This window comes from Vigna umbellata, chromosome 4 (genome assembly GCF_029865625.1).
Source record: "Vigna umbellata cultivar VRB3 chromosome 4, Vumbellata_1.0, whole genome shotgun sequence".
NCBI lineage: Eukaryota > Viridiplantae > Streptophyta > Magnoliopsida > Fabales > Fabaceae > Vigna > Vigna umbellata.
This window is the reverse complement of record NC_142168.1, coordinates 27,967,078-28,034,735: the sequence shown is the minus strand read 5'-3', so window position 1 is coordinate 28,034,735 and position 67,658 is coordinate 27,967,078. Positions and strand designations below refer to the sequence as shown.

The window sequence follows — 67,658 nt, the reverse complement described above, 5'->3', positions numbered from 1 at the left end:
AACCAGAATCTAACACAACCAAGAACAAGAAAATCATAACAGAAATGAAACAAATCCCAGTATTACAACAACTAATAATCGTCAACAATCGGTCTACAGATGCAGCAAAGATTATGAACTCACCAATGTCCAAATTACAACCCACAAATTACAAATTACAATGAGAAAAAAATCAGATTCAGAAACTCAGATTCAGAGATATGAAGATGGACTTAAGCTGAAGAAACTCAGAAGCAGAGACGAAGAAACTCTGAAGGTGACCTTCGCTGCGGCCTCCTTCCGCGAATCCTCCGTCCACCGCCACAGATCTGCCCTCCACCCCTTCATGCGCGCATATCTGCTCTCCGTCCACCGCCACAGATCGCGCGTCCTCGCCGCCGCTGCGTCCTCGTTGACGTTGCATTCGCGGTGTGACCTAGCCGCCACCTCGCCTCCACAGAAACCACCGCGATTCGTAGATCGATGAACCTCCCACCAAACGACTTAGATCGCGCCTCCCCTCCGCTTTCGACGCCGGCCACCATCGTGACTCCCCTCCGATTTCGAAGCCGGCCACCATCGCGCCCCCTTCGCTTTCGACGCCGGCCACCATCGCGCCTCTCCTCCGCTTTCGACGCCCGCCACCATCGCGTCTCGTCCTCGCACCGTGGCTGTCAAGTGGGAGAGGAGAAGAGAGATCACGCCCTCTCTGTTTCTGCCGGATGAGAGTGAGATGAGAGTGGGATGAGGAAAGAACGAGAGGGGAGATGAGAGTGAGATGAGAGTGAGACGAGAGTGAGACGAGGAAGAACGAGAGTGAGATGAGTGTCAGAGGAAAGAAGAGGAAAAAGTGAAAAAGCGGGGCAGGTGCTGATTTGACCGGGTAATAGGCCTCGGTTTTACCTTTAACCGAGTCAATAGGAAGGAATAGGAAGGGGTTTAGGCATCGGTTTTGTAGCAAACCGAGGCAGTAGTTACGTTATACGCACCGGTTTTGTGTTAACCGAAGCAATATGGCTTTTGGACTTCGGGTTGGATGGAGACCGAGGTATATAAGCTTGTACGCTTCGGTTTCTCAATAACCGAAGCATATATGGGGCATCAAAATCCGCTTTTTCTACTAGTGAACCCATCAGCTGTCACACGAGGTTAACCCGTTATTACTCACCGTAGGACTCCTCCCTCGGCTAGGCCTCCTGCTATTCTCACGGCATGACTTACTCATCTCTACTTGAGACTTGATAGTCATTAGAATGTCAAGATGAATGTCGTGGATTTCGCTGTCCATATTCATACTTTATCACCACATTGATAACCAATCATTGAGACATTCCTCCTTGAAATTCTCTTTCATACTAGTTGGAACATCATACCTTATAACAACATCCATTCCATCATTCATACATGTTCATATAATTGAATTTAAACAAGTGATCAAACAACAATGGAAACCACACGCAATACCGAACATGCTGCGGACCTTGGATACCGAACGGTTTCTCACTACCCCAAAGAACAAGACCAAACGGTCCATAATAGGTAAGGATGAAGAATTGATCGAACACCATTACAGATCTAACTCTAATGTAAGGCCGAATACTACGGTGAGACCGAACACTAGAATAATCGAATTACTAGACTAAACCGAACACTTGTAACTTAGGTCGAAAACTTAAGAACTTAGACCGAATACTCTGGTAAGACCGGTCACTAAAGTACAACTGAATGATCATTAATAAGTAAGGCCCATAAGAGGCCTAACCTAATTAAGATCGAACACCGATATTAACCGAATAATATTAAGACCGAACACTACTAAATCGAACGTTAGTACGAAATCAAGCAGTAATAAAGCCGAACGCTAATACAGAACCGAGCACTACTAAGACCGAATGCTAATTTGAAACTGAGCAATACTAAGACCAAACACTAATAAGAAACTGAACGCTACTAAAAGCAAACGCTAATTCGAAATCGAGCAATACTAAGACCGAACACTAATACGAAATCGAATGGTCATGAATTGGGAAGGCTTTAAAGAGACCGAACCCAATTAATGACCGAGTACCTGAACCTAGTCAAGCAGTCAACAACGAACGCTCAACTTTCTGCATAATTCTACAGAACTTCTGCAGAATAAAGAACACCCTAGAATTTACCAATTTACACCTATCCAAGATTACTTAAACCTTACTAACATCATTTCAAAGAATTCCAAACCAGAATTCACTCCAAATTTTGCATAATCCACAACTCAAATAACCACAACAATTATCATCCCACACAAACAATGTCGAACACTGAAACATTCAATTTCGCACACATGCAAAACCATCAAACAACATTTTCATACATCATCAAACAATCAATTAAATTAACTAGCTTCTCTTACCTCTTAACTGAATGGAAATATTCTACCCTTCCATAAATTTGCTCACACCTCCAGAAAATCCTAAGAACACCTATAACTCACTAATTTGTGAGAAGAGACCAACCAAAGGACCAAGAACGAAGTCAGAATTGAGAAGAGAAAACTGATAAACACATGCAACCCAAATTATTGCTTGCATGTGCCAAAGAGTTTTAGAATTGCACAAGACTCAAGGAAGTGAAACTTACCAACTTTACACACAAAACCGATCGATGAAATAGAAAGCTTTTAACTCCTAGATTACTTAGACACGATCTGATTATTAAACAGATGAAGTGAGATTGAAAGAATTTAAAAAGAAAGAAAAGAAGAAAAGAGAGTAGAAGAATTTGAAGAGATATATATATAACTAGAAAATGAGACGATACTTTTAAAATTTTTCATTTATATATAACTCTTATTTTAATATTTTCATTATTTTATTAGATTAAACAATGTTTTTGAATCATTATTACTAACTTTAAAACTGTAGTAAAAGTATTATTAATGACAATAAAGTGAAGAAAATCTAATATTGTGAAAAATCACTTATATTAAACTGAGAGTTGACAGGCCTAGAGCAATGTGTTTTTAGCTTGCTAATTGATGATTAACGTGGTCAACAATTGTCAGCGCCGACAGGTTTTTGCGGCGAATCCTCCTGCCCTAATTATGATTTTCCACGGACCTCTAACTTTATTATTAATAATATACTTTTATAATAAAGTTCTCCAATACCCTAACATTTTCTAATATTTTTAAGGTGAAGCTGTATAGAACTAATTTTCACAAAACTCGTGTTCACTGATAGCAATTTCAACATAGTATCTTCATAAACATTTGTTTAATCCCGACATCTATTTTTGTCATGTTAACACTAACTTAAATGGAAAACTAAATATATATTTTTATGATATAATGTTACTAAAAGTAATAATAACTAGAAATATAACAAAACGAAATATGTTTAACTGCACAACTTGTCTTTAATTTTTTATTATAGTTTTATAATATTAAAAAACTGTATTTTTGTAGTATGTTGTTTGAAAAATATATTTTGTGTTATAATTGAGTAATTTATACACGAAAATAGTAATGTGTATAACTTCATCCAACTAGAAATATTAGCTAACTGATTAAATCTTAAAATTTATTCATATGTAATTAAAATCATTTAATATTATATATATAGATATAGATATAGATATACTAAATCAACATGTCAATTAGAGCTGTCAAAATGGGTAATCCGGTCCGGCCTGACCCGACCCACCACGGGTTGGTCAATTAGTGAGATAACCCAACCCGGTTCATTTATTAGGAAGCTGAAAAAGTTCGAACTCGGCTCGACTCACTACGGGTTGGTGGATTAAACGAGTTGACTCATTGACTCACTTAATTATAATTTTTTTTAATTCAAATTTAAATAAATTTCACTCTAAAATAACGTTCAATTCCAAAGACAATTCAAAATAAAAAAATATATATATCATAAAATCTAAGGGTAATCCAAAAACAAGTACAAAAGACAACAAAGTTTGTAAGATTGATAATTTTTGTGTCATATATGTCCATTTATAATATTAGAATCTTGAATATATAAATCTATAATATTTTTTTCTCTTGAAACATCTTTTTTTTTATCCTCATCTACAATATAACAAAAAAAATGCTAACTAATAATATTGAAACACAAAATAATAAATAATTAAATTAAATTAGGTGGGTTGGTGAGTCAATCCAGCTCACCACGAGTTCAATCCGGGTGAGCCGGGTTCTAAGTGAGACAGGTTGAAAACTAACTCGCATAACAAAATTACATTTTTTCAAACCTAATCCGACTCAAACCCGTGATGAGCAGGATTGACTTACCCATTTTGACAGCACTAATGTCAATAAAATAATTTGATCAATAAAAACTTTTAATTTGTTTTAATAACGACAAGATTTTTTTTTCAATAGCAACAAAATATATTAAAAGGAATTATATAAAAGATCAATCATTAACAAATAGCTTAAAAGTAGAAATAGTTTTTAATAAAATTTGATTATTTTATTATTAAAAGGTCAAATTTATAAATAAAAAATAATTAATCAAGTTTTATTTTATAAATATTACGTATTTTTAAAAATTATATTATTTTATATTTTATATTTTCTCTAAGATTATAACTGATCTAGTTAATCAAAATTGTATTTTGAGTAAGTTTATTTTTATTCCTTTCTTTAGTCAATTTTTTGGATTTTTTGTATGCATGTGTAAAGGGGTTTTTGCATGTGACTCAAAGATTCAAAATGAACTTTTGTTTCACTAGGATTGATTGCTATGGTGTGTTTAGATCTTAGTTTCCTATGTAGAGGTAAAGTATTCTATTAGAGCTAGAGTTTTTTTAGCTTATGAGTTAGAAGTTCGAGTTTGAAGTTAGCTATTTGATTATTCTTTTATTGTGTTGGTTGATTAATTTCGTTGTCTTTGATAAGTGGTAATGTTGTCTATTTTTTATGTTAAAATACATGAATGTTTGAGTGACATCATGTTTAAATATGAGCTAAATTATTTATCATTAAGTCAAATTGGTTCAATAAAAGGTTATTTTAGTTCAAATATATTGCTTTTGCCTTGAGAAAGCATTAGACATACTCATTTCTAACCATTTTGAATAATCGATACCTTTATTGAAATTTATGACAACATATTAGGTGAGCCCTGACTTGTTTTATGAGCTTTGTGAAAAAGACTTTAAAGGTTTAGTCGTTTGACAAATAAAACACTTATTGTGTAAAAATATTTTATTAAAAATTTAGAGATCTCAAGGTAGTTGGGTCATTAGACGAGTCAAGACTCATTATACAAAATTATTAAACTTTTGCTCTAATACTTGGTCATTGGGAGAGTCAATTCCCTTAGTAAAAATGATTTATGAAAAATCCAAACTAGCAGATAAAATTGAACAAGTATGTCTTGTACTTTTCATAACTCCTATTGCTTTCTCATTGGGCGAACTTATATGCTTGTTGAATGAGGGATGAATGTTTTGTATAATAAGTAATGCTTTGAATTTTGAGATGAAATGTGTGAATGTGTAGTTGAGTAAAGTTAAAATTTATCGATAATCTACTTAGAGATATGTGAAGTTGAGTAAAATTAGGATTTGTATCATAATATATTGATATTATTATATATATATATATATATATATATATATATATATAGTTATTTTTAGTGAAGAAATGTTATCTTATGTGATTATATGATATGTATTAAATGGAGATTCTTGATAATATTATTTTGATTTTATCATGAGAAAGATATCTCGAGAGTCAATGCAGTCTTAAATATGGAATTCATAATGAAAAAAAGAAATAGTATCAGAACTCATTAAAAAAAACCCAAGTTAGTAGAAGTCAGGTGTAGGAGAAAGGGTTTAGATTTTCAGAAAGTGGAAGACAGGTGTGCAACACTGAATGACCGATCGATTTTAGTGACGGCAGTATTTAAGGCAAAATTTCAAACTTCGTGCCACTTTTCTGCATGCACCCTTCATCTTCAACCTTCTGAATATCCTTCTTCTCTCTACCATCTCCACCTTCTCTCTAAGGATTCTTATCATTTTCTTCTTCCGATCACCACTCAGGCACTGTTTGATCTCTCCCAGCGTCAAGGGCTTTCGTTTAAATTGATCAAGTTGTGGTTTCAAGCCGGTGAGTTACTTCCTCCTTAGAACGTTCATTTTCTTTCAAATGCAAACCCAGATTTCTGGTTGCATGAGTGGATCATCTTATTCTTAGAATTTTTGGTCTTCTGTTTGGTTTAGTTTCTTAAAGCGTGATTGTAGAACGCTAAAGTCTTTGGTAGTGGTGGGCTATATCTTGTATCGTTGAGAGTTCGACTACGTTAGAGGTAAGGGAAGCTTATAATTTAATTAAGATTCTCGTTTGATGATTGTTTACTTACTGGAATGATGTTATGTTTGATGATTTGGTTGATGTTGAAATATTGCATGTTTGTTTGGAAGTGTTGATGATTGATGAAAGCCATGAAATGGGTAGGAATATAGTCTGAGAATCATTCTGTAATAATCTGCAAAATTATGTAAACTGTAATCGAGAGTCATTAGTGACCGTTTGGTTTTCCTTTTTTGTTTTCGGTCTTAACTGGATTCTCCTTCTAAAGGGACTTTCAGTTAATGACCGTTCGGTCTCCTATTGGTAGGTTAGCACACTAAATAATTAGTTATGTTTAGTTTTCTATTTCTACTTAGTTATCAGCTTAGTCAGAATATTCAAATGAGTTAAGTAATCAATATTATAGTCGTTTTCAGTATGTGAATAGATGTTAGGTTGTTTCCGTGGTCGGCCTTGTATATTTATATTTGTTAGAGCGTTCGATCTCTATAGTACTAGGTCATAGACCTGGTTCTTGGTCTAAGTAGTACTCGGTCATAGACCAAGTACTCTCTATCTTATAATATTCTTTAATATAATTGCATTAGGTATTAAGAGTGTTCAGTTAAACTCCAAAACGTCCAGTCCAAGTTAATAGTGTTCGGAAAAAGCTTTTAGGGTTCGGTTTAAGTTCTCAGGTTCCATCAAAAGTTATTATAATTTTCGGTTAAGTCTAAAATCATATGTATTATTTAGTATTTGTACCTTCTTAGGTTTTCTGTCCAGTGAAATATTGTTCTGTAGTAACTGTCGAGTTACAAGTAAACATCCAAATATTATCAAGAGTGTTTGGTTGATTATGAGCCTTATCTCGCATGGACCGTTCTTTCCTGTTTTGTGTACAAGTGGAAGACAGCTCGGTTTTACACTAAGTGTGTTGTTATATTAGTTTTCAAGATGGTCTTTCGTTCGGTCTTGTTTCAGAGATGGGTTATGTCTTTCTTAAATTCAGTTTGAATGTGTTAATGTTAAAGTATGATGATAATGGAAATGTGATATGAATGGAATGGTATGGATGTAAAAGAGAATTCCAAGGAGGAATATCTCATGAATGGTATTGGAATGGTAAAGTATGAATGTGGACAAAGTTTAGCTGACGTTTATCCTAATATTTCGTGATTACTCGTTCTTACGTAGAGAAGGGTAATTCATGTGTGGGAATGGCAGGAGGTCCTAGATCATAAGGTGAATTTGGGCGGAACAGACTAACCTCGGGTGGCAGCTGTTGAGGATATCTCAATTATTACATCACCCGGGTGCAAAAACGTCGTAGCTACACAAAATTCATACAGTCTGAACAGTCAGAGTAAAGTGGTCGCTCATTGCATGCTTTGACGTATGATTTTGGTTGGAAGTGTATGATTTGATGATTGCATGATTAACTATTTGATTGTATATCAAATTTATGTGAAATACATGTTTTATAGAATTAATTAAATTACATAAGCTTACCCTGTACTTTTCCTGTCTGGTCTGTTTTGTCCGTTCGGTCGTATTGTCCTGTTGTAATGATCATCCTGTGGATGTGAGCAGAAGGATAAGAGTTGCTGGAAGAAGCTCTGGTAGAAGTGGAAGTGAAGGTCGAATCTTAGAACCGTTCAGTTAGTATTGCTGCTTCTATTGTGTAGAATCGTTCGATATATGTGATTTTGGAAGTCGTTCGGTCTAGGCGGTAGAATTGTAAAGTTTAAATTCTGTAGTATTTTGGTTAGGCCGTTCGGCCAGAACTGTACTTCTTAACCTCAGAACTGAACTGTAATATTGTTAATATGTAGATATTCTAGATATGATTTTCTGTTGTATTTTTTGGATGTTACAAATAGTATCTCATATTTATAAGAATTTTTATGTGACTGAATAGTCATATATGACAAGTGCAAAATATATGAGTATAATTAATTCAAGAATCTTTCAGAAAGATAATATATTGCCAGCAGTGATTGCATTTTAATTTTAATGATATTGTGTAGGTGTTAAATGTGATGTGAAAATATTTAATGTTCTACAATGGTTATTTTATAAATGGTTATGTTTTTATAAAAAATATTTGCACTTATCCTATTTTATTATATCATAGTTTCATCTATTATGATTGTATGTTAAGTAAGAGTAGAAAATATTACAAGTAGAAGTACTTAACATTAAGAGATTGAAAAATTGCAAATATTGTAAATATTAATATGTATGTAGAAGGTAGTATACGCACTTTTTCGTACTCTTAACAATGTAAAACATCTTACATTCTCATTCAATCCTTATATCATATCAATAATATAACCTTTGCGATAATTATGGTGAAAATAACACATTTGTGAATCAACAATATGAACATATTTCACACGGTGATATCATAATTTCTTTTTTCTCAAGTTTTTGGAATGCAGCAAAAGAGAACACAAGTCCCTCAAACAGTATTTACAAAAGAACTTCGAATGAAAAGTATAAGATTTGAAAAAATCACCTAAAAAATCAATTCTTTGAAAAGTTTTGTTGTCTAGTGATTGCGGTGGCATGAGGTGACTATCCTTTTGACCTTTTTGCATGCTTAGGATGAAACTACGATCCATTGCACAAGATTTGAAAGAACAACCTAGAAAGTTGAAATCAAGAATACCCGGCCTTAAATTTTACACGTCATTCACATCTACATGTGGAGATGAAAATGTAGATTTGAGAGGAAAAGTAGGAAGAAATGGTTGAGATATATAGATGCATGGAAGAGAAGAGATTATAGGACACGAGTCTAGGTTTTGAAAATTGACAATGTTTGATGATGGGTATCGATCATGAATAAGAAAAAAGTGAATCTATGATGGGGTGTTGTGGGGCTTGTGTCCCCTTTTTTGGCCTTATGGTTCCATGTTTGCTTTATGACAAATTGCTTTCATGCTTTTGATAGTGCTTGGAAAAGCCTGAGATGGCATACCATACCTCACTCTCTAACATTAACATAGGACCATAAGTCACATGATACCTTTCGCCCCTAGAAAATATGTTTTCTTGCTTTTCCACAACTTCTTTCACAAAAGTTTTTTAGATTTTATTTTAGGCTATCGTAGCAAAACTATACTTTTAAGAAAAATCACTTTTTTTGTTTTTCTTGTTTTGGTTTATGAATTCTCAAGTTCTTTGTTTTCTTTCTTCATTTTTACATTATAATAAATAATACTTGCAAATTGATTAAAGCTTACGGAAAATACAAGTATAAAATCTAATGGAGGAAATACTTAATTTATAAGACTTCTTTCTTAGTCCTTTTGCCCACTATAGTTACAATTTAAAGTTTTTTTCTCATAAAACAACCATAAATGTACCATTTATTTAAAACAAATTTAGCGTCTCACATCCTATCAGTAAATGCGTATTTTCAATAAAAGTAACTAAGTTACTTTATATATTGAAAAATAATAACTTTTAATTCCCTTATATTACATTATAATCAAATAAATTGTACTTAATATTGCTTCAGTATACGAAAGTATAAAGAATGTTAAACATTTGTAATTTTGTATTTTTAAATTTGAATTTAATTATTATTTAAAATAAAATTTATTGTAACAAATAATAAAGTAGTGTTTTTCTTATTTTTAAAGTTGAATTGTCAGTAATTATGTGGAGAAACTTTTGAAATGTTACCTGGTAGTATTAAATAAAAGAGTTGTTCTAAACAACTCAAAGTACCTCTAGATATCTTTCACTATAATATTATTTTTTTCTTTTTTTTTCTTTTCATTTAACATAATAAATTGTATGTAAATGGTTTAGAAACTACTATATATTTATTAAATTATAAAAAGACAAAAATATTTTTAAATTGAAGGTAGATAAAATGAAAAATATATTTAATCTTGTTTGCTCTGGTAGAATAATTGTAATTTTAAGATCATTTTACTTAAATAAAGTTAAAAAAAATAAAAAATCAATCAATTAAATTTATGGGAATTGATTATAACTGTTTGGACTAAATATGTGTAATAAAAACATATGACCATTCTGAAGTAGCCTATTCTATAATAAATGTATAATAAATTACATAAATAAATGTCGGATCATATTTTCGAATAAATGTGTAGTTAATATATTTCTTTCTTAACATGTCTTAAAAACGTCTGAACGTTTGATAAAAAGACATGAAAAACATTCTCAACATATTATGTCTGGATCAGGTCAAAAACACTTTCTGAAATATTAATGAGAAAATCTAACACATATATCTTTATGGGTATCCTCTGCTTTCGGTGAATTTATTCGGTTTGGAAAATGCAACCATTGGTATGACATTTAAAAGCTAAGCTAATTTTGATTGGTGGTTCAGTGTTTTTTCGGTTCAACACGTGGTTGGACACATATAGCTACGTAGGAAAAGTTTTCATCTCATTCTAGAGAATTTTTACAATTTACAATAGTAGAATATATTATTATAATGTTATTATTATTATCTTGTTTTATTCTTTCTATCCTCTCAACTAATCAAACATGATATGATAATTAAATAGTATCAATTCTTTGAATGCTACTATCACAGTTATTTTACATATTAAAGTTATTCTGTATAAAATATAAATAAAAATTAAACTGAAAATGTATTATTTAAATAAAATTATTATATATTTTAAAGTTTAAGTAAAAAAAATAATAAGAAACTATTCTTTAAAATAAAAATAAATAAAATTAACAATTGAAAATATATTATTTAAATAAAATTATTATATATTTTAAAGTTTAAGTAAAAAATAATAGGAAACTAATCTTAAAGAAAAAAGAAAAAATCTTTAACTTTTTTCTCTTAATTTTTTTATGAAATAATATCAATATTAAAACTAAACTTTTAAATTAATTTTATAAATATAATTTAAATCCCTTATATAATAGGAATCTGAAGTTCAAAATATAAACAAACCGATGTGGAACTTCAATTTAACATCATGTGTAACTCTAGTCCAAAATGTGTCCCTGGATTAAAGTTTATAAATATAAATTTGAATAAAAATATATTGTAAACTGAAATTTAATAAAAAAAAAGATATTTTTATTATTATGTGATTTGTATTTTTTATTTTTTTTCTCGGAAATTGTATGTTAACAAAATGAAAGTTTCAAAGTATTTTTATTTGATTGTTGCTTTGAAAGAATATTAAACAACCGGCTGGAGAGAAAGTAATTGTTTTGAAAGAAAATAATTAAAAAAATATATTTACATTTTTTATAACTACCAGATTAAAAGTGGATAGTGATTGTTATTAACTTTTGTATAATGATAATTTCACAACATATTTTTCGACAATTTAACACCATCTATATGTTATTCTAGTATTGGTCTATATTGGTGTTTATGATTATTATTATTGATTGTGCAATAATTTTGAACCAATCACAAAATGTTATCAAAAAAATATTGTCAAAGTATCATTATCTTTAACTTTTACTAGAGCGGTCAAATGAGCCCCTTTAATAAGATTTGGTCCTAGCCCACGTGGGTTGGGGTCAAGAAAGCCCACAGAAAAAAAAAAACCATTCATTAGAAAAGTTCACAGGGCTAAAAACCCCTAAAGCCCTATAGGCCAGCGCCAGCCCATGGACTTTCCTTTTTACAAAATTTAACGTGCAGAAACATAATATCATCATACAAGTAATAACAAATCATATATATTTTTTATCCAGCTTTCATTTTATCTTTGTTAGTAATAACTTATAACCATAATTGACTCATGTGTAATTATATGTTTTTACCAATAAAATTAATTTTCTACTTCATAACTATTTGTATATTAATTAGTTTAATAATAATGCTTTAATACAATTATTCCTTAATTTCCAAATTCTGTTTTGATAAGTTTTTAATCTTAATTTGTGTTTTTTAATTTTGGTTTGTAAATTTGCGGGTTCAAAGATATCAACATAAAGAAAGTTTGAAAGTTAAAAAATTTAATTTAATTTGTAAAATTTTGATAGACAAACAAATTTATCTATAAATGGTAATCTATTTTGTCACTAGTTTAAATAAATATCATTCTATTAAGATTTGTGATCAAAATTACATTTTTTTTAATTGGTGTAAACATGTTAAAATTTTGACTTAATAACTTTTTAACCTTTTTAATTTTCCCAATTTAATAAAATTAATATTTATTATTTATAAAGTTATATAATTCTTTTAGAATTTTTTTTAAACATATAATTTAATCATTTACATAATTTATATATTTTTATGTCTTTTCATATATTTTATATTATATTCATTTATCTTTTTTATTAGTTTCTTATTAAGAGACATTGATGTAATTTATTTATTATTATAATTATTATAATTTTTATTTATTTTATATGTTAATAATTAAATACAATAATAATTTTAATTTTAGTGTTATAAATTATAACATTATATTTATTTAAAAATATTGTATTTATAATTAAATTATTTTTTATTACAATCGACTCAATTATGATAAATAATTCAATAAAAACGATCTCTCTTGGATAAAGACATATCTGATTTTAAAATATTAATTTAATCTAAAAGGTTAGAAAAAAAAATCTGATTTTATAACCACTAGGTTTACATCTAGATCTTGTATACTAACATATATGATATTTATAATAATTTTGCCTAACAAGAATTTTCACTAAAAAGTTAGTTCTTTTATTACGTAAAATGAATTTTAAACTTTATAAAATTTGTGGTTTAATTTTTTAATATATATATATATATATATATATATATATATATATATATATATATATATATATATAAAGTTGGAGATATAGATTAAGATGTTAAAGGGTTAAAAGTAAAATTGTTGGAGTTGCAAGATCATATGTTAGAGGTGTAGATGAAACACTCTTCGTTTCAATGAGTGACAAGCGCAAGCAATGGAGATTGGATCCAAATATTAATGAACTTCTTTTGGCACCCCATATTTTGGTTTTGCACCATCATAAATGTTAAAATCTCTATCTTTTTTGTACTATTATGTATGCAAATGCATAAGAGTTTTATCTACTATTATATGGGGGAAACTATTAACTAGTGTTGATCAGGAACTAGTAATTTCACTTCTAAACATTACTAGAATTATTATCAGTTATAAATGCAATAAATTGCTCACAGATAACATAATTCAATTTCAATAATCTGAAGTTGCAATTTGTTAAAAACATTAATTCTCATTTTTGTAGGTATACAGGAAGAAGTTATCTAACTTATTCAAAGTAAAAAATGGAATGAGATTAAACAACACCATCATAAATAATCAGTGAGCAGTTCTTTCATATAGATTTTAAGACGGTTGATAAGAAATATTAATTGCACACCAATGATTTATGAAAAGGTTAATATTATTTAACTCCATTTTTACTGAGATAAAATTAGACAAATGCTGTGAAAAAATTGCTATATATGATTCATCTTTTAACTCACAATTTGAACAGATCGGTAAGCTTTGTGAATGGAGTCTTTGACTGCATCCAACACAAGTTGAGTCTTTCTGGTAAAAACTGGCCAAGTCTTCTGAGGCTTCATTTCACATCTCTTAACCTTCTGAACCAAATCAGCAAACTCCATAACCATGCAAACTTCTTGAGAAAACTGTGTCTCAACAACATGGTCATTGGGCTTAGGGCACCACATTCCTGGTTGGATGTTGGCATAATCCAACTCTGAGGCCTCCAAAAAGGTGGCATACCCTAAGTTGTCTTCAAAGGGAAGGGAAAAATCATGCAGACGAAGGCACCCTTTTGTTCCCAAAACTGTTACGTCGAAGGTTAGGTGGGATAAGAAGGAACAGTGAAAGGTGGCAGATCTTCCATCTTCCCAATGCATGGAAGAACCACAAGAGATTATGACACCTTCTTCGTTGAGAATGGCTCCTGGGAATGCAACCACTGATTTTGGAAGCTCATAGTCCACAGCCCATAAGATGGCTCTGATGCAATACCAACCACAGTCTCCTAAGGCACCAAGACCATCTAAATCTGCCTTCACGCGAATGCTACTTTTCAGAAATTCAGGACCAGGGTTGTACGTCAGACAACTGTGTATCTGAACAACAACAACACGTGCAAAACACAGTATTAATCACGGACTACTATGATACATGGTAACAACTTTTTTAATAATTTTTTGTCAATAAATTATTAATCACTGTTTTATTGGTTTGTAATCATAAACTATCAAAAAGTTGTAAAAAAAATTTATATTAATTTATTAAATAAAATAAAATAAATTTATAAATAATTAAGTAATAATTTTAAAATAATTAAATTATATTAATTTAAAAAACAAAAACTTAAAACAAAATTTTAATACATTTATAAAAAATATTTTAATTATTATTTAAATAATAATAATATATAAATTAAATTAATAATAATTGTTTCAACGAAGGATGTGGCACATTCGTTGAAGAATTTTTTCTTCAAGGGATATTAACATTCATTCGAAGAAAAGAGAGAGAGTAGAATATTTTAAAATATAAAGGATAGTTTTGAAATTTAAAAAAAATGTGGTGGTGCAGGAAATAATGTGGGGTGGTGTAGGGAGTAACCCTCTGATGGCCCAAAATGATGTTAAAACTTAAGCTATTGCTTTCTGCACCTCACAATTACTAACAGCACTCCATGGTAACAAAAAAGACTAAACTATCCTCCGCCATTGTTGCGTTAACTCTTTATAGAATGCATTTCGTAGGGGTGTTTTAGAAAATTGGTTTGAGAAGGCATTATTACACGTGCTTTAAAAAATATGTCTGAAATATATTTTTCATACATTCTAAAAATTTTATTCTGAAAATTTTATTTTAGAAAATGTTTAAAATATGTAATTTGAAAGTCACTTTTATCATTTTTAAAAATTTGAAGAGTGTATGAAAAAATGTGGAAATGCACGAAGTAAAAAGCTTAAAACTTATAAATGAGACATGTGATTAATCTATTTTAGATACATGTTTATTTTTGGAACCAAACCTACCTTTGCTACCAAGAAAGAAAAAAAGGTATTTTATTTAACAAAATGTGAAAGTGTGGTCACGTGTAAAAATTAGGAAGAAATAGTTAAATATGGAGCATTCTTATCGATCTACTAAAGTTCTATAACATTGTGTCGAGTAAAGTGGTGGCAAACTTTTCACACCAAAAGACAAGTTTAATCGTGTTCAGTTTACTTCGTAAACAAAACCAAAATTAATTAATTAATTAATTAATAATATATGAACCTATACTTACTAGATTTACCTTTCTCTTAACTTCGAGCATCACAATTAAGTGTATTTGTGTTTTTCGTAGAAAGCTAGCTCTACAAAGGACCAACATCTACGCGTGTGTAAAAGTTTTTAGAATAAATAAAAGACGTGAAAGAAAGTATTCAGTGTTTTAAAATGTAGAAAACTTTAAAGAAAGTAAATAAGGAAAGCATAAAATTTCTTCTTTTATTTTAAAGAAATAAAAAGAACATAAAGGATATTCTAAAATTGACAAAATAAAATAGAAAGAGCCTACCATGTATAAAAGTTTTGTTAATATACGGTGAGATTTTTGTGCTAAGCTTTGATAAATATATGCAAACTAATTAAATAAATCCTCAAAATAGAAAAAAAAAAACTTCAAATCCTTTCATCTGACTAGTCCAATTCACAAATCATTTCAATAAACCTTAAAATACCACCAATTACTTCAAAAAAAAAACAAATAAAAAAGAAAAATGTTATATTTATTAAATTTAGTTATAAAATATCTCATATTATTTAGAAATAAGAAAGATTTATAACATATAAATAAATACAAATATCATCTTATAAACAATTTTATAAAATTAAATTAAATTTATATTTTAATTCTTAACATAAATAAAATCAAATAAAACATAATATATTTTAACAAAATTTATTATTAAATAAATCAATCGTGATATATAAAAATATATACTCGTGGATGAAAGAATATATAATCCCAATTCAAACTATATTCTTCACAACAAAAAGAAACAAAAATGAAGAACACCAAAATAATAATAAATAAATATATATATATATATAATATAATGAATTTATTAATATGCACATACCCATTTGAGTTGACCAAAGCGTTGAGCATCAGATAAAGCCTCCTTCATTTTAGCCGTTCGAGGGTGGTGCATCCACATGGTGCCATCCATGAACTGCACCCCATGAGCCTCACAAGCCTCCAGAATCCGGTCAAGCTCCGCCACGCTCATCGCCGCCGGCTTCTCCAGCAGTACATGCTTCCGTCTCTCCGCCGCCTTCACCGCCCATGTCACATGCAAACCTGTCGGAAGAGGAATATAAACGGCATCCACTTCATCATCTTCCAGCACATTCTCGTAATTTCCATAAACCTTAACCGTCTTAGGTAGGTTGTGCTCGGTCGCGAAAGATTCAGCCTTTTCAACCGAACGACTGGCTATGGCATGGAGCTTGGAGTTTGGTGCTTTGTTTATGGCTTTGCATAGCTTGATGGAGATGTTAGCACAGCCAAGAATGCCAAAACGCACTGCATTTTCATCGTCACTCATATTTGTGACACTATAAATTTGGAGATTAGAGTGATTAGTGTGTAGTGATTAGAGATAAACACTATAGTTAACAAGTATTTATCTACCAAAGGAAGATGGTTGTATGTGGTTTTAAAATATAATTAATTTAGCATTATAATTGCTGGTGGGTGGATCCCAAAAAATTATTTAATGTAGCTTATTGACCTATAAAATTATGCTTCATTTTTCTTTTGATAGACATCACATTTTACCCTTTAAGAGAATTTCCATGTCTCCAGAAAGAAAAGGTATCATTTCCTTATTTTATTTATGTCTTTTGTGGATTATTATTTAAATTTTTAGGGCCAATTATTGAAATAAATTAATGATTTTGATTTGGTGGAGATTAAGAAAATAACCATAGTTGACCTTCAAATATTTTTTTCCCACGGGCTGTTTAGGAAAAACAGCTTCTAGAAGGAATAATTTTTTTATTTATTTACTAAAGTGGATGTATTTATTTGACTCTAATGATATTTTAAAATTTGTAGTTTTTTTTTCATTCTCGTTTATCCACTAAAGAAAAAATGAGTATATATAGTAATCTGATCAATTAATTATTACACTAAAAAAATTATATTTAGTAGGGATTATTTTGGGAGGTTATTAAAACTCCCTTAAATAAACATTATCTAAAATAATTATGGATAAATTATTTGCAAGCCAACAAAGGTTTTGATTTCTTTTTAAAGAGATTGGTTACCTTAATAGATTATAATACCTTTTTCCCATTTTCCTCACTTTCTTTTTTTAAGCATTCCCTTCCAAAATTCTACTTTCTTTTTCTCCAAAATTTGGGTTCTTTTAAGGATAATGATACTTTGACAACATTTTTTAACAACATTTTGACTCCACTTAGTGTTGCGTTCTGATTGGTTCATGTGAAAAAAATTAAAATAATTTTAAATGACATGGAAATGCAAGGTTTGGAGCTGCAGGAGTTTTCGTTGGTTTCATTTTTCTAAGGGTTTCAAACCTTGCAGATCTCATTTGGGAGAGAGAACTCACGAGAGAGAATGTCCTCACACCCATAAACCTTTCTTGACTACAACTGATCATCCACCGACAAAGGAACGTTCACCGAACTGCTGCCTTTCACCGGAGTTGTGTCCGCCATCGTTCTGCCCGAACGTTCCACCATTTCGAAGCACTGTTCAAGCCGAAACCACCATTGACCCGGTCCGGCCCACCACGGGTTGGTCACTTAGTGAGCCAACCCAACCCCGGCTCATTTATTAGCGAGCCAGAAAAATCCGAACCCGGCCCGACCCACCACGGGTTAGTGGGTAAACATGTTGACTCACTAGCTCACTTAATTACAATTTTTTTAAAATAAAAAAATTACAAACTTTCTATAATTTAAATCTAAACAAATTTCACTCCCAACATGGGTGTTTAATTAATTTTGAAAATAAGGAACTTAAATAATTTTTTCAAGCAAAAACAAAATAATAAACATTTTTTTATAAAATTAAAATTAAATTTTAATAAAATAAGGTAGGTGGATTGGTGGGCCAACCCGGCCCACCACGGGTTCAACCCGCATGAGTCAGATTTAAATGAGCCGAGTTTAAATGAGCCGGGTTTAAATTTGATCCGCATAAAAAAATATAATTTTTTCAAACCCAACCCGGCTCAAACATGTGGTGGGCCGGGTTGGCCAGCAAGTTGTGACCCATTTTGACAGCTCTACCATGTACATAAAGTTTTCCAACTTCAAATATTGATTATCATTTCCTAACACCTTTAATTTGAACAAGGATTGTCTATGATGAACAAAACATACACCTTAAGTCACAAAATGATGTTGAAAAACAAGAAGTATAACTTCAATACACGTAAGGGAGCATAGTTCAAATAAGTGGGGAATTACGTTATGGGTTATGCGCACCAGGGTAGACTACCCTATACATAAAGCTTTCCAACTTCAAATATTGATTATCATGTCTTAACACCTTTAATTTGAACAAGGATGATCTATCATGAACAAAACATACACCCTAAGTCACAAAATGATGTTCAAAAAAATAAATATAACTTCAATACAGTTAAGGGAGCATAGTTCAAATAAGTGGGGAGTTATGTTATGGGTTCTACACATCAGGGTAGATTGTCCTGTACATAAAGCTTTCCAACTTTATTTTGTGACTTAGGGTGTATGTTTTGTTGATCATATACCATCCTTGTTAAGATTAAAGTTGTCTGGACATGAAACTCACTTTTTAAAGTTTGCACTGTGAATTTAATAAATTTTTATATTTAAAATAAAAAATGTATATCTTAATAAATTAAAAATATTGTTTAATTATTAAGTAAAATAATGGTATAAATATTTTTTTAGTTGAATTAAATTTCTATTATGACTTACATGAAAAAAAAAGACAAACTTGTGAAATTTTAACAACTTATTTATGATATGTTTAATTAAACACTTTTTATTTATCTTTTAAGAATCAATTTAAATATTTATTCATATTTATGTTAAAATATTTAAGATCCACATGATTATGTAATCAATAAAAGTTTCAAGAATTAAAGGTGTGAACTAGTGAATACAATTTCGAGTTTAAAATTGTAAGAGGAATTTAATATTTTGTTTTGGTCAAAATTAAAGCACTTGAAGGGCATCGTCCTGAAAGGAAGGGAACACCACGAGAGAAAAAGAAATAAAGTAAAAAATTAATTAAATATACATTACATAAACTTTTGTAGTGTTATTTCTATGTGGTACCAAACAGTAGCCAACCAAAGAGGATAATACAAAATGTAGCACCTAAGTATAATGTGCCAAATCTCCCAAACCAAATTCATACTCTCTCACTCAACTTTTCTACAACTACACATTCATTTTTTCTTTTACTTAAAGAAAAGACTATATCACTTAACCTTTGTTATTAATCTTCTGATAATAATAGCGTGAGCTATTTTTCCATGGATAATAAGTATCAATAATAACTAAATTTCAGAAGAGTAACGAGAAATATGTGAAAGAATGAATGAAAAAAAAAGTTTCTCTTGTATTAAATATGAAAAAAACTGAACTTAACTAACCCAATTCAACTATACTAAAAATAAATAAACCGAAAGCGCAAGAACCACTTCTACTTTCAGAAAATACATGTTTTTCCTAGAAGCTCCACATTCTCTCTATCAGTCCTACAAGAATCAATTTGTGCCCCATAAAAGTGAAAGAAAAGCATGATTCACTTCATGCAGAATACCACTTACACAGAAACTGTAGAACTAGTGAGTATTCCAAAAAGATCATTCAGCAAAATTTCAAGTACCTGCCAACCAATACCACGACTCAGCACAACAGGAGGTGGTGTGGCACTTGCTAGATGTGATGCTGCCTTGTATGCCTCAGTTTGACTGAAAAAAAAACTTTTTTTTTGAGTACATATTTCTGAATCATGCATACAGAAGTACATAATAACCATAATTAAGAACATGACAATAAAAGAATTTTCCAATTCAATCTATAACAATAATATTCCCAGCAAATATGAAAAGGAATTAAAGAACTCACTGTGTCATTCATGTCTGCATTGTATACCTCACCGTATGAACCTATAGAAAGAAAGTATGAACATATATATTAAAAAAATTTCTGAAACAAGTGCAATACTTAAAGCACACTACCAGCCTCCCCAACTATCACATATAAAATGGTACAGCGCATTAAAAAATATAAAATATTAGAGTTAATAAAGCTTGAGTGCTTGGATAGTGAAAGAGGGCAAGAGATGCTCAGTATTGATCATGGTGTACTTGAGAATAAGAAAAAGACTTCTGCTGTAGGGGAGGTAGAGAACCATAATCCTTTGTTTGAGGGGAGGATATTAGGTACAAACAAAGTCTCACATCAGATAAAATAAGAGATGGACATAAGTTTATATACAGATAACGTACCTTCATTGATAAGAGGCTTTTGTAGTGACCAAAAGCAAACAATATCTTTTCAGTGTGAAAATCTATGTGTATGTGTGTATTGAATCTCCTTACACTATTATACTTAGATGTGTATGCTTACACTATAAGCATTTTTCGATATTCCATATTGTCAAAATAACATCTTTATTATACTTAGATACATCCAAAACTCACATCAAACCTTAAAATTTTAGATTCTGAAAAATTGGAAAAATATTATTTTCATCCATCACATGCTACATAGAAATTCTATTTCAATTGTTGTACCTCTGATCAATCTGCAAAAATATAGCTTTAATGTCTGAGATGTTAGCTTTAATGGAAGAGTTGTTAGCTTCAATGGCAGAGATGTCGGCTTTAATAGCACTGAATTTCTCTCCTAATTCTTCTTTCATTTTCTTAATCCTGGTCAGCCTTTGGTGTATCTGGTTTTCCAAAACCATAGTATTTCTGAACTGATTCTGAGTTTCCAAACCTGCTTCTACTTCATCAACTTTAGGTGATTGGGATGCTGTTGACTCAATTTTCATACTTACTTGAGCTGTGAACTCACTTGAAACTTCCGATATCAGTTGTGCCATTTCTCTTTTGGCCTCAGCATTTTGCGTCTCTGCAGAACTTGGAGCTAATATTGGTTGATCATCTACAAGTACTCCTTCAGAACCAAAGGATAATATCAATAGAAGCAGAAGTAATTTGATCAAAGAGTAAGAAAGGAAGGACAAAGTACATTTTACCTTGGTTATTGGAGTCAACAGTGGATGCCGATTCTTTTGAATATGAATTGTTGTACTCATAATTCAAAGGTTGTTCACCAATAAGAGATTCTAATGAGGTTGTGAGGTTGAATAAAGCAGAGGATTGTGCTTGTTGTTGTGTATCAGATGCCTCACCAAGCAACACAAGTTTATTTTCCATAGTGCTTGCTTTATTGAGATCATAAGGATCTTCGAATCGAACATCCTCCATGCTACTAAGTGTTCGATTTACATAAACTCCTGTCCTTCTGATTTCTCCCGACTTACCTAAATCACTTTTTGGACGTATCGTCAACAGTATTTTCCCAGGAATCCACTCATTCGTCAGAAGCACTGTCTGAATATCCGTATTCAACGTATGTTGAAAATCATTTCGAGAGTTGAGTATAATTATGTGACTATCCTCAGTTGTCCAACGTATATTACGACAACGGAAACAACAAACACACTTATAAATATTCTTTTCTACTCCAACAACGAACCTAAAGAAGGCAACGAAAGGAGGCTTGACATTATCCCAGACTCCAATAATAGCACACACAGCCAGAGTGGGCAATTCTTTACGAAACCAAAAACTTACAGAGTTTCCCCTGCTAGAGTGGTCAAACAATTCTGGGATTTTCCGACCTGGAAGAACACAGATTCCCATTGCACCACAATCAATGGCCTGTGAAACGGGTCATGTTATATGCATCGTGAGTTTGGAAAAAGAAAGTCATAGCTAGTTAATGGAATCACTCAAAGAAGATAGACACACCCACCTGCCTGAGTTTTAATATCAAAGAGTTGGCTTTAACAGAACAGTTTGCTGCGTAGAACTGATTAATATTCAATGGAAGTCCTCTAATTTCTTGAAGCTTCTTGCAGTTGGTGACGTGCAGAAATTTCAAAGAGTGACATTCTTCAATGCTGGCAGGAAGGATTGTAATGTCTAAGTTTTGTAAATATAATGTTTCTAAATTAGGAAAGAACATTGGCAGGTTTTGAAAGAAATTGGACGATTCATTAATTTCAAGCATTTGGCCTTTCCCCATGGACAATACTTTAATACCCTTAAGATTTTGCATTGATGGTGGCAGATTTCTTATGCCAGTTCCTCCCAAGTCAACGTACTTTAGTTTGTGCATTGGAGCCAATACTTCTGGAAACATGACAAGACTGCTGCAGCCCCGAAAGCACAGATGCTCCAAAGATATCAACTTTATGCGACTTGGACCAATTGTGAGCTTGGTACATCCTTCAGCACAAAACTCTTTAAGATGAAGTAAAGATCCAACTGAATCATGAATCTCAAACAGATTTGTGCATTCACGAACACAAAGTTTTGTCAAATTGGGGAAACCAGAGATGTCAGGTATTCGTCTAATATTCTTACAACCTACGACAATCAAGTGTCTCAAAACCTTTGAATTCTGCAAAATAACAAGTCTACGGTTATTAGTTTGGTTTTTTTGAAGAATCAAGTGTTAATCCAAAACCTAAAATTAATTTTAGATGACGAATAAAATTGTACATGCCTGTAGTGGTTTGTACCATCCAAAGTAACTGTGTGACAAGTTGAGTATGACAAGATTCTTGAAATGAAAATTGCTCGGTAAAGAAGTTGCAGGATATCCACGCCATTCCAGCACTCTCAAACTGTTTGGCAGAGTAGCAGGGCTTCCAAGAAAGCTAACCTTCTTTTCTATAATAAGCATCCGTAAGCTTTTCATTTTTCCAAACTTTGGAGTGCATTGCATTTCTTCTTGGTGTTCTGGCATCTCCAACATCACCGCTTCAATTTTATCATTTTCCTTTCAGGCCAAAAGCAGAAAAGGAGCCATAAAATTTAGAATTCACAAAATGTAAATGCTTTGTTGGCTCTTACTATCGAGAGTTAAGAATCATGAAATGTGTACAGATTCAACTCATGATGTAATACAAGAAACGGAAAGGAATAGGACTCTTACCATGTTTTTCTCCAACACACAAACAACGTCCTCGTAAAACCATATCCTATTCCGTTTGTGAGGCAGAGGTTTTTGTTGTCTAACTATTTCTTTTCCCATACACCGAATCATGTCATGCATTGTCACAGTTTCATGTGGACATTCCCGAATTTTAATGAGAGATTTTTCTTCTAGCACTCTCAGACCAAATTTTGGAGGAAATCCTCTTGCTTCAAGCTTATCTGTAACGTATCCAAGAGAGCATCTTCTAAAGAAGCAAGCTATGTCAAGGAATATTTCTTTCTCATAAGCATCCAAACTATCATAGCTAACTTTAAGAACTTCCTGAACATCTCTATTTGGAATTCTCTCATAAGTTTCTAACGCAGATTCCCATTCATCCAAGGTTTTGCCAAACAAGTTCGAGCCTATCGTTTCCAAAGCCAATGGAAGGCCATTGGCATAATACATTGCACGCTCTGTGACTTCCTTGTAACATGGATCAACTTCTTTGTTTTTGAAAGCATTCCACTTAAACAATTCAAGGGCTTCCATAAAGTTAATTCCACCAACCATGTACTGTTTTTGAACTCCATGAACATCTAACAAATGCTTATCCCTTGTTGTTATGATGATGATGCTACCAGGGCCAAACCAATCAAGTCCTCCAGCAGTTGCATGCAATTGTTCTTTTTTGCTAATATCATCAAGCACAAGGAGGACCTTTTTCCCACAAAGTCTGTGTTGTAGTATTGGAATTCCACGATGCACATCTCCTAGCTTGATATTTCTTTCCCCCACCAACTCAGACAGCATTGTCTCTTGGATATGCACCAGACCATCCTTATCTGATTTTTCCCTTACATTAGCAAGAAAGTGCGAAGCTTCAAATTGATGTGCCATCAAGTTGTACATCGCACGTGAAAGAGTTGATTTTCCTATTCCTCCCATTCCATGAATCCCAAGCATAGTCACTTTCTTATCAAACTCACCACCCATGAGTTTTTGTATCTGTTGCATCCGAACTTTCAAACCAACAGGATAATCAGCAATATGCAAGGGAGGTCGATTAAGCTTAGTGGAGATCTCTTCTGTGATCTTTTTCACTATCTCAGACTCATACTCTTTACTACAATTCATACAAGAGCAATCAAACCACTGTCACATTCATTTTGGCAAATCAGAGAGACTATTGCTATATACTGATAATTTGTAACAGAGATGACTTACCCAGTTTTGAAAGGAAAACCAGCCAAATCGGCAGCATGACGCAAAGCCAGCCTCCATTGTTGAAGCTTCTGAATGTCATCTTTGAATCTTTCACCATGCTTTGCAAATGCTTCTTGGTAACTCCCTGTTTGATGTCGCACTTGTGATGGCTCTACGTCATAAAACACTGGCAAAATCCACATGTTCTGATTTTTGTGGCACTCAATGATATGGAGAAGTTCGTCCAAACAAAATGCTGAGAAAGCATAGTTTTTGGAGAAAACGATGATGGATATCATGGATTCTTGGATTGCCTTGCGAAGAGAAGGTGTGATCTCTTCTCCCTTTCTGAGAGCTTCGTCGTCGATGAAGGTAAAGATTCCTCTTTGACTCAAAGCACTGTAAAGATTACCAGTGAAACCAAAACGTGTATCTGCACCACGAAAACTAAGAAAAACATCATAACTGTATTTTGACATAAAAGAAGCAGAAGAAGGTGCTTGTTTTTGAGCCATAATAACGAAACTCGCAAAATGCTTTGGTTTTTGGTTCATGTCTTCAATCGATCATATAAGGGTGCTTTCAAAAGTCAAAGTCGTTATTTTTAAATTGAATCATCATTTTCAAATCATTTTCCGTTCTTGTTGTTCATACTACTTTCTCTTGGTTTTTCTTTTTTCCCCCACCCAGTATAACTGCTATGGCGTTTTTTTTTTTTTTTATTTAATTCCCTCTTGGTGCATACATTCCAGGGGAAAAAACAAAATTGTCACCAAAAACACGGCAAAAATTTTAAAATATAAAAGAAGAGAATTGGAAAAACACAAAAAAAAATAGTATAATAAATAGTAAATTATATAAAATATTTTGCTGAGCATGTAAAAATATTTTAAATTCCTTTTGGTAGCATGCCAACATTGACGTAGAGTAACATAATACAGGGATGATGTGGACTCAATTTTAATAATTTTCTCCTACAAAAAACTCATTTAAAATAAATTACTCAAATATTTCTATTTTAATTCTTAAGATAGATATATTTACTAGTCACTAGAAGCCGAATTCATAACTTGAAACAACTCTCACTCACTTTTTTGCCCAGTTTAATATAAAATTTAAAAAATGATGTGGTCAGACGCATCACGTTCGGCAGGCTGAGGATGTGCTCTTGGTGTCATTTGTTCTCTCTGATAAGCAGACAAAATAATTATTAGTTAAATTTTGACGGTTTGATACACTCATCAAACGAATGTTGAGTACACAGCACAAACATAGTATGCTCATAACCTACAGCGTTCCTTAAGGAACAAAACTGCTCTGATACCACTAATGTAACATCCCAAAAATACGGTAATTACCATAATTCAGAATTAATTACCATTAACAGTAAGATAAGGCAGTCTTTACATTAATAGAAACGAGGTTCAAAAGCCGAACGGCTTTAATACAGAAATATCAAGCATTAAACGAAAACAGTACAGATCTAGGACGAACGGTTTTACAAAAAGAAATAACCGAACGTCTACTTCAAAAGCGAAATAACAAAAACTATAAAGGACGGACGTCCTACTGCTCTGATTTCACTTCAACTTCGACTAAGTTTTCTTCATCAATAACGTCCTCTAGAGTGGCCTCGCCTTCTGCTCACATCCACACGGATGATCATTGCAAGACAGGACAAACGTACAGGTACAATGGACAACACAAGGAAAACGAAAGGGTAAGCTTATATAATTTAAGATATACATCAACACATACAATGAACATGTCATTCCACACAATCACATAGTTTAACATATAACATCATGTAACATTGTATATATATATATATTATATATATATATATATATATATATTATATATATATAAGACGACCGTCCGGACTGTATGAAACCGTGTAGCTACAGGCGTCCTCGCACTCGAGTGATGTAATAGCCGGGATATACCTAATCAGCTGTCACTCGAGGTTAGTCCGTTCTTACGTCGCCCATGTTAACTTATGGACTAAGGACCTCCTGCCATTCCCACACATGAACTACTCCCCTCTACGTGAAGATGAGTGTCACGGAATATCAGGATGGACCAAGCCTGGCGTAGCTTATCCACAGTCATACTTTACCAAATTTAATATTCAAATATATATATAAGAGACGTTCCTCCATGGAACGCTCGTTCAAATTCCATCATCATAAAATCACTCAATATAGTGTTCGCTCTGTAATTTATTATCATTTATCATCATTCTCATCTTTAACTTTAAGAGTATAAAAGGACGAACGTTCAGTCCTTTGAAGGATTAGGACGAACGTTCAAATAAGGCACTGGATGGACGAACGTGACTATCTGTTTGGTCAGTTAAATGAAACGACTCAATTTGAAGGAGTACTGATACTTAGAAAATTTCATAATAAAGATCTTGAACCAGATTCAATATAAGAAGGATGGTTAATAATACTTAGAAATTTTCTTTGAAGAAATTTGCACATGGAAGACCGATACTAGTATTAGAACGAACGTAAGAATGTGAATATTCAAATACTTGAACGAACGCTATTTTATCCAAGTGGTTATTCAATAATACGAGCGCTTAGTATGTGACCGAGCACTGACTATGACGAACGCTAGGTAGATGACCGAGCATCAATTGAGACGAACGCTTGGTAGAAGACCGAGCGCTACTCAGGATGAACGTTCGATATAAGACCGAACGCTATTTAAGACGAACGTTCGGTATCAGACCGAACGCTATTAAGGACGAACGTTCGGTATCAGACCGAACGCTATTTAGGACGAACGTTCGGTATCAGACCGAACGTTACTTATTTTAGTATTGTTTAATTTAAGGCGTGCGATAACTTTATGCTGAGCCGAACGCTCAAACATAGTAATTCAAATAAGGACGCTCGTTCTCAAACCGAATTCTTCCCAAATGAAAGAATTCTACTCTAAGTCTTTTTCGGGGAAAAACCGAACGGTATAAGACCGTAAGATTGACGAACGTAATTTATCATAGGGAGAGTTTATCATATCCAGATTTTCCAACTTTCTTAACTTTAACATTTTTCATACGATTCATACTTTATAAATTCATATCCACATTAATTTACATACTATACAGATTTCATTACATTAATAAATCCAACTATACTATAGTCATACACCTTTCATACGAATCCAATTCAACATGCATTTCAACCAACAGAAGACATATTCAAACAGCACAACAGGTTTCGTTCATGCAGATCCAGAATAGCACATATACATATATTTCATACAGACAACCCATATCATGCCTTCATATAATCATACAAGTATAAATTAAACATATAAGCTTCCCTTACCTAGATAGCAGTGTACGCCCTAATGCAAAAGTTGGGTTTGTCTCTTACAGCGTTCTACCCTCAGTTTCACTAGACACTTTCACTTGATCTAAATACCAAAATCAGAGATTACTCAGATACCGTCCATGCATGAACCGAGAGCATGGTTTCGTATGAAACCCTAAATGGACAACTACTAGAGAAGGGAACTTACCAGCTTAGATTCCAATTCTGTTCGGTCCAAAAGGAAGATCACAGCTGGACGAACGTTCCTACGGTTCTGAAATGGAATTCAGAGAAAAGCTTGGTGAGTTACAGTAGAGAGAAGTTTGGGAGTTCTAGAGAGAAGGAGGAGGAAGATGGAAGATCAGATTTTTTTTTGGAAAGAGAGTGCATGCAGAGGAGAGTGGAGTATTTTTCTGAAAAACCCAGTTTTTGCTCCACAGTCGAGAACGAACGTCCACTCCTCATCAGCCACGTGCATTCCACTAACGCTTTCCAGACTCCTTTAGTAGTGGCACCTGGCATTCGTTAGTGAACTGTCGTGCTCTCCAAGTGACACGCACTGCACTGCGTTCCCCACTCCAAACTCCATGCAGCGTGACACCTGGCGTCCGTTGTTGGAATGTTTTTCCTGCTGCTGCCACGTACGCTGTTTGAGGTGTCTCGTTCTCCAGCTGCCACGCGTACTCCAGTGTACGTTATTTTTCAGGGTCTTACACGTTCGCATACTCACATTCGGCATATATTGTTTCAAAATGTTTCTAATCATATGAATATTATGTACATTTATTATTAATTATTATTATTTTTATTTAACTATTAAAAATTTAGTTTCGGTTGATGTTTTTGGTTATATATAATAGACATTCCGAAATAAATTAAAAAGTATATTACGAATTACACCATCCAAAACCCACAAAAATATCACATCCGAGCTTCTTATATGTTAGATGAGCTACAACTTTCTTTTCGAAAGAGCAGACCAAGAAATTCAATTGAAAAGCATTTCTCCCAACATAAATGTGAAAGGTGAACATGTTTAGAAGAAGTTATGATGTGGAATCATTCTAAGCATATGTTGTACAAATAGATCAACAACAAAAATAAGGTTCAATACCATGATCATGTGTTGAAGGCTTATTGTAACTGAGGATATCATAGTGAAGTATAAGACGTTGATGGATCAGGATAATTACAAAAATACAACATTAATGAGACATGAGTTCAATCTAAACATGAGATTGACATCATTGTTAGAATTGTGTAACAAAACATTTAGACAAAAATCAAAACAAGGTGAGTTGATTTCTTTAATAAAATCGTGCCTTTTAAAAGTTTTTCCTTTTTAAAATTGAATTTTTGAATAAATTTAATCTCTTTAAAGAAAATAAAAAGTATAAGAAAAGAGAAAATTACACAAATAATTTTATACTAGTTCGGATTAAAAGATTTTATATCTAGTTGTTAATCTCTCTATAGAGAGATGAATCAATCATTAACAAACAATCACAACTTATAATCATAGATAATAAAGTTTAGGTTAGAAAGCACCTCTCTTGAAGACATAAAATTGAAGACATAAAAGATGAACGGACACTTTCTTTGAACACACAAAGGATGAATAGTTTTTCCTCACCACAACATAAACACTCAATCACTTAAGACACACTCGTTGATAGTTCTTGCTCTACTCACACTAGATCTTATAAAGCTTTTTTTTAAAACATGGAGAGTTTCTTTTGGCAACATAACATTAAACCTCTTAAAAAAATTATTTTGAAAACTAGGTTTAGCCAAAATATATAGACTCTTATTTTTGAAAATTAGGCAAGAAACTAAAAAGTATGACCACAATTGTCATTGATAATCAATCATCTCAAGTAATAATTGATTATTAGAGAACCTTCACGAAAACCTTTTTCAGAAGGTGATAAACAACTATCACATAGACTTTTCTGAAATGTGAAATTATTTTGCATAATCGATTACCAATATGATTGATTGATTAATTATTGCAAAAAAAATTTGAAATATGATATTATGCAACCTACTGTGTAACTTTCTAAGCTAAGTCTTACAAATATAAAAGACTTATTACAAAAGTTTAAAACTAAACTATATGTCTTCCAATATCTTTTGCATGTTTGAATTCTTATACTTGTTTTTATCATATTAAAATATTATGATCTTCATCATCTTTTCTTTTGCCAACAATTACCTCCAACTTAGAACCTTAAAAAAACCACATTCGAGCTTGTTATCTATTAGGTGAGCTACAACCTTCTTTTGGACATATCAAACACATAAACTTAATTACAAAGCATTTCTCCCTAACATAAATGTGAAACTTTTGAAGAAATTATGGTGTGGAATAATTCTATGCATATGTTTGTTTAAATAGTTCAATAAAATGAAAAAAGATAAGGGCTAATAGGATGACCATATGTTGAAGGTTTACTATAATTGAGGATATCAAAGTGAAACAAAACATAAGATGGTGACGAGTCTTTCGAGAGAAGATCATGGGAAGACACAACACTAATGAGACAGACCCAATCTAAATATAAGAGATTAAAATTTGTTAGGGAAAAACGACAAGTGCATTGATCACACACAACAAATAATAAATATCGTTCTCTCTATAAGGACTTGTGCAACACATGACAACTCTTACAATTCATAACTCCATTAGATATAAAGATCACAAAAGCACAAAAAAACTCTTTTTGATGTTTTATCAAACAATTGATGTGCAACATGAAATTTAACATAAAGTATTTGTCAACACTCAATTTTGTCCGGGTTGAAAAAAAAGAAGTGTTTTTATTGGTTTTTTTATTTTATTTTACCTTTTTGTTTTATTCTATTTTTTATATATTTAGATTTTTGCTTTTAATTCAATTTCTATTTTTCTTATCTTCAATTTTGTTTTAATAGAGTTAATAATTAAAAAATTAAAAAATGAAATTAAAACTGAAAATAAATAATAAATAAAATAAAAATTAAAAAAAAAGGGGGAGAGGATGAATGGGACGCGTGTCTGGAATGAGGGGGACAAGGTGGTTAAGGGAATATTTTTCGAAGATTTTTAGAAGGAGAAAGGAGAGGAGACCGGGTGGTTAGGGAGAGATTTCCAAGATTTTTGGAAAGAAGAAAAGGAGGTTTTGATAGCTCTGGTGATTATCTTGGATCATCCATCGCTGAGGAATTTTTGACTATTTTTTTTTGCACCGGCAGAGAACGAAAAACGCCAGCTACAAAGGTGAGAGATCATCGGAGACGAAGCAGAAAAGGCAAGCAGAGCTACAAGAGGTAAGCACTCACTCGTGTGGATGTAATCATGTAAGTTTGCTGCATTATGCTTCATTGTTTATGCTTGAAGTCGCCTTGCTTGAATATGTATCGTGGTAGGAATCTTCCCCTTTCTCTATTCTACATTCTTACTGAAAATTTTCATCACCTTTCTCTAAGAACCCCTGCACATTGAAGCTCTGAAAATCCCTTTGGTGTCAATCCGTTTCAAAATACTTGAGCATCACGAGTTCTCCCAATTTCAACATTCTTTAATGCCTCTGTTCACCCCTCAACCAACAACAAAATTGAATCATTAAGCAGAAATTCATACACAACCTATAATTCCTTTCCTCTGCAAGAAGAAGAAACAACCACCACACTGGTCTCACATAGCCAAAAAGCTCCAACTCACTCACTTCCAAGCCTCCACTAGGCTCCCATCATCATCTCGCCAACCCATTTTTACGTATGATCTTCCTAGAGTTAGTAGAGATCTCACACAGAGCACTACGAAGAGTTCATCCCAGGGAGTGCGTTTTCGTCATTCACGAGAAGGGAAAGAGAGAGTTGAACGCCGCAACCGGCGGTAGCTCCGGTGGAGTGTGGTGTCGCTGGCGACGTCGAGACTAATAGAAGGTGGTGGCGCGGTGGCTGGTTCGAAGGAATAGTAGTGCATATGCGAAGGAGGTGGGGAAGTAGGGCTTGGCCGCTGTTAATGGCGCTACGGTGTTGAGTTCCGGCGGCCTGGGCTGTGAGGGAAGTAAACCCGTCCCTGGGTTGGCGTTTTCGAAGCGAGGAGTTCAGGTTGTCACCGGCGAGGCCAAGTCGTGGTCTTGGCAGAGGTGGCGGTGGCTGGTTCCAGCCGAGGTGGCGGCAGCGTGCCTCCCAGATTTAGGGTTTTCCTGGTCAGAGAGAAAGAAACTTGGGTCTCTGGAGAGTGTGTGAGATAAGAGAGGGAGCTTACGGGAGGGTGTTGGATCTGAGTGGGTGAGGAATGAGAGCGGGAAGGTAGAACCCCTAGGAAATTCTAGGTTAGAAACCATTTAATTGGGCCAGGCCCAAAATTGGGCGTACGTCCAGGAACCTTTGGTTTTTTTTCGAACGATAGTCATCCAGCCTCATCATCCCAACGAACGCTCGTCCATAACGAGCGTTCATCATCCAGCCTCATCTTCCCAACGAACGCTCGTCCATAACGAGCGTTCATCATCCAGTCTCATCTTCCCAACGAACGCTCGTCCCAAACGAGCGCTCGTCATTCGGGCTCCTCTTCCCACATCTTCCCAACGAACGCTCGTCCATAACGAGCGTTCGTCATCCAACCTCATTTTCCCAACGAAAGCCCGTCCATAACGAGCGTTCATCATCCAGCCTCATCTTCCCAACGAACGCTCGTCCCAAACGAGCGCTTGTCATTCGGTCTCCACTTCCCACATCTTCCCAACGAACGCTCGTCCATAACGAGCGTTCGTCATCCAACCTCATTCTCACCAACGAACGCTCGTTATCCAAACGAGCGAACGCTCGTTATCTTTAAGCTTTTTGACCGTTCGTTCAACATTCTCACCAACGAACGCTCGTTATCCAAACGAGCGAACGCTCGTTATCTTTAAGCTTTTTGACCGTTCGTTCAACATTCTCACCAACGAGCGCTCGTTATCCAAACGAGTGAACGCTCGTTAACCTTAAGCCTTCTTGAGCGTCCGTTCACCATCTTTACCAATGAGCGCTCGTCATTTAGCTTTCGTTCCAAACGTCCGCTCGTTCTCAAGCTTTCGTTCCAAGCGTCCGTTCACCATCTTGCCACAACGAGCGCTCGTCATTCAGCCTTCATTCCCAATGTCCGTTTGTAATTTCAACAACGTCCGTTCGTTATGTCTCTCTACGAACGCTCGCCATTCTGAATACTGTCCCCAACGTTCGTCCAGCCTCTCCCATTTCTTTTTTTGTTTATTTATTTTCCTTTATTGTCTGATTTTATTTTGTTCTATTTATTTATTTTAAATATATACTTATCTTAAAATATATATTTAATAACACAATATTGATAGTTTAAATAAACAAAAAATTTTCAAGAAATACGTTTTAAAGGTTTAAGCACACGTGTGACCGCTCGCGTCGTCCTTGTGCTAAAAACCTTTTCTTCTTTTCTTAAATAAAATTTCAAGAAATACGTTTTAAAGGTTTAAGCACACGTGTGACCGCTCGCGTCGTCCTTGTGCTAAAAACCTCTTCTTCTTCCTTAAATAAATTTACAAGAAAAGTTTTAAAGGTCTAAGCGCACGTGTGACCGCTCGCGTCGTCCTTGTGCTAAAAACCTTTTCTTCTTTTCTTAAATAAATTTTCAAGAAATACGTTTTAAAGGTTTAAGCACACGTGTGACCGCTCGCGTCGTCCTTGTGCTAAAAACCTCTTCTTCTTCCTTAAATAAATTTACAAGAAAAGTTTTAAAGGTCTAAGCACACGTGTGACCGCTCGCGTCGTCCTTGTGCTAAAAACCTTTTCTTCTTTTCTTAAATAAATTTTCAAAAATACGTTTTAAAGGTTAAGCACACGTGTGACCGCTCGTGTCGTCCTTGTGCTAAAAACCTTTTCTTCTTTTCTTAAATAAATTTTCAAGAAATACGTTTTAAAGGTTTAAGCACACGTGTGACCGCTCGCGTCGTCCTTGTGCTAAAAACCTCTTCTTCTTCCTTAAATAAATTTACAAGAAAAGTTTTAAAGGTCTAAGCGCACGTGTGACCGCTCGCGTCGTCCTTGTGCTAAAAACCTTTTCTTCTTTTCTTAAATAAATTTTCAAAAATACGTTTTGAAGGTTAAGCACACGTGTGACCGCTCGCGTCGTCCTTGTGCTAAAAACCTTTTCTTCTTTTCTTAAATAAAATTTCCAAAACATATGTTTTAAAGGTTGAACACTCGTGTGATCGCTCGCATCGTCCTAGTGTTCAATACCTTTCTCTCTTATTTATGTAATTTTAAATGAGGGTACGAGTGCTCGTGCGATCGTCCGCATCAGCCTAGCACTCAATACCCTTAAGTTTTCCTAAATAAGTATATAGCGGTATGAGTGCTCGTGTGATCGTTCGCATCGGCCTAGTGCTTAATATCGTTATCTCTCTTTTCAAAAATAATTAAAAATATTTAAATATCATTTTAAAGGTATGAGTACTCGTGCGACCGTTCGCGTCGGCCTAGTACTCATTACCTTCTTTTTTCTCGAAAATATTAAAAACATAAAAATCTCCAAAAATTAAAAACATCTGCTTTTCCAAACAACAAACAATCTTTTAGCTAGAACTACGTAACCCTGATTTCTCATTTTGAATGAGAATACGTAGGAGCAAGGTCAATCCTTGTCGGGCCCAAAAAACTAAAAAATATATTTTGTTTATTTTTATTTTTATTTTAGGGATAGTTAAACATTTTGAAACCACATCAAATTCGCGTATTTAGTTAAAGGTACTGCCTTAGGGCAGGCGTTGTAGGGTGCTAATACCTTCCCTACACGTAACCGACTCCCGAACCCAGAATCTGGTTTTCGCGGACTGTGTCTTATCGTATTGTGGTTTTTTCCGTAGTTTTCCATAATAAACTATGGTGGCGACTCCAAAATCTCTTTTCGAAACCCGTTTCTTTTTGGATCGTCGTCCCGTCGCGATTCCGGTTGCGACAGTATTTACAGATGTCAAGACTAAATTTTATTCCTTTCATTCTCATGCATTCACAAATATCTCAATTTCATATTCAAGTTAAAATCAACTCACTAGTTTACTCAAATTATATTCCTATTAACTTTGATTCTATGATAACTCAATAAAGTTCAATGCATTGGATCATTAACAAGCAATCATGCATTAAGTTTAATAGTCTTAAGATTATTAATGAACATGTTGAATCCCTAGATACAACTCCATTAGGAAGTCAATTTCATTTTTAAGTTCAAAAGACATTTTCTAATACCTCAAGAACCAATAAACAAGTTATGGATGATCAAGCCATAACAAGCATTAAAATCAAATATTAACCTAAATTGGAAAATCATATATATATATATATATATATATATATATATATATATTAGCAACATAAATTATACAAGAATTTAGTTTATTACATCTAATCTCAACAAAATAGGGTTAGCTCTATATGGTGGAGAACATAGTGTTTACAAATAGAAGAGATAAGGAAGAAATGGAAACCAAAGAGAATATCGAAGCCCTTTCCTAAGGTTCTTTTGCAGTCACTCCATGCTCCAATAGCACTTATCATTCGCATTTTCATTTCCAAATTGCAAATCATCTTCCTCTCCAACCCCAAAGGAGGAAAATCACCACGAATGGAGAAGAATACCCAAGGAGGAATGAGAGAGCTTTCCAACACCCCTAACAACCTCTAAGAGGCTCTCTTAAGCACCCAAAAGTGTTTCTCTATCATGCAAAATAAGGGATGCCACAAACCATCATGAGAAGCATAATTAAATATCCAAAATTTTACATGTCAACGCTGTGACCGCCTGGTGCCATCTTAGTATCGTTAGGCACTATTAGATAAAACACAAATAACAACTCCTTGTAAGGTCACCACTTGACACCTCTAACCACTGCCCAGTGCCACCTTGTATTGCTCGACATTGTAGGGCGTGATTCTAGTGGGGTTTAACACAAGTATTTGCTCCAAATTTATCTTTTGTTGTCTAATCATGCTCCTTTGAGGTCCAACTTGCTTTCCTCTACTAGGATTACTTTCTAATCACTTATTTCACATACTCAAAATAGATATTAGAGGTAAAATAAGAATAAACAAGTGTCAGGTTGGACGTCTACAACATTAACTTATTTACACAAGTGTCACCGATCATTTTTTACGTGGAATATCCGGGGGTCAGACGTCTAAAGGGTGACGTTAAAGACATTTTCTGCACTAGTAAAAATAACTAAAACACACTTTAGGATAAAATAAGGTAAAAATTATGAAGAGTTGAATTTATTCACTAAAACAAACACACTACAACATGTAAAAATCAACATTATCAACATCACCTTTAACCCAAAACCTCCGAATAATGGGTTTATGAGTATTCATCCTTATATAGTATTCAACTTTCTCATTTTTACTCATTGTGGAACTTAGATTCACACTTGGATTCTCCTGCAATCTTCTCCTTAAGTGTAAGTCCTTTCACATTGACACTTTCTATTTGAGCTTAACCACAAGTACCCCTTAGTTGCATCAACGTTCATCATAACATAACACTTTTCTAACCCTCTGAATTGGTTACCATGACTAACTATCGGTTCTGATACACTAATGAGTCTTTTGAGAGAAGATCTTCAAAGAAACACAATATTAATGAGACTTCAGTCTAACTCATATAAAAAATTAACATCACTTTCAACCTAGAATCTTAAAACAAATGATGTTGAAATCTTTATATAATACTTAACTTTTTAATTTTTACTCAAGTCTTAGACTCACACTTAAATGTCTCAATGATTATTTTGGTTTATTGGAAAGTCTTTGCCAAGGCCTCAGTCTGGGTGTAATATAATTTTTTAGTGGAAGATACTTAAGTCATATCAATTGGGTTATGGGGGTTGCAGGAAGAAAACATGGTGGTGTAGGAAGAAGGCCTTTTATTGTTTGCGTTTTCACCCTCTCTTAGTAGTGAGCTTTCGTCCTCTGTTACAGGGAAATACATAGTTAACCCACATATTTGTTCTACTAATTTGTTTAGCTAAACTACACTGCTAATTTAACTAGATTTATTATTTAGTAAATTAAAATAATAATAATAATAATAATAATAATAATAATGATAATAATAATAATAATGATAATAATAATAATAAATAATAATAATAGTTAAAGGTCTTTCTAGAAAAGGAAATAACATTTATGCGTAAAATTAATTGTTTAAATTAACATATGCTTTTACTTGCTTGAATAATTTTATTTTGTTTTTGTTAACGTGTGAATAGTGAAGAGTTTAGTTTTTAAATTAATCTTTTTTAAAGAATAGGTTGTGAATGACATCAACCTTTTGAGGCTAGTTAATATTTCGTTGTCATGAAAATCCAACGAATTAGAAAGTTCAGTTTATGACAATTTGGTGATTCCAATTTCACAATTAAATGTTAATAAATATATTAAACTTTGACTATTATTCTAATATAAACAAACATAACATACATCAATCCTAGGTTCTATTATCAGTTGATGAATTTTACAAAATGATTATATTATATTTTACGCTACAGTTTTTATTTATTTTTATATAGAATATAACAATTTTATAGTTCAGAGATCTAATATATCAGAAAATGATGCTTAACCCAATTACACGTTGCTTGTAATCCAATGCGAGAGGATTTTATTTTATTCAACATTATGATTTTCCACTATTACGAGTTAGTCACGATTATTAATAAAGAATTTTCTTCAAATGTTTAATATAATTAAATATTTTAGGAATTACATTCAAGATAAATTATTGAAATAAGCAGTTTTAGGTTAGTTGATTCATGTATTTAGTGTGCTTCCATTATCCACATTACTTAATAATCTACTAATATAATAATTAACATTGATAATTCACTAAAAAAATCGATCTCATAATTAATTTAGTAAGAAACAAATAGATAAAAAGCATTTAAAAGTGAATTTTACATAATTACCTTCTTATTTAGAAAAAGATATCCCGACTATTTTTCAGTTATCTTGTCTTTATATTTTATACAAGAGAAATATATATATATAATGTGTGTGTGTGTGTGTGTGTGTATGTATACACACATACAAATATTATGAATTTTATTGAAATATAGTTTATATGTTAAACTTATTTATTGTTTATGTTTTAGTTACATAAAAATATAATTATATAATATGCAAACTAAATATTACTTATTAAAAAAGTTAGATTTAAGAAATTAATAATAAAGATAACAAATAATCCTTTATATATATTTGATTAGGCTAATGTAAACATATAAATATAAACCCCATATCATAAATGCAAAGTTTAAATCTCTCAACCAACTTATACATACAATTTAAATTTCAACTCTTTGACTAAAATAATTCACTGATAATTATTAATACTGGACGCTAAAGCAACTTAAAAACGAAGACTTTTTTTTCCCATACTATACGAGGAAGTTAGGCGTGGATGATTTTTAAAAAGTATTTTCTGTTTTCTTTTGAATTAAAATTCAATTTTATTTTGGTTTTCTTACGCTAAACTTTATATAAAAATAATATTTTTTAATATGTTATGTACAACTTTTAAAATTAAATAAAGATCATGCATTTTTATAATTGGAGATAAATATGATTTTTGCCCACAAAAATATTTAAAAATTTAATTCCTATCAAAACTCAGTACGTTTCTAGACCATATATATAAGTGATGTACTAGACCATATATATAAGTGATGTAGTTTTACTCCACGTGCCTAAATACATGGTTTCAAATTAGGGATAAAACTTAATCAAGTTTTTATAGACATTAATATTAAATATTAAGATAACACGATATTGAATTATACTTTTTTTTAACTCTTAATAAATAAATTTAGACTGAAGAATTAAAGTTTGAATAAACTTATGAATTGATATTAATATTTTAATAAAAATGATGTGAGTTTTTATATGTGTGAAGTCACTAAAATTTACTTTAACAATAATATTTTATATAATTTATGTCTAAGTGATTTTAACTATCAAAAATCATCTCTACTTACTGATGTACAAATTTACTTTCTTATACAAAACTTAAAGTTTGAAAATATTATTTAATCTAGATTAGTTATTAATTATGTAATTTTTAATATTGCATGATTTTTTTGAAAAATAATATTCAATCCTATAATTACTATTTTCATCATTTGATACAATTTATATATATATATATATATATATATATATATATATTTATAAAGTTTGTTAACTTATATAACTTTTTAAAATGTACTAAATTTTAGTTCATAAAAATATATCTATTCATAAAAAAAAGACATACTTTAAATATAGGGCTATTTTTAAAATTTTTATTTTTAATTTAAAATAAAAAAATTAAAAATTATTCAAATATTCTTAACTTTAAAATTTAGAATTCATAATATATAAGGATATTTTTATTAAGTCAAATTTAGTATAAAGTTACATAAGTTACTAATATATATATATATATATATATATATATATATATATATATATATATATATATATATGATTAAATAAGTTTTCTTATTTTATTTCTAAAATGGATATGTATTGTTGTGAAATGAGTACATTTAAATTTTATCAATGTGTTTCTGTATACCTAACACTTCCATAATATATATGAATTTGGTTTAATGATATTAATATACAATAAAGAATTATAAACTATTGGTGTACTTGACATATTTACATATTTGTTCAAATTTAATGATATTAATATATTATAAAGAGTCATAAATGATTTGCAAGTAGGTGACATATTCATATTTATTAACTGTTGAATATCATAAATTTTTAAAATTATCAATTTCAATATAGATTAATATCGAAAGTACGGAAATCTTATAACTGTTTTTTTATCCCAATTTTTTGATTTTAGGAAACCAAACACAAACAAGAGTACTTTAACATTTTGTTTCAAAACTGAAACTTTACTTTATTTCTGTTTTGGAAAACTTTCATTATATTTATTTTGACTATGTTTTCTTTTTCTAAATAAATTTTATATTTAAAGTATACTTACATTTGAAAACAAATATAAATAATTATCCTCTGTTTAGACGGACTTTTTTTTTAATTATGTTTATTTCCCTACAACTTAGATTAATTGAATTCATAAACAAATTTCTTCATTTATTTCATAAACAAATGTGAAAAGAAAAATTTCAGAAATCACGTACGATGCATCAAAATTTAATAAAAGACTAAAGAAACATAAAAAGAAAAAAAAATCAAGAATTAAAAAGATTGTAAACCCAGGTAAATATTTCTTCACCTATTTCTTATTCTGGATTAATTTTGATACATAAAACACTAATCATACAACTTTTACAGATACACGATACACATTCTTTTCTTGAGACACCATAATACAATTTGTACTAAGTGTTCTGATCTTCATGAATACAACCATTTGGCGCAGAATGAAAATCTAGGTTGTAGAGCAGAACTAGCATGGCCATTGAAGAGAGGAAAGTCGTCACAGGTCCAAAGATCCAAAGCAAGAAGGAAAGTGCAGAGTATAGAATCCTGTTTCCCAGTGTGTTCAAGAAGACGGCCTTGTCGAAAAGCTGAGTTAAATACTGTGAATTGACTAAGGACTTGTGATCTTGTGGAGAGCAAATGAGAATATTGATTTGATTGAGAAACCCTATGCAGCAAGTGTGACAGAAAAATGAGAATAAGAATGCAGCAAGGAGAATGCCATATTTCAGACCCACCATTAATTCTCCGTCTGCTCCAAAAATCGTGGACTCGATTGCGTGTTTAGCACTGTATGTGCTGCTTATCACTGCTCCCAGCCCAGCACATATCAGAATGGCTGATGTCGCCATTAGGGTTGATGCCATTATCCAGTTTCGAAGAGATTGGATCGCTACCACATTCTTTCTGTCAATTTCCTGCAATAGTAAAACACTGAAATCACTTTTCATGGATGTATTTGAAGCTATAACAGACAAAAATATTATGTTTTAGGGTGAAAATCTAATAAAATAGTAAGTTTGTTATATAATTTCTAAAATCTAATGAAAATTAAACTAATTATTTAAATTTCAAATGATTTATTTAATACATGACACATCTCTAAGTTGCCATGATTAATAAAACCTTCGTTATATGAATGCTTTATTCGAGGTTATGTCAACTTTCCTTTATAATGAAAAAATGTTGGTGGTGGTGAAGATGACTAAACACAGTTTCTCCTAAACGTTAAATCATGAGAGAGCACTTAGAAAAGGTATTTATTTTTTCCATTCTAATAAAAACAATCCTCTTTTAATTTCTTAAGCAATATAACAATCTCAGCATTATTTGCCCTCATAAAAAAGATAAAAGAAAAGCGATGTAAATCAACAGAAAATAATAAACGTGATTTTAAGTGTAATTAATTTTAAAAAAAAATTATGCTATTTTCCAGAAAAAAAAAACAGTTCCAGAACTTTGGGAGAATATATGAAAGATGAAGAATACCTTCATCATGACAAGAACCCATGATCTGCGACTGTCAGCTTCTCTTCCAAAGGTTGTGGTGAAGGGCTGTGTCTGAGTCTTATGCCATAACCAGACATGATATGCTACAATCATCACTAACCCTAATGGCACCAATATCACATCCAAATAGTATTTTCTCCACTCCATCTCAAATTAATTAAACTCTCTTCTTCATCTACTGTTTCGTGTTTTACTTTTTTTCACCTTAGTTAGCTGCATTTATATATACTATGTATACATAGAAAGAGAGAGAAAGAGAAAAACATTTTAATCAATGCTCATGAACATACACACGTGCTAAAGAAGTTTAGGTAGAAAAAAAGTTAAATTTATTATCAATGAATGAAAAGATAGGAAGGTTTTGTACTTACATTTCGTTTGGTTGAGGGTTAGAGAGAATGAAAAACTGATTTCAGAAGAAATAGAATAAGAGGGGTGCTTTGGATAAACCGATGTGAAAAAAAAAAGAGAAAAAGAAAAAGAAATTAAAAAGTTAAATTTAAGTCTAATTCAAAAATAAATTTCGTTAAAATAAACTTTAATTCATAACTTGATACTATGTTAATTAGGAAATATTTGAAAGTGTTATATCATGGTTTGTTGATTTAGGCATGAAGACCGACTGACTATTGATCATCATAACATATAAATGAAATTATTAGAAGAAATTAACAATATTCTAAATTTGAGGTTTAAGAGATATTTTCTTTACATGATCACCATCCACCAATATCTTTCACAGTTAAATTAAATTATCGGTAATGCAATTGTGATTATTTCCAAGCTCTTCCTTGGTCATTATGTAAGAGTTGTATGCTCTTTCTTTCATTTAGATCTAACCACATACATCCATCTTGTTTATAGTCTCTATATCATTAACAAAGCATATGAACTCTAATTTCATCTAATTAATAATAAAGTATTGGTTCACCTATATCAGATCTAATTTCATTCCAAACTCAACATGCGTTGTAGGACAATGGGATAACCTACTACTACTTTTATTCACAATGAAATGGATCAATCGAATCCTAATAAGCCAAATAATGTTTATATCGTAGAAATGAAAGCATAAAAGAAGAAATTGTCTCTATCCTAATTAGATTTTCATATTTTTAATTATTTTATGAAATCCACATTAGTTTATCATTATTATTATTTTTAATCCACGTGTTCATATTTCTAACACTATCTAAGTTTAAAAATTATTCTTCACTTGGTTATATTTAAAAAAAATAAAAAATTATGAAGAAAAAAAAAGGAAATCATCGTAATTAATAAAAACTTTAGTTGAATTAGAAGTTGTCACACCAACATCTTCTAAATTAAAAGTTATTATCACTGATACGTTGTTATCTCTCATGACAACAACTTTGATTCAAAATATTTATAAAGAACTCGCAACTTCACATTTTTTAAATATAATAAAAAAGTGATCCTTCTTCACGAAAACTTTAATTTAGAAGTTATCAACACTCTATATATCTTATTCATGAATTATAACTTTTAAGTCAACTAGCTAGTAAATTATGAATAAACTTACCCCATTCGTCTACCTTTGCAATCTTTCCTTTTGGTTTTAAAGATTGAATCGTGACTTTTATAATAAGAATGATTATTACAATTTACACACCTATAATGGTTGTGATGAAAAGTAGCATCAAGCATGACAGAAGTCACATCAATATAAAGAGAGTTTACATTATAGAGGCATGTATATTAATCTCTTAAACTAATTTTAATATATATTACTATAAGAAAATAAAAATTAACTTTCAAATAAAAGAACCAGATGATTTAAAATTAAAGTTAAACAACATAAAATTATTATAAAAATTATTACCTTTTATCTCAAGAAAATTTTTTTTAACACTATTTTCTTTTAAAAAATCAAATTAAAAAAAGTTTGAGTAAGCTAATTCGACAGCAATATGATAAATTTACTAGGCGCTTTAATTAAATATTAGTGGATTTAGCTTACTTTAAATCAACATTATCTTTTTATAATTATTTAATGATTAAAAATACTTTTAATATGAATGAAATAATTTTTAAATTTATTTAAACAAGTTACTATTTAATATAAAAAAGTTAATATTTATTTAATAAATAGTATATTTTAAATATTGTTTTATAAAACTTTTAGTGTTGAATTTCAGTATTAAAAAAATACCATGTTAATGTTGACTAGATCAAACTTAATTTTATTTATTTAAGTTAATATATTTTAAATTAACGTCAACTTTTTACTATAAATTTATATATCTTCATTATATGAAACGAGATCCTTTGGTAGTTGTTAATCAAAATATTCATTTTAACACTAGTGCAGAAAGGGGAAACGGCACCGGTTCTTTTGGGCCATAGACAGCGATTTCTGAACCGAGGCATATCTAGGCGAGGTAAAAAGTGATAGCCTATTTGCCACGGTTCTTGGACCGAGGCATAAAAAGACAGAATTTTGACTCGGTTGAAAGTTAACCGAGGCCGTAGGTTCTTTTTTTTTATTCATTTTCTTCTTTTGTACACTAATTTTCCAACGGTCTCATTCACGTGCACCAGCATCCACTCTACTCTTCTCATACTCTAGTGCTGCACATTTCCTTTTCGTCATTTTCCATGTGCCCTTGCTGCTGCTGTCCATCACGTACACACATTTCTGCTGGACATTCTACTCATTTCTTTTTGGACACCATCCTTTGCTGGCCGGAGCTGGAGCTGGAGCGTGAAGTGTAGTGTGCTTGACTTCCACCATGCCGCCACACTCCTTCTTCTTCTCCACGGGACACTCTTCTTCTCCAAAGTTGGCGGCTGCTCTCCCTTCTTCAATCACCATTCAAAAACATCATCAACCAGCCGCTCCATCTTCTTTTGTAATTGATCAGGAGCAATCCAGAACAGAGAACATATAACTGATTTCAAAATTAACATACCCAATTGAACATCAGAAGGAGCAATTTTAACATACCCAATTCAATTCAAGATCATAAGGAGCAATCCAGAACAAATAACTGATTTGAACATACCCAATTCAAAATTAACATACCCAATTGAACAGATAACTGATTTTAACATACCCAATTCAAGAGCATCCACTCTCTGAGCTCTCTTCGCACTCGTGTAAGTCGCACTCCTTTTCTGCATCTTCTCTGCACTCTCTCATTCCGATCATCGCCACTACACGCACCTTCAAAGTGTCCGGAACCTTCACATGTGCCACCTCCACAAACCCCTCTCTGCTTCCACACCTGGACAAATTGCTCTTCCGCATGCAACCACCCGACCCGTCTCGAAGAAACCACTCCCTCTCGGACCTCGGTTCGAACCCCGGCAAACAGTCGCACCGCTTGAAGGTTGATGCCTCCCCTTCTCGCAAAAACGCCACCGTTGTAGGACGTCCTCGCCACGACCTCGCCGCCACCTCGTCGTGCCTCGTCGCGCTTGCCGCCAACATTGAGTCTGTCGTGGTGAAGAAAGAGAGAAGAAAGAAGATGGAATTTAAACCCTTTCAGAAACCCCACCGCTGCAGAAACGTCATCGGTCTAGGATCCCCTCGCCGCGACCTCACCACCACCACGTCGCCACCTCGCTGCGGCCTCACTACGGTCTCGCTACGACCACGCCGCGACCTCGCTGCGATCTCGCCGCGACCTCGCTACGATCTCGCCGCCACCTTGCTGCGACATCGCCGCCACCTTGCTGCGACCTCGCCGCCACCGTGCTGCGACCTCGCCGCCACCTCGCCATGCCTCGCCGCACTCGCCGCACTCGTCTGCCGCGGTGAAGAAGCTTTATGCTGCTTCTGGGTTTCGTAGAGGATGTTGCTTCTAGGTTTCGTAGAGGAGAGAAAAGAATGGAGATATACCCAAGTCGAAATTAGGGTAAATTACCCTTTTGATTTCGGAATATGCCTCGGTTGGTGAGAGGACCGAGGTAGTTGGACAATTTCAAAAAATTACAGGAACATTAGGTTTCGGTTTTGCTTTTAACCGAGTTAATTTTGCTTTTATGCTTCGGTTCTTTTGTAACCGAGGCGTATAAATTCGTCAAAATTTAAAAAATGCCACCGTCTCTACATATGCCTCGGTTTTCTAAAAACCGAAACGTATAACCCATTTTCATATCTCTTATTTGTACTAGTGTAAAGATGAAAAATGTGCTTTAATTCATATGACTTTTATATTTAATATGTTTTTTTTTCAATTCAGTATGAATTCTTAATTTTTTTGTTATTAATTTAATTTTCATTTTATTTTATTTAAAATTATACCAAGTTTCATCAACTTGATGTTAATATTATTTAAAAATTAATGAAATAACTATGTAAATAATGACATGACTGTATCGATGTCGCTCATTTCATCCTCTAAAACCAAATGATACATTATTACATAAATGAAAAAGAGACAAGAATCTTGGGTTGTACATTAGAACATAATCGAGGTTGTATATATTCTCGGGCTTAAAGAGAGAAAACTAAAATGGAATGGAGAAATAACAATGCAAAAGAAAATATCATCGTCCACTCAAAAATATACGCACAAGAGAAACATCACATTACATGAGGAGATTAAGGATATAAAAGTTAAAGTGACTATGTCTGAGAATCTATCCCATCGTAACATGCACTTCAACAGAGGTCTTATGTTCTTCATCTGTCTGGTTGACTTGTTGTTTATGCTATGCTTGTTTGGCACAGTTTCAGTGTTGAAATTTTTTAGAAGTCTCAAAAATCAATTTATAATATATACGTGACGACAAATTTTATTTTATAAGTCGATTTTATGGAGTTAAATTTAAGCTTAAAATCCACTTATTAACATGTGAATTTGGTTGAGTGTTTGTACGAAAATTGTTAAAAAATAAATTTTAAACCTAATTTAATCTCATAAAATGTCTTTGTAAAATGTAATTTGCCTTTATTTATATATTTTAAATGTGCAAGCATAGGTAAGTAAAGATTAGAAGTAAAGAGACTGCATGTAGTTGCATACAGTTTAATCTACATGCTGAGGAAATAACACACAACATTAATAAACAGTGAGGAGTGCACGGAAGCTTGTGTGTTGTTGTCTAGTTTTTATGCAGGTTTTTCATGATCGGTTAATTTGGAAAAGGATTCTGAATAGAATCTGATAAGGAATGTAAGTATGGACAATCTGATATACTGCTAAAAGGGAAGAAGTCCAATGTGTCTCAATCGGTATAAAAGAAAACCACTTAGTTGAAGAACTTGTTTATAAAGTCAATGCTTATTATTATGCAGATGATGAAGGATCAATGCTCGCAACAGCAACAATTCTGCAACTGTTTGGTGGGGTTGGTATGCATAATGTGAGGGTTCTGTACACGTAAATGAATATCTCTTGTATGTATTTTGTTGGGAATGGTATCATGTGTGGGCAACAATTTAAGACTATGTAAATTTTCATATGTAAACGGATTAATATTCATTTTCTGATAAAAAAACATTGCACTTCAACATGTATGAGTTCACCATTTTGTGGTGGTTGGAAACATTTCATCACTCGACCAAAGCGTTTATCATAAGATATGCAACACTATTCTTAATTTTGGACAGATGCACATTCTTTTTCTCACTTCGGGATGTTGTAGGAGGTTAATATTGTAAAAAGTACATGATGGGATATTGTGATTAAAAAACAATTAAGAGGTTAACAAAATAAAAATTTGTAAAGTTAATAATATTGGTTATGTAGACTCTTCTCTTTATTTTTTTTAGGGTGAAAGGATGACATTGATATTCATTTGACACATATTGTACAGGTAAAATAGTTATAAAAGAGTGGTCTTTTTGTATTTGTAAAAATAAAAACAATAATGAAAGTAATGTCAAATGAATATAAAAAATTTGTGTGTGTCAAATTATTACAAAATAATGTTATTTTTCCACACATTACATTCATTTGACAACATATTATAGGAAATAATCATAAAAAAATGTATTTTTGTATTGAATAATGGTATGATTACACACTTTTTGATTTATTTGACACATAATACAAAAGTAAAATAGTCATAAAAAGAATGAATTTTTGTATTTTTTTTAAGAAAGAAAAGAGTAAAAAGTAAGAAAGAATAATGTTAAATGAATGTAAAACATTTATGTGTCAAAAATATCATCTTTTTTTGTATTTATAAAAAAAATGAAAAGTATATTAAAATATTTTTGGATATCAAAATATCATTACTTTTTTTTATGTTCTTCCTCAAATGTTAAGTTTGGTAGTAAAGGAAAATATAAGATATTATAGTGTTAGATTAAGTAAGGAAAATTGGATAGATAAAGTGAGACACAATCTACAAAACTAAAGAATTTGGTGGTTACGATAAAAAGGTCATCAAAGTTCTCTCGAACAAAGTGTTTGTCATAAGACATGCGACTATTCTTCACTAGAAAGATAGCTTTTTTTGTTTTCTCACTTCGAAATGTCGATAAGAGGTAATTTTATAAAGTATATGATGTGAGATATTGTGATTAAAAAACAAGAGGTTAATAAAATGAAATTTTTTTGATATCATTAGTCTAATAAAAAAATTTATATTGACTTTTTCTTTATTTTATTTTTTATGTTCTTTCTCAAAATGCCAAATTCAGTGGTGAAGGATATAAGGGAAATGTAAAGGAACTTATTGCAGAGTTGAGGAAGTGAAGGGAGAAAGGTTATATCGATGAAGTGAGACGCAATCTATAAAACAAGAGAATATGATGGGCTAAAAATAAAATACTTGAAAGTTTTCAACGAAACACTAGTCGTAAAATAGAAGTGGCGACTTGCAAAAAATAAAAACAAAGATTTGTGAAAGCAAATGTTGGAAGTGTGATTTCAAATATGATTGTTGACGGTGAAAGGATTAAAGGAGGTTGAGATTTCAGAGGATATACCAAATTGATTTGATATAAATGTAACATATAAATTGAACAAAAGGTAAATACGTTGGGAAAACCCTAGCAATAGGGATCAACCGTGGTAAAAAATTCTCTAGGTTATATGAGAATTCTATGATAAAGAAAGGTCATCTTAGTGCTTGAGTATGAAATTTTAAATGTAAAAGGAGTGGTTTGAGTGAGAAAAGTCTCGGTTAAAAATCAACTTACGTAAAAAAGTGTAGAAAATATAAAAAAATAAACCTTATAGGTCAACAAATAATTGTCTTTTTTAGAAAGCCAACTCCATTGAAAACTCTACAATCCAGATATTAATACATAGTTAGGAAAATCAATTTCAAAGGAGAGGACACAAATTTATTCTGGTACAGCTTTTTCATTATACCAATGCATGTTGTATAAGAAAAGTTATGTTGAACAAAATAACACCGAAAGTTAAGTCAGGAGAAAGAGGCATCCAAATAGATAACTTTATGTTTGTTATGTGCGAAATGGTGGAAGAAATATTTAATAATTTCTTCTGTACTTGTGTTTATAATAAGTAGTATATAGAGATATAATATAATTATGTGTGAACTAGAATGGTAAGATATTATTCACTTTGAACCAAGTTTTCATGAATTTTATAATATCATATCAAAAAACTTTTCATTATAGAAAGTATTTTATTTGTATATAAATTTATGTTTATATCTTGTTTTATCCGATATAAGACTTTGTTTATATCATATCACATACACTTCTATATATAAAAAAGAAGAGAGAATGATATAAAACACTGAAAATAATGTTTGTATCTAACTTCTATAAAGGTTTCTTGAAACTATATCACTTAAAAAAAGAGCTCTATTCACTATGAAGAAGTACAAAATAAATAGAAAAGATGGTACTATAAATGATAACTGAACTCCTATGAAAGAAAATCTTATGCTAGGGAATATAGGTAGCAGTATTTTAATAAGTGTTGCATAAATGGTGTCTCATAAAATTTGGTTTAGTCCCATAAAATTATAATGTACTCTTTGACATAATACAATTATTGACTTAGCTTTTATAATTTGAATTTTTATTTGTAATATTTGGAGTTTGGTTAGACATATTGTTTGGTTGAATAGGTAAAAAAAGAATCTATCTTTTATATGCAAATATTATGCTCGGTGTTAGAAAAATGTAATTAAAGTAAGCTTACCATGACAATTTCTATAATAAATATCATGTAAAGATTAGAGCACTTCAAAATATTTTATTTATAATATATAGTCTTATTGAATGATAAAAATAAAGCAACATACACAATAAGATATAAATATAAAATCATAAGAATGGTATCTTTAAAATGAAAATGTAGAGGGAGAGAAATTTTTTCTAAACATGTCTAAATGCAAGCTTGGATTACCAGAAAAAAAAAAAAAAGAATGCAACTTCTTATCTCTCACTGATGAATGAATCCTAAAACTTGTATTACAGGGTTGTAGGTACAAATTTAGAGTACCCTAAAGGGTATTTTATTAGAGTATTCTAATGGGATCTATGAAAAGGTGGAATTTATGTAAGCCATAGACTTAGGAAGAATAATATTAGGCTGGCCATGCACTACCAATTATCAAGAATAAAGTTGCTACTACGGGAAGCATTTTCTCAAATCCATAGATGAATTTCGAATTATAAAATATTTCTGTATTCAAATGTACCCCCTAAGCCTCAGAAAATTATCAAATAGTCCTAAAAATTTTGTATCATCATATAATACAAGTCGAGTGAGATTTTGCAGAATACTTCTCGTAATACAACTTTCAAGTCAAACTTGAAAACCTAGTTCAAAGGGTGTGTTATTAGAACTGTTAAAAGAGATCACTCAATCTAATTGTCAAAACAACAAGTGAATTATTTAGTGATTCAAATCAATTTAACTCAACTATTCATGAGATTAAAAAATTTGATTTCAATCCAACCCATAACATATTAATAGGTCAAATGAATTAGTTCACTGAAAAAAATTATAATTTTTTTCTTTAATTCAATTAATTTCCTTTTTTTTAATTTTAAACGTGATAGTATAATTAGAGAGAATAACAAATGATACTTGTGACTTTTTGTATGTAATTGAGTAATTACGGTTATATTTTATTATAAATAGTAATGACTTTAATTGTGCATCATACATTAAAACAATAACTAAAGATAGTTTATTTTAAAACAACAAAGTCCAGCTTATGAAACACCAACAACATGGCAACAGAACAGGAGAATGCCATGACAGGTCCAAAGATCCATAGAAGAAGGAAAAGTCCTGTGTGTGAAAGTCTGTCTCCCACAATATTGAAAATTGAAGCTTTTCTCAATAGATCAGTCAGATGCTCTGGAGTAACCAAGCTGATGACATGCTGTGGTAAGCAAACGAGGATGCTCAACTGGGTGAGAAACCCAACTGATAGAGAGTAAAAGAAAAAAGAGAACAAGAACGTTGTAAAGATGATTGCATATTTTAGTGCCACAACGAATTCGCCTTGTCCTCCGTAAACTGAATCAATTAGAGGCTTCTTCACTCTGTAAGTGCTGCTTATCATTGCTCCAAGCCCACAACACAGAACAATGCTTGTGTTCGCCATAAAGATCGATCCCATCATCATGTTCCGAACACTTTGCACTGCTACAATGTTCTTCTTTTCAATATCCTTCCATATACACAACAAAACTTGAAAATTATATGAAGAGAATGATTTTTGATTAATTTACAATATGTAAAAACTCATATATATACCTTGATAATGGCAGGAATCCACAAACGGCGGCCATCGGCATCTATTCCGAAGATGGTTAAGGAAGGTTGTGTCCTTACGTTGTACCATAACCAAACATGGTAGATAAGGTTTATGAGTAACCCTAAGGGTATAAGCGTCACATCCAGATAAAATGTTCTCCATTCCATATGCATCTATATATGTCTACCTATTTCAAATGAGTCTTTTATATTTTAATTTTGGTGAACAATGCCTCTCTCTATATATATGTTGATGACTTTGTCTTTTTCTTCTCCACCAATGAGTTGTGAAAGAAGCTCCTTATTATATACTAGTAGGGAATTTTAACAACTTTATATATTCCATTCTACTTTATATATTCTCTATTCCAATTTTGTTTAACAAAAAGAGAGAAAGTGGATCTTAGCATTATGCGATGATTCCGAAATGCTTTGGTTTAAGAATAAACCTTCGTTTTAACTCTCCGAACATGCTTCCCGTAGATCTATTATAGCTTATATAATATTTTAGCTCATTTCTTTATTGAATAAATTATGGATCTTAGATGAACCAAGACCCATTTGAAATTAAAAGATTACTAGTTTGGCATGGATTCTAGAACGAAAATAATAATTATAATAAGAAACCATAGATTAAGTACAATGTATCCACAATTAATCCAAACCAGAGGTATATTGGCTACCTTTTTTAGGAATTAAAATCTGGGTCTGAACCCATTAAAGATTATTAGTTTGGCATGGATTCTAAAAGTGTGCTAGGATATTGAGATAAATATTCTAGATGAAAATAATAATAAAAAACATAGATTAAGTACAATGTACCCACAATTAATTTAAAATTCGAGTGATATTAGTTACCAATTTTTAGCAATTAAGATCCACGTTAAGAAAAACTTAAATAATATATAAAAATATCATAAATTCATTCTTTTATGTTTTAAGTTGAAAACATGTCTAAAACTATTATAATTAATTGAAATAATACCATATTACTGATGAATAACATGTATTCTATAAAAACTATTTTGTGTTTTGAACGGATTGAATTTTAAGTAAGTCGTATGGTCAATGGATAGATCAAATTGAAAAAAAAAATCTTCAAACCGATATGTTTTTAGTCTCGACTCTCAACTGGTCTAAAGAGTTCGATACTAATACAACAACACAATAATATTATGAAAGTTATTACGGAATAATTAAGATAAACATAATTAAATCATGTTTGTGTTAATATTAAATCATAATTAATACAACACTCACCAATCAACCTTATAAATAAGTAATTATCAAATGTGAGTTTTTTAATATTTTATTATATGTTTTTTTTTAAAATTGATATAACTAAACAATAACTTAAATATCGAAATTTCTTTTATAGGTATCTTTCAACTTTACAACCGGAATAAAAGTGAAAATAATTAACAACTCGAACTACTGAAATGTTAAGTAAGAAATTTGTATCAACATAACTTTTTTTTTAGAAAAACTTTTTAGGTATAATGATAAGGAATTTTCAATTTTCTCCTATGACATTATGTTGGTTATTGTTCCAAAGGACGTCCATGTTACATATTCGCAAATTTGTCCTTTACACACCTAACATGACATCACTGTATGTGTGAAGCATACCACTCACATTATTTAATGGAATTTGGTTCCCTAATATTTTTTAAATCTATGTAAAGAATCTCAGTGTTTACTTTGAAGAGAACAAAATTAAGGAACAATCCAACAAATACTTTGTAGAATATTCAGCTCAATTTTTTGTTAAACCATTTAAAAACGGTTAAAAAAGGAATCTTTAGTTTTTTGTTCGATTTCTATCGAATCTTCACGATAATTTTTGTTCCATAATATTCCTCATTTTTTTTCTTTGGCAGGCAAAGTGTACCTACCATGCATGTTGGTTTATAACTTATTACATTTATTACTATAGTACTACCATCAGATTTTCAGATGTCCACAAATATTCTTAATTACAAAAAACTTGTTGTGCTTAAACTAATGTTTTTCGAGATATGATAACCTTTTAAGATAAAAACATAACTCTACATTTGGAAAATGTAGTTCTTGTGACCTTTTAATTCTTTGGGTTAAGATGAATTGCGGAATTATTCTCATAGTGTCACTTAGTACACTAGTGTATATATATATATATATATATATATATATATATATATATATATATATATATATATATATATATATATATATATATATATATATATATATATATAAGAGTTATTTTAAAATAAGAACCTGAAAACTTGAAAAGATTATATGTTAGAAAGATAACAAAAATATCAAATGGAATTAAAACACAAATAATTTTTTTCTTATACAAAAAGTATATAAAATAATAGATGCACAAAATAGAGAAAAGAAAAACACACCGTTTTGTAATGTGAAAAAACTTCAATACAAATAAAAAGTCCATAGATATAATTCGATAAAACACTTTTAATAATAATAATAATAATAATAATAATAATAATAATAATAATAATAATAATAATATTGTTGTTGTGGTGACGTCATCGCCTATTGCCACGTTTACTGATGTTACTATTGGAGTTTCAGTTTTGAATTATGATCACACGGTTTTAATCATCTTGGTCAGACGACCACTGTGTCGTCAATGACAAATTCATTGGAGCTCTTACGCGCTCTCAACGCTTTGTGAATCTGCTCTCTTTTATGTCGCACGTGTGATACGTCTCGTCTCCTCTACTCTCTTTTAAGGTTTCTCTCTCATGTTCATCCATGGCTTTTCACTACGTTTATTAGTATCAGAGTCATGGTTAGAGTCTATCCTAGCGAGTTCTAAGTGGACATTCTATTATTCTGTTCCACCCGCTATCAGGTCGTTATCGGACCACCCAATTTTTATTATCATGCACGAGATGTCTATACCTCGACGTGAAGGGGGTGTGTTGGAAGTTCCACATCGACTAGAGATAAGGCCAAATTATAATATATAAGTGAGGTGCAAAACTCACCTTACAAGCCGGTTTTGTGGGGTTGAGTTAGGCTTAAAGTCCACTACTAACATGGTATCAGAGTCATGGTTAGAGCCTATCCTAGCTAGTTCTAAGTGGGCATTCTATAGCGGGTCGTTATTGGACCACCAAATTTCTACTATCACGAATGTCTATACCTCTACGAAGGGGTGTGTTGAAAGTTTCACATCGACTAGAGATAAGGCCAATTCATAGTTTATAATTGGGTGCAAACCTCACCCTACAAGCCGGTTTTGTGGGGTTGAGTTAGGCTTAAACTCACTTTCTAATATGGTATCAGAGCCATGGTTAGAGCCTATCCTAGCGAGTTCTAAGTGGGCATTCTATTCTTCTAGTCCACCCGCTATCGGGCCATTATCGGACCACCCAATTTCTACTATCACGCACGAGATGTTTATACCTCGGCGTGAAGGGGGTGTGTTGGAAGTTCCACATCGACTAGAGATAAGGTCAAATTATAATATACAAGTGAGGTACAAACCTCACCTTACAAGCCGGTTTTGTGAGGTTGAGTTAGGCTTAAAGTCCACTGCTAACATGGTATCAGAGCCATGGTTAGAGCCTATCATAGCTAGTTCTAAGTGGGCATTTTATTCTTCTATTTCACCCACTATCGGGCTGTTATTGGACCACCCAATTTCTACTAGCATGCACGAGATGTCTATACCTCGGCGTGAAGGAGGTGTGTTGGATGTCCCACATCGACTAGAGATAAGGCCAATTCAAAGTTTATAATTGGGTGCAAACCTCACCCTACAAACCGGTTTTTTGGGGTTGAGTTAGGCTTAAACTCACTTTCTAATATGATATCAGAGCCATGGTTAGAGCCTATCCTAGCAAGTTCTAAGTGGGCATTCTATTCTTCTATTCCACCCGCTATCGGGCCGTTATTGGACCACCCAATTTTATACTATCACGTAGGAGATGTCTATACCTCGGCGTGAAGGGGGTGTGTTGGAATTCCCACATCAATTAGAGATAAGGCCAATTCATAGTTTATAATTGGATGCAAACCTCACCCTACAAACCTGGTTTTGTGGGGTTGAGTTAGGTTTAAAAACTCACTTTCTAATAACGGTCTCTTTTGACCTCCCTTTTGTCAATATTGTGTTTGACTCGTCCATGTATGTTTTTCTCGCGTGACAAAAATGGTTTCTATTAGTTTATATATAGCATACATAGTGACTCTTCAACAATTACCTCTTTATCCACTGGATGTCAACCATTCGTGACAAAAATGATTTCTATTAGTCTTCTGGATTAATATTTTGTCTTCTATGTCGTCTTTGATCATTAAGAATTTTGTGTCACTCAAGTGCAGAAGCATATATTTTCACTAAGTCTTTACGGATTATATTAGTAATAAGTTTGGTGCATAAGATTTGTATACACTAGCTTGAGGAGAGTATTAGATATATTATATCCTTATACTTATCTTTTATTTTTAGTTTGTTTGTTATTATTTCTTATTTGTATTTTGGATTTAACCTATATTTCTTTTATTATAAATAGAGGATCCTAGGTATATATTTAACACAAGAAAATTAATCTGATACATAGTTTTAACTATATTCAACAACTTTAATTTTTTTTTAAAATCACATATATGTTTTTAGTAAATGAACTTACATTTATAATTCTAATAATCAAATTATTAAAATAACTTAAAATAAAAATATTTTTTATACAAGCAAAGCATAACAAATTTATAGTGTAAAAAAATTAGAAAAAAATTTCTTTTACTTAACTAGTCATATTATTAAAAAATCTCAAAATAAAAAGATAATCATTTAAATTTTAAAAAGCATACAAAATCTGAAAATCCCAATTAATCAAACTATTAAAAAATATAAAATAGAAAGATGTTTATATAAAAATTTAGAATACATAAAAAAAAAACTAAAAACATTACAATAGAAATAACTGATACGAAAATACAAAAGTACGAAAAGAAGGTAGAAGATGTATGGAATTGAAAACAAGAAGTTTTGTATAGTAAATCCAAATTATGTGCAAATATATAAAAAAATTAAAAATTGTATATTCAAAACATAATTTCTTTTAAGAAAAAAAATTGAAAATGTTCTTTAAAAATATGATTTCTTTATCATTAACTTAAAGTCGTGTTTTCAAATTCTTTATTTTGAAATCATGTTCCTCAGACATTATTTATCCATTTACATAATTTTTTAAAATTTATTTATTTCAATAAAAAAATTACACTTATTTAGTGAAAAAAAACTCATAACTATAAAGCAGGGGCTTGTGTTGAGAGGAAAATAAAGTAAAGGAGGAAAATTTTTCAAATAAAGTTTAAATAAGGAGGCTTTAGTCAAGTTTGGATGAGATGAAGTTTGGAAACTTTTGGAAGAAAATATAATGCTTATTTCAAAATTTGAAGAGGTGACACTCAACATAGAAGTGTAGGGTTCGGTATTATGAAAAGCCTAACACTAGATCAATTTAATTTCACATTTATTTAGCATTTTGAAGCATTCTAAAGGGTGGTGTTGTTTTATTTTTGAAGCATATTCTCATTTATCATAGTTTTAGAGGTTGAGATTAAATAGTGTCTAGACTTTACACAAAATTTATTAATAAATTGAATGTAGAACTATTAAAATAGATGTGACCCATCAATCAATTTAAAAAGTTTGTGTAATAGGTTATGTTAGGGGAGAAAAGTGTAATTTAAATTGAATTGTTTTTTTACTCTACAGTTTGCATAATTTAGTCAAACCTAATTCATAATAAGTTTATGGATTAATCCATTTTATAAAATAATTATTATATTTTAAGAAATAAAATTATTATAACAAACGTATTAAAACAGTATTATATGAATATCTCTATATATTATAATTATATATCAAATAATTAAATTTCAAATGAAACAAAATGTTCATTAATTAAGGAGGATGAAGTCAACAAAAACATCATTTTCAACATAACCTCCACCTTGAGGGAGAGATGAACACGATTGAGAGGATTAGTAAGATATAGATAGTTTTACACGTTAAATATATTTTCACATTTTCTAAACATGTTTGGCAAAAGAAATGAGGAAATAATATTTCAAAAATGGGGGCAAAGGGGTGTTCATACTAAAGAAGTTGAATATATATATATATATATATATATATATATATATATATATACGAGTTTGAGATTTTGTGGAGTGGACTACACAAAAATATAAGAAAAATAGCCTGATCATGGTGACTATTATAAAGTTCATGTTAAAGTGGGAGAGCTATGTAGATATATATAGCTTCTCTACTTTCTTTATCCAGTAATGAAAAATTAGGGTCCTTAAGTAATCATTCTAAAATAATGAATTATCTATACATATCACTAAAATAAAAGCAACATTTAATATTAACCAAAAATCAAACTTAACAAAAAAATCAACACAAATTAATTAATAATGTTAGATTTGGATGGGATATAAAATGAATTCTAAGTTCATAAATGTTAATTTATTAATGCAACTTTCAAGAGTGATGTTATATGCCCATTAAATAAGTAGATTAAGCTAATTTNATTTTCTCTTTTTATAACGATATTTGTCATGTCATGAGCACACTATCTTCAAGAAAAGCCTGAAACTTAGATTAAATGTCATCATTTTATTAGTTTTCCATCTCAGAAATAAAGTTCTTATAAACAGGTTAATTATTAAATGATTTGTTATTGGGACATATCCTTAAAAACTCTTATTTAATTATTGAAATAGATAAAACATCAATATTTATACTATTATAACACACTTTTTTTTTATCTTTTCTCTTTGATAATCACATTTTTTTTCTAATTTTCTTTTTTTTCTAATTTTCTTTTTTTTTCTAATTTTCTTTTTTTTTCTAATTTTCTTTTTTTTTCTATAATTTCATTTTTCTATATTTTTTTTCTCTCTCAACTTCATATCTTTATTTTCCTTTTTTTCTTTCTCATTTTCTCTTTAATTTTTTTCCTATCATCTACTTCTCTTTTATTTCTTTTTTTCTCTCAACTTCTTTGAATTCTTTCTCCTTAATATTCTTCTTTCTTTTCTCCATCTCTCTCACTCATCATAATTAGAAGCATTATAACGCCTGTATTTTTCAATATGAAGCTTGAGAATATAAAAAAATTATCCAAAACATCTAAAAATGTATATGAAATATTTAAATAAAAAGAAATACAAAAATTATACTACAAGTGCAACAAGGTTGTTTTCAACATCGATAGCAATTTTATAACCAATACATATTAAAATGGATTAAAATGAATAAAAATAGAAGATTTTTTACTTGGTTATAAATTGAAGTAAAAAAGTTCAGATTATGCTTCGGCTAAAAAAATCAAAATACTAAATCGTTAGAAAAAAAATTAGGTCTATGACAACAATTGTAAGAAGAATCACTATCATAAACTTTTTTTGTTTCTATTCCACAAACAATTGAGATAATAGATTATATCTGATTTAATATAATTATTTAATTTTAAGGGTCTATGACAACGATTATGAGAAAAATTATTGTCATAAACCCTTTTTTGCTTCGGTTATAAAAATAATTGAGGCTAAAAGTTTATTTTAAAAAAAATATCTTTTAAAATATTTTTATATTGACTCTCGAACAAAAGACTTTTGAAATAAGCTTATCTTTTCCGGTGGTCGAGAATAGCATGATCCAGAAACAAAGGAGTAAAAATATTCAAATTTTATTTAAAAATAAAAAATTTAAAATTATTTTATTTTTATATTAATATATTATTTCTATTTGTATTTTTTCTTCGACTCGATTTTAGTACATTTAAATTATTTTACAACATAATATAATGACCCCAATTGATTGAAAATAATTCTACATAATTATTTTATATATTGTTATAAATTTGTGAGTCAAACACAATTTGGGTTATTTTGGACTTAAATTTAAATTGTATATTATATCCATCTAATTAACTATTGGTTAGAAGATTAATCTAAGGTTAGTATTCACATCTCACTTGGCTATAACGTTCTCTTCTGACCATTGCTTTTCAGCTACGCATCCCTTTTCAAGCTCTTATCATCTTCTCAGTTATAACGTCTGTAATGTCTCCTTAGTTTTACATGTTATATATATTCCTTTCGAACGACTTGTTGGTCCTTTATACTAAGGATACCATAACATGACTTTTACTATAAATATTTATTGGATAAGTTGAAAAGAGTTATGATGTTTTCACATTAAATTTATTTTATATAATTATTATACAATTTATTTAAGTTTTAAATAAAAAAAAATTCTTCCATTAGTTTCTGAAGAAGAAAAAAAAAAAAAGAATTGTCGATATAATGGTTGTGACAGAACTTTGTTTTTCTGCATAAATTTAAACATACTTTAACACGTTAACTTCTTTGACGTTAATTCTTTGTGCTTCATGGTCCAACTTTCGTGTAAAAGAGATTATACAAAGTTTGTATAATTAATATTAAAAAATATATTTTAAGTATAATTTAATTTTACAAAATTCAATATTTAAGATAAAATTAGACTCATTTGTATATTTTAAATTGATGTTTTACTTCTTTAAATATTTTTAGATGCCAATCTGCATTTTTTTTAAAGTGATAAATAACTCACAATCAAAGGTAAATTTTAGCCATATTAAGTTTTACGTCCATAATAAACATGATATAATATTTCTATATTTTAAACTCTCATTTCAGAAAGTGATATTTGGTGACCCAAAATGTAGCTCATTTATTTAATTAACATAGTTTTGTATAACTTCAACACATTTTTTTTTATGAATCAAGTTTATTAAACAATAGACAACCCAAACTAATTGAGTTTGTTCAGTCAACTTCCAATCATAGTTAAGGAAAACTTTCTTTTAATAACTTTTTATAACAACATTTTGACAATTGTTTAAGTGACCGTTTTTCATTGTTGAATTTAAAATATTTTTTAAAAAATATTTAAAATAAATCAATAAATTTTTGACATATGTTATTGTAAAAAGTTGTTAACTTTTAGTCGTTAAAATATCATGGGATTGTAATTTGCGAAAATCTCGGACATCTAGAGTATAATAAGAAAAATAAAATATAAAGATTCAGATATGTTAACTTTTTAAAAAACCTTTTTTTAAGGTGTTATTTTATTGGTTTGTATATTTAAACGTATCAATCATAAACTACTATATAGAATAGACTGTTGAAAAAAAAATTGTCAAAAAAGTTGTAAAAAAAATGGTAAAAAAAGTTGTTAAAAGAAATTTTTTTTAAATATAAATCATATAATAGATGGTTTCAGTTGCATAACTAATCAATACAACATCGATCGAATGAAAGTATAACTTAAACTGTACTTAATTTTACAGAAACATTATACACCCGAAACCATAACAGATGGTTTCAATTGGGTAACACATCAAACATACATTATAACATTCTATGAAGGTCTTACTTAAGCTGTACTTTTTATTTTACAGAAACATGATACACTCCCAGCCATGCTCTAGCAAAAGTAGAAAAGAAAATGACAACATCATTGGGGTGCAAAATACCTATGACAATCATAAGCTGCGCAAAACGTTTCAATAGCCGTCATGGCCAAGAGAACAAAGGTGGCAAGAAGTGTGAAGAACTTCCATGATCTGTAAACATAATCTGTTGAGGCCTTGAAGAGGTTGGTCTTCCTCTTATCATGGTAGTACTTGTTCACTTTCTTAATAGTCTCATCTAACTTGTGTGCTTTGGTGGGTCCAATGGATTTGCTCATTCCGTTGAATAGTTCCTCAGTTTCTTCCATACTCAGACTGCTACTTGACTCTATGATCCCTGCCTTCATCAGCAGCTTCACATCCTTCACAGTGTCTACGATTGCCCTCATAAGTTCTGTGTACCTCGTGAAGATGAGAAAGTCTGGTTGGGTCAAGGCCTCGTAAGCCACAAGGTTTCTCATTATCACTTCAGAGTTCACGTCCAGTTTCACCACAGGGAGGTAAAATATGCCCTTTGTTTCGTCAAATTCAATGGCCATGTTGCCACCTTCCACAGGTTTGAAACAGACCCCGACTGAATGAAGTTCACGCACACAAGGAATGTTGATAATCATCGGAGCTACATCTTCTTCTTCTTCTTCTTCAGAAAGTTTTGGATGAGATGAAAGAGTATCAAGTTGACAGGACACTTTTATTACTCGATCTAGTTGTCGTTTAAAGGGTTTCCCTAGAGGAATATTCACGTCCTTCAGCTTCTTCAAAGAGCCTACTGTCCATGTTAATACACCTTTAACTTTCTTAAAGGAAATTGCTATGGCTTCATAATTTGAGCTTTTCTGGACTGCTGCAGAAGTACCTGTGGTAGTGTCAATATTACCACGAAAATAATTAGCTAGGTAGTCCAACATCACTATGATGTCTCCATGATTCTATTAAAATGCATTGCACAAAGAAGAAACTTAATCTGGTTGCACTATCAATTCATTGAATGTGAAGGCTATTAAATAGTCGTGTATAGACGCAATAGTACTAGACCGAATGAAAACAGAAACGAAAATAAAACCAATCAATTATCGTGGTCGAGTTGCTAGAACCGACCTACTACAGTAAAATAATAACAATTAAGATTTTAACCTAGCTGCTACAGTATGTAATATAAACTATCCAGATCAGTGGAAGAAACGTGAATGTAGAAATAAAAGATTCCTACGAGTTGCTTCTTTCATTATTTACTGGGTTCTTTATTAGCTCGATCACTGATCTATTGTCCTCTCGAATCAATACCTTCTCTTCTTGCATAATCTCCAAATTTTGTAACAAGTTTTTAAGCCAGATCGCATGCCTAACAACACTCTCATACTCAGCTTCACACGTTGATAGTGTTACAATAGGTTGTTTCTTTAAGAGCCAAGTAAATATTGTAGTTCTCATGAAGAAAACGTAACCAATCGTACTCTTTTAGTCATCCACATCTATGTGCTCTTCTAGTCAATCACATCTCCACACCAGACACTGTTCAAGTACCCACTAAGTCGATAAATGTCCGACTTAATGTACATTAATTCAAAAGATAGAGTTTCCTTTACATGCCATAGTATTTGCTTTTATGCTTTCCAATGAGAATACCTTGGCTCCTCCATAAAATGGCTTGTATCTCTCACTCATCATAAGGTCTAACATTATGTTTGTCAAGTACCTAAGACTCCCAATTAAGCTTTGATATCTATTTGCATCAACAAGATTCCCTTCTTCATTTTTTGATAGCTTCGTGTCAAGTTCTATTGGAATGAAAACTAGATTGTCCTTCATCATCTTTGTCTTTTTTCAGTATATCCTCAATATACATCCTTTAAGACACAAAGATCTCTGCCGAGCTTTGATCCACGTCCAAACCAAATATCTCATGATGCCCAGATCAATCATTTCAAATACCTTCATCACTTCTTTAAATTCTTCAACTAGCTCGGCTTTACTTTTCAAAAAAATCAAATCATGTACATACAAGACAACAAACAACATACCCGATATGTCCTTCTTTAGGTATAGAGCACGTTCATATAGACATTGCTCATAACCATTTTTCTTGAAATAGGCGTTAATTCTTTCACATTCCATGTTCGCAGAGATTGCTTTAATCCATACAACGCCTTCTTAGCTTTAGCACATTCTTTTCTTTGCCTTTTTTCATCTAACTGAGAGGTTGTTCTACATACACTTCCTCTTCCAGAACTTCATTCAGAAATGTAGACTTTACATTCATCTGATGTATCTTCCAACTTTGTGTTGCTACTAATGAAAATAATAGTTGAAGTGTTTCCATCCTCGTTACTAGAGCAAATACCTCATCGTAGTCAATTCTTTTTTGTTGTTTGTAGTCCTTCATCACAAGTTAGCCTTTGTAGCACCCCACCTCTCCTTTTACATTGATTTTCTTCTTGTATACCCATTTAACACCAATTGGCCGAGCTCATGTTGGTAAATGTATCAACTTCCATGTTTCATCTTTTTTCAATTGAGTTAATCTCCTCATCTATAGTTTTCTTCCATCTTTCATTAAGCATGACTTCTTCAAATTTTACATCTTCTGCACCTGTCATTAGACATACCATGTACCTCATGAATGGAGTTATAAATGTCATTTACACTTCAAGATCTAGCCTGCATAGGTTCATCTTCTTCATCATCATGCTCATTCACTCTTTCAAATGTGATTATTTGCACCTAGTAGTGTATTCAAACTCTTATTAACGAATGTCGAGGTCTCTCCCCCAAAAATCATGCTTTCTAAAGACTTTTCCTTCGAGTCAGTCCAATTCCATTCACTATTTTCATCTGACTAGACATCCTTGCATACTAGAGTCTTGCTTGAAAATGGATTGGGCAACTTGTAGGCTTTTGCTTGTTCATCATAACTAATGAAAACGTACCTCTTGCTTTTGCTTGTTCATCATAACCAATGAACTAAGAGAAATTGGTCCACACAGATCGGTGTGTACTAGATCGAGTTGCTCTTCTACCCTATACATAGCCAAATTTGGAAACTTTGTTCTTGACTATTTTCTAAGCATGCATTGTTCACAAAATTTTGTCTCAAATTCTATATTGGGTAGTCCGAGTACTAGTTCTCTCCTTAACATTTAGTCAAGCTTCCATAGTTAAGGTGTCCAAACCGAAAGTGTCATATCACAGTTTCCTCTTTCATGTCTAGCCAAACATGTCTCCTACAAGGGCTTCAACTCCATTTTATAAATTCAAATTTTCTTCATTTCTACTCGGACGCGAGACAACCATACTTATCCTTCAAATACAACACCTAGTCCTTTATTAAAACTGCTTACCTTTTTCAATCAACTGACCCATGCTTAAAATATTGTTCTTAAGCTAAAAAATATAGGAAATGTCCCTGATTTCTCTAACTCCCCCATCCTTATGTATGTGACGAATTATTCCACACCTTTTTATTCCCACTTTGAAATAATCTCCAAATGACATGAACCTGGCCTCTACCTAAGAAATCCTTAGTTCTACACATATGATTGATAGTTCTAGTATACATGTACCACACAAAATTGGTAGAATTCTCCTCACCCTGATATCAAGCACGACACTACATTGGAGTTCGCCACCTTCATTTTCAAGTTCTCCTATTTCATTGCCAAGCTATTTAAATACGTTGCTAAGCTCTTCAACGATATCGCCAGACTTTTTTTTACCCAATTTGGGGCTTTGTACTGTTGGTTTCTTCAATAACTCAGCATCCCCTAGCATACGCTCGTCACAACTTGGCCTAGCAAATCCATAGCTCGGTAATACTTCGTTCGAGCTCTCCACCTTTATTACCAGGTTTCCCATTTCCTTTGCTAGGATATTTGGCAACTCGACACTCAATAGATCGGCCTCCACCTGCTCGACTTTATCCAACCTATGGTTCATCTTCTCGTCCTCAAATTACCTGGCCTTCAATATCTCAACTCCAAATAACCCAGCCTTCATCTGCTTGGCCTTAAACACCATGGTTTACATTTCTCATCCTCAAGCAACTTGGTTTGTATCTGTTTGGCATCAAACAACTCGGTCTCTTCATCAAACAACTCGATCTCCTTTTGCACTACCTCGAACAACTTGGTCATGGACTTGTTCGAGCTTTCTGATAACAATAAAATTCCTATCTCTTCTGCATTTTGTAAGAAGGATTTTTTACCTTTCTTTCCAACTCGGAAAAATTTTGCTATGTGGTTGACCTTCCCACAATTATAATAGCTTCCTGATATGCATTAATTCGTTTGCATAGTGGTCGAGTTTTTCACATTCGAAGCACTATACACGTCTTTAAACTGATCTCCACGGCCTCTTCCTCGATAGTGGCCATGCCAATTTTGCTGCCAGGTTATATTTGTGCAGACTTCCTTGTTCTCTGCCTCCATAACCTCAGCGTTAAGTGTTGCGAGTTTCGTTCATAATGAATTTCATCTATAGTGTTTGATCATCAGGTTCCTTCTCTTTCTTCTTCCTTTGTGAGAACTGACAAGTCCTTTGATTCTTCGATTATGCAGTTAACGCCCTCGAAGTTATCCGCCAAAGATCTCAACATTTTTTCTATAACCTAGTTAGGTGGCATCTCTTCTCCATTCCTACCTAGTTTATTAGCAACCTTCTGTACCCGAGTGATGTACTCGATAACCAGCTTTGTTTCTTCCATCTCTAAATGTTCAAACTCTCTCCTAAGAGCATGTTCAAACCCGTCTCACACAATATTCACTTTTGTAGGCAACCTCTAGAGTCTCCCAGGCTTTATTTGCTAACGATGCATTCAGTATCTTTTCGAACCCTGACTCGTCTACTACATTGTTGAGAAAATACAATGTTGACTTTCACTTGCATTTTCTTCAACATGGCAACATGTGTTACTGTCTGATGTTCTTCCTCATCAAATTCATCGTACCAGCCTTCATTATATCTCATACGTCTTGAAATCCCAACAACACCTTTATATGTAAGCACTAATTATTATATGTGTTACTGTCTTGGATCGCTAGTTGTGACTAAGTCACACCGTTAACAACTTTTGTCATCTTTTTCACTTTTTTTAAACACTCATGGATTCACTAGCTCTCATTTTGTTTTTTGTTTTTTCACACTCAACACTCAAAGCATAGAGCTTTAATCTTTAATACCACATTATTTAATGAATGTGATGGAAATTAAACAGCCATGTTCAGACGTAAAAACATTGGACATAATTAAAGCAAAAACCAAAATAACATCGGCCAAATATCTTGGTCGAATTGCTACAGTCCAACCGAAAACGTAACAAAAACAACTAACAGAACTGAGCTGCTACCTAAATAATAACAAGCAAGATTTTAACCAAGCTGCTACAGTACAAAATATAAACTACCCGTATGTGTGGAAAAACGCGAATTTGAGAAGACTCCTACAAAACTACAAAAGCACCTTTTTTCTAATTTAAGTTTATCTAACATATTCTCGCATATTTTTACAAGAAAATAATAACAATAATAACACTGATGTGAAGATTAATAGAGACCTAGTTTTGAATCATCTTATAAAATTTCTCTATCCACACATACCTTCGCTTGGATCAGGTATCGGTGTTTCAGAGTTTACGGCATTAGAGACGACCAAATGGTACATGAGATCCAAGACATGGCAATGCTTTGATACAGCTTCAGAACATGTGGGGCTGTGAATTAACTTAAGTGGAGAGTGTTGTTTACAGAATGACAAGAGCATCGAACCCAAGTACTCTTGAACAGAATGAGTAGGTTCGGAGCTTTCAAACTGCAAGATCTTCAACAAAGAGAACATTGGAATTTGATTCTCCACCATGAGGATGTCCCTTACGATGGCATCCTTGGTTAGTGTCAGACCACGAAACTCAGTTTGGTCTCCTAATCCTCTCATGAAAGAGCAAGATAGTCTGTCATTGAGATACTTGTGGAAGAAATTCAACAAGAAGAAAGCATCAATTGCAACGGTGTATAACAAGGTTTCATCTTTGAGGCACAAGTGTTTGTGGTAACTAGCACGGATGAAGGTTGCTGTGTCGCGGAATTCTTGGATTACTTGTTTGAGTTCATGTTTTTTGAAGTGGTCTAGAACCGCTTTGGCAGCAAAAATCTTGATCCTTTCCATGGGATAGAGCTCAGGGCGAAAGTGGGTGTATGGACCAATGGCTACAAATTGGGGAGTAAAGGCTTCTGGCTTGCCACAGCTCAGAGTTTTGGGAACATGGAATATGCAAACAGGTATTCTTTTCAAGACTGAGTGGTGGGTTTCACTTACGATTTCGTTTACTCGAATGATCCAACAGTCTTCATCAGATTCTGAACTGAAGATTGAAGGAGAGTCCATTGGGATTTACCTTAATTTTTCTGATGAATTGCTCTATGAAATACGTGTTACTGTGTAATTCTTGGATTTTCGAAACCAAGAAACTTTATGTACGGGCCACTTGCTTCTGTTTCTCTTCTCTGTAATGGCTTTTAATTTTTATTTCTTCATTTATAAGATGAATGTGAAATCATCTTACACCTCACTTCATTTATTTATTTATATTTTTAAAGATTTGCACGTAATTTCATATTATAAAGACTTTCATGTTCTTGTGTCTCTTCCACCGGTGGTTTCGACTAATAATTTTTGGAGAGTGAGAATAATATATTTAAAATTTATATATTAATCATTATTATTAATATAATAAAAATAAATGCATAATATAGTATAATTATAATTATACAAGAATCATACATGTTCAAAGGATTTTTTTTTCCTTTAAATTCTTAAACTTATAAAAATGATTGTATTTGATATGGGTTTCATTATAATTTTTTTTATTTCATTTTTTTAATTTAATGGATGTCTAATGTTAAAGGATGAATTGAATGATTAATATTTGTTTGCAACTTGATTGATATGATTTGAACTTT

The 67,658-nt window shown here is 31.8% G+C and overlaps 5 protein-coding genes across 5 annotated transcripts; all 5 read right to left on the bottom strand.

Annotated features, from left to right (window-relative positions):
• Window positions 1-13,527: 13,527 nt before the first annotated feature.
• On the bottom strand, window positions 13,528-16,907 carry LOC124821417 (putative oxidoreductase At4g09670). The gene is made up of 2 exons (XM_047293289.2): window positions 16,392-16,907; window positions 13,528-14,372 (listed from the first exon to the last, which is right to left on the bottom strand). Exons 1-2 carry the CDS (start codon window positions 16,857-16,859, stop codon window positions 13,743-13,745), a joined length of 1,098 nt encoding a protein of 365 aa, XP_047149245.2. The 5' UTR covers window positions 16,860-16,907; the 3' UTR covers window positions 13,528-13,742.
• Window positions 16,908-21,062: 4,155 nt separating this feature from the next.
• Window positions 21,063-25,266, bottom strand: LOC124821418 (disease resistance protein Roq1-like). The gene is given in 7 exon segments (XM_088112011.1): window positions 21,063-21,097; window positions 21,100-21,468; window positions 21,551-22,238; window positions 22,333-22,983; window positions 23,089-23,364; window positions 23,521-24,628; window positions 24,730-25,266. Coding segments are annotated over 7 exon segments (3,660 nt in total). The 5' UTR covers window positions 25,263-25,266.
• A 15,022-nt stretch (window positions 25,267-40,288) lies between these two features.
• On the bottom strand, window positions 40,289-41,756 carry LOC148199760 (uncharacterized). Its single transcript, XM_088114316.1, has 2 exons — window positions 41,520-41,756; window positions 40,289-40,948 (listed from the first exon to the last, which is right to left on the bottom strand). Exons 1-2 carry the CDS (start codon window positions 41,685-41,687, stop codon window positions 40,430-40,432), a joined length of 687 nt encoding a protein of 228 aa, XP_087970442.1. The 5' UTR covers window positions 41,688-41,756; the 3' UTR covers window positions 40,289-40,429.
• An 8,794-nt stretch (window positions 41,757-50,550) lies between these two features.
• LOC124821887 (uncharacterized) lies at window positions 50,551-51,470 on the bottom strand. The gene is made up of 2 exons (XM_047293831.2): window positions 51,212-51,470; window positions 50,551-51,125 (listed from the first exon to the last, which is right to left on the bottom strand). Exons 1-2 carry the CDS (start codon window positions 51,383-51,385, stop codon window positions 50,637-50,639), a joined length of 663 nt encoding a protein of 220 aa, XP_047149787.2. The 5' UTR covers window positions 51,386-51,470; the 3' UTR covers window positions 50,551-50,636.
• Window positions 51,471-60,547: 9,077 nt separating this feature from the next.
• LOC148199759 (putative UPF0481 protein At3g02645) lies at window positions 60,548-67,290 on the bottom strand. The gene is made up of 2 exons (XM_088111641.1): window positions 66,300-67,290; window positions 60,548-61,564 (listed from the first exon to the last, which is right to left on the bottom strand). Exons 1-2 carry the CDS (start codon window positions 67,081-67,083, stop codon window positions 60,753-60,755), a joined length of 1,596 nt encoding a protein of 531 aa, XP_087967767.1. The 5' UTR covers window positions 67,084-67,290; the 3' UTR covers window positions 60,548-60,752.
• Between the last annotated feature and the right edge of the window lie 368 nt (window positions 67,291-67,658).

Excerpts from the sequence above, each read along its gene's own strand:
- LOC124821417 (XM_047293289.2), bottom strand. The coding sequence starts at position 16,859 with ATGAGTGACGATGAAAATGCAGTGCGTTTTGGCATTCTTGGCTGTGCT. Across the intron at positions 14,373-16,391 it reads GCTTTGGTCAACTCAAATGG|ATACACAGTTGTCTGACGTA; the intron begins GTATGTGCATAT and ends GTTGTTGTTCAG.
- LOC148199760 (XM_088114316.1), bottom strand. The coding sequence starts at position 41,687 with ATGGAGTGGAGAAAATACTATTTGGATGTGATATTGGTGCCATTAGGG. Across the intron at positions 40,949-41,519 it reads GGGTTCTTGTCATGATGAAG|GAAATTGACAGAAAGAATGT; the intron begins GTATTCTTCATC and ends TTACTATTGCAG.
- LOC124821887 (XM_047293831.2), bottom strand. The coding sequence starts at position 51,385 with ATGCATATGGAATGGAGAACATTTTATCTGGATGTGACGCTTATACCC. Across the intron at positions 51,126-51,211 it reads GGATTCCTGCCATTATCAAG|GATATTGAAAAGAAGAACAT; the intron begins GTATATATATGA and ends TGTATATGGAAG.
- LOC148199759 (XM_088111641.1), bottom strand. The coding sequence starts at position 67,083 with ATGGACTCTCCTTCAATCTTCAGTTCAGAATCTGATGAAGACTGTTGG. Across the intron at positions 61,565-66,299 it reads GATACCTGATCCAAGCGAAG|GTACTTCTGCAGCAGTCCAG; the intron begins GTATGTGTGGAT and ends ACACTACCACAG.